This window comes from Periophthalmus magnuspinnatus, chromosome 20, assembly GCF_009829125.3.
Source record: "Periophthalmus magnuspinnatus isolate fPerMag1 chromosome 20, fPerMag1.2.pri, whole genome shotgun sequence".
Classification (NCBI taxonomy): Eukaryota; Metazoa; Chordata; class Actinopteri; order Gobiiformes; family Gobiidae; genus Periophthalmus; species Periophthalmus magnuspinnatus.
In genome coordinates, this window is record NC_047145.1 from 2,943,828 (window position 1) to 3,015,916 (window position 72,089).

At 38.4% G+C, this 72,089-nt stretch overlaps 3 protein-coding genes across 3 annotated transcripts; 2 read left to right on the top strand and 1 right to left on the bottom strand.

The window, feature by feature from the left end:
• The first annotated feature begins 201 nt into the window (after positions 1 to 201).
• On the top strand, positions 202 to 14,465 carry tfr1b (transferrin receptor 1b). Its single transcript, XM_033985686.2, has 19 exons — positions 202 to 331; positions 2,898 to 2,941; positions 3,424 to 3,631; positions 4,273 to 4,456; positions 4,911 to 5,048; positions 5,573 to 5,657; positions 6,130 to 6,252; positions 6,329 to 6,424; positions 7,102 to 7,241; positions 7,950 to 8,119; positions 8,705 to 8,824; positions 9,192 to 9,277; positions 9,373 to 9,436; positions 9,523 to 9,590; positions 9,671 to 9,726; positions 9,855 to 9,945; positions 10,694 to 10,921; positions 11,698 to 11,847; positions 12,357 to 14,465. The coding sequence occupies exons 2-19, from the start codon at positions 2,909 to 2,911 to the stop codon at positions 12,567 to 12,569; spliced, it is 2,253 nt and encodes a 750-aa protein (XP_033841577.1). The 5' UTR covers positions 202 to 331; positions 2,898 to 2,908; the 3' UTR covers positions 12,570 to 14,465.
• A 385-nt stretch (positions 14,466 to 14,850) lies between these two features.
• Positions 14,851 to 38,200, top strand: tnk2a (tyrosine kinase, non-receptor, 2a). The gene is made up of 21 exons (XM_055229900.1): positions 14,851 to 15,011; positions 17,841 to 17,909; positions 23,395 to 23,557; positions 24,432 to 24,502; positions 25,466 to 25,678; positions 26,548 to 26,697; positions 26,779 to 26,874; positions 27,533 to 27,714; positions 28,147 to 28,273; positions 28,643 to 28,789; positions 29,092 to 29,186; positions 30,499 to 30,693; positions 31,183 to 31,274; positions 31,373 to 31,417; positions 31,542 to 31,774; positions 32,877 to 33,098; positions 33,653 to 34,335; positions 36,547 to 36,679; positions 36,782 to 36,877; positions 37,203 to 37,327; positions 38,125 to 38,200. The coding sequence occupies exons 3-21, from the start codon at positions 23,395 to 23,397 to the stop codon at positions 38,129 to 38,131; spliced, it is 3,075 nt and encodes a 1,024-aa protein (XP_055085875.1). The 5' UTR covers positions 14,851 to 15,011; positions 17,841 to 17,909; the 3' UTR covers positions 38,132 to 38,200.
• Positions 38,201 to 47,543: 9,343 nt separating this feature from the next.
• Positions 47,544 to 50,334, bottom strand: fzd8a (frizzled class receptor 8a). Its single transcript, XM_033985700.2, has one exon. It carries the CDS (start codon positions 50,138 to 50,140, stop codon positions 48,368 to 48,370), a length of 1,773 nt encoding a protein of 590 aa, XP_033841591.1. The 5' UTR covers positions 50,141 to 50,334; the 3' UTR covers positions 47,544 to 48,367.
• Between the last annotated feature and the right edge of the window lie 21,755 nt (positions 50,335 to 72,089).

Sequence of the window (72,089 nt, forward strand, 5' to 3'; positions counted from 1 at the left end):
GATCATGTTTTATTACTTAATATAAATAAGTTCAAGCTGCAGCGAGATAAAAAAAACAAAACAAAAAAACGTTATTTATTTCAAAACCGAAACAGACATTTATTTTATACGGTTTTGCTTATTTTAATATCCAGTTTAGAGTGTTTTTTGCCTCTTCAAAGCGCTCATTCATGATAAGCACGCGAGATGTGTACGTGCGGAAGGGCTTCAGTGGGCGTGTCCGTGCGTTTACGTACGTGACGTAAAATCAAGTATCGCGGAAGTAAGAGGGCACGACCTGAGTAGATTATTCTCGTGTAAAACTGGCCAGGGACGACAGCGGAACCTCAAGGTGAGACAAGACACATATATCACATTTAAACGTTCAGCTGATACCGCATGAAATCGTGTTATTTATATTCGTTTGTATACATTATGCTATCGCCGGTTATAAACTCGCGTATTCTCATGATTAACGTAACTGGCAGCAACGTGGAGTCAGTGCACATGGCCGAATGAATGACTCACTTATGTTGGTTATTGTTTTATTATTTGTGGCACATCATAATTGTACAGTATGTTCTTAAACGAGAGATCAAGGCTATCCTTCGATTCTTGCGTTAATGATCGATAAATGTGAATGAATTGGCCTGAACGGGTTACAGAGGCTCTGGTTTTAAAATAAGGCTGATTTGAATATTTTACATGAGATTTTAACATACTTTACGAGAGATTTTTGCATAGGGATGGATATTTGATACAACTATACTGTCGTGTCATGAGGATCTGCAATACATTTAGGATTACAGGTTTAAATGTGCAGAAATTATAGGATAAGTCTCTGAATGAGCAAAATTCATCACCAAAACATGTTTTTATACACCTGCCAAATGTGTGACTCATTTATGTATTTCCCGCCAAAGTCTCAAAAGTGAAACTCACACCCAGAAGAAAAAAACAAAAAAAAGCTGAACTGTTTTGCTATGAATAAAAATATAAAAGTACATGTTTTATGCTACCTGTCTCCCATGAAGATGTAATACAAATTGCATTACTTGGAATGTTCCACAATATAGCATTAGACATATCAATATTGCATTTTTCATTAATGTTTTTATTGCACTAAAATACATTGAAAAGCATGTTCTGTGAGACTTGTGGTCTCATCTGCTTGCTTCCATGCACTTAGATTCATTGTATGCTGTACATTACATACATTTTATGCTGTGCCAATGGAACATTGTAGGTAAAGCAATTACTAAGCACAAGCTTCTCATATGCGGAAAAAGTTACTTGATACCCACAATTACCACGAAAGCAATTACTTCATCCTCCATTTCCAAGAAGATGTAGACTCGTTGGATTGTTTGGTTACACAGTATGGCATTAAACATAATTATCTTACATTTATTTATTTCAACTGTTTTTTTTAATTGTGTTTTTACTGCAATTGGGCTTGCCTCTCCACAGATCTTTCCTGTAACTTTGACTCACCTGCTTGACTCCATTCGGTTGGATACATTTTATGCCCTACTGTGGAATATCTAGTAAAGCAATAACCTCTCCATTGAGACAAGCAGAAAAAGTTACTAGTGTATGCATTTGCTACTGTACATCACTTTCACCTGTTTTTCGGGCTATTAACACAGGATGTAGTCATCAAATTCGCCTGAAATAAAATATCTTCAGTCATTTGTTTGGTGAAGGTGTGTCCTTTTTTCCCCAAACTATGTAGTTTAGTGATTTATACCGTAAACCTTTTCCTTTTACCTGTTACTGAACACACTTTTCATCAATAATTGTTTAAACTCTGGTCCTATGTGGTAATATTTGACTCAACAGGAAACTTCTCTTACAAAAGTAGTTGGAGGTTAAAATTTTAACAATAGTATTTCTCAAGTACAAGTTCAAAAACCACTACCACCTCCATAACTGTCACCACCAGTTCCTGCTTGTAGTGGAGTGTTGCTAAACTTGTGTGTTCAGTTGTGTAGCATCAGTTGTGTTGTGTCAGTTAACATGGTGATTTTTTTTTTTTTTTTTAAAGAACAAAAGCCTGCTGTTCCTTTGATTATGGATAAACAAAGCCGGACAGTCTGGTTTTCGGATATTATCAGAACTGGAGTCTGTCAAAGGTGAAGGTCAAGGAAGTAAATGTTTTCAGTGAATGAGACCAGATTCCAGTCTTTTAAATTTTAGTAGTTTTCATCGATTTATCAGCATTTAAATGCATAACTTAATTCATTTATAAAGGAGCTATGAGGCTACAACTTATAACTGTTCATTAATGTATAAAATTACATTAGTAAGTCGGAAGTAAATGTTGTTAATGAATGAATGATTTTAGATTAGTATTATTATTCATAGATTGTAATGTAGAATAAAAAGGGGCTGTGATGCTGCTTCTTATAACTGTGCTCATTGATTTATTGACTGATGTTACTCATCGTTATTTGAGAGATATCCAAAGATTTTTATTTTTTTTTTGCTTTCAAAAATAGGGCAAAAGGTGAACTTGTTTGAAATGGTTATATACAATATACATTTAAGCAAATGCAGAAATGTGATATATGATCTGTAATAAGTTTATGCAGGATGCAGTAAAAAGTAGAGAAGATAAATTTGTTATTTTAAAATCCTTGTCCCATCTACTGGTACATATTTATATAATTTTGAATAATCTCCTAGGCATGACAGAAATAATTGTTTGACCAGCTGACTACCAAAACATTTTTTTTTTGTTGGAGCCTCATTATTAATAGTTGTATAAGTGACATTTTGATTTGTTAGGTGATGGTAACTAAGCTTTTGTACAGAAAGCAAAATACAACACTGGACACATTTTTTACCTGTTCCCCGTGATCTGTACATGTACTGTTTGTATTCACAGTATGATCTTTGTTATGTTTCTTTAACAGATCGTGCAGAGATGAATCGAGTGAGGGGTGTGTTCAACAATTTTGTAAGTATTTCCTCACCAAATTATGAAAAGTGTACCATTATTTCTGTATGTTAGTATATGAATTTGTGATCTAGGTTCTATTTACTATTTGCCTGCAACTCGCCTGTCCTCCAGCTCAGTTTTAAAGGCGAGAGATTATAAAGGTGTGGCGTCATGAGAACATATTCATGATTTAAGCTTCCTCTTATATAAAACATTTTGCGGATTTTATTCCTGTTCAAAAGATAAGATATGTATATATGTATATATGTGTATATATATATATATATATATATATATATATATATATACACATACATACGTATTTGTGTGTGTAATCTAATATATATTAAATTAAATTATGATATTATATACAATCAAATTTTTCATCATTCAGAAACCCATGGACTGCAATGTTTGACAAAAAAGGCTACATTTTCCAGCCCCACAGAGTTGCATGTAAACCAGATTTCTCATTGTGATTCTTGTGCCCTTGTCCTCAGATGCACAGTGAGCGGTACAGTCGTTTCACACTGCAGACGGAGCAGGATGGAGAGAGGAGGGTGGAGGTGAAGCTGTCGGAGGAGGGGGTGGATGGAGACGCAGAGGACGGGGCCGGGGGCTCTCCCACATTCAGACCAGCCCTGCGGGGACAGAGCAAGAGGAGCCTCTGCCTCCAGCTCACAGCCATTGTACTCATCTTTATCATTGGTAAGGTTTAGTGCATGGGCTCAGCCAGTATATCCATGGATTTATATGTAACATTTTGAGGACCTCATTCAAACGATGTAGTGTTTTATTTTAATTTGGTAATCACTATGGTAACAGTCTTAAAACCTACCACATGGGTCAAGTCAGTGTGTGGTATGTTGTGTTAGTGTCCACTATTTTGTCTTAACACATAGTAATGAATGAAAGGTCTTATAACATACGTACCAACAGATGGTGCTCTTTTGCCCTTTCTGGTACAAAGGTTTTTAAAGCCTCTAAAATATGTAATAGAGGACTTTTATAAGAAGCACTGATAATGTAACGTCACTGCATTCTATAATGGTTTGCCTTACAGGTTCTGAGACAAAAGAATATTTGTCCCAATGGGCTAAACTTGAGTTATAACATTTCTCTATTTACAATAAACTATTGGATTTGGACCTTCATATTTGCTACAGCACTGCAACAGTTTTTATGCTGCAATAGAAATTGATGTATAAACTTAAGTAATTGAGACATTGTGCACCTCTAGATCAGGTGTTGCCAATACTGATGCATACCTAATTATGCACTGACTTGTCATGTTACTGTAAAACTCATTATTTTGGGTAGTTTTGAGCTGTTTTTGGTTGTTCTTGCAGGTTACATGGTGGCCTTCCTGATACACGGTAAACCCAAAGCAACACCAAACTGTGAGGCTAAGGTGTTTGTGAAGAACAAGAGGTTTGATGTTCCACCTGAACCACAGCAGCAGCTGACCTGGGCCGACATCACAGGCCTCCTGGAGAACAAACTCACCAGCCAGGCCTTTGACAAAACCCTGAGGTACATTTAACTTAAAACAATCAGCTACCTAAACATCACGGTGCTACAAACTCATTTTAGCATCTTCAGAGCAGAGAAATTTCTAATTGTAAATCTAATCACAAGCTGAACGCCTGTCAATAAAAAAAGTCGCAATGTGTTGCAATGTTTTAACAGTATAATTCTGTTCAAAGTTCACATTTTAAACACGTCCAGAAGAATTGACAAAAAAAAAACAAAAAACTGACAAACTAATACAAGAGTCACATTTCAGAACATGAGGTTAGCAGCTTTTATTGTTTTAGTACTTTAACAATTGCAGCCTTTGTTTGTGTCCATTCAAACTGCGATTTTGATTTGATTGCAATTAGAAGCCCTTTCATTCTTGACTACATTTTTTCTACAGCTTGGTATGCACCTATAAACTATACTGGCTGATTTCTAAAAATACATTTATTACTTTTATTCTTTGCAGTGATTTTGACCGTCCCTCACGTTTAGCGGGCAGTGCCGACGACACTAATCTGGGAAACAAAATCTTTGAAATGTTCAAGGAGCTTGAGATGAAGCCCTGGACTGATGTCCATCATGTTCGAGTGCAGACTCCAGACAGGTAAATACAAAATATGTACATAAGGATACAAAAACACGCATACATGAATGCTTTTTGGAGTGCACATTTTGGTTTATAATGTCAAGTCACATAAATCAGAATTAGACTTAATTATTTGCACTTGAGAGGAATAAAATAAGTTTTTAGATTCCCAATTGCAAAATCACAAAATTAAACTTCCATACAAAAAATACAGATAACATGCAGACCTGTAGGACTTTATTTTATCTGAAACCAACCAGAAATTAGCTAAAGTTGTGTTGGGAAATCAGAAAAGATGCACCAAATCAACTTGTGATTCACTGCGTTTCATCCCATTTATAATCTTACGTATATGTCTTTGCTTTGTGTTGGGTTACTAAAACATTCAAGGCATCTCAAAAGTTACAAAGCTCGCTACATTTCTAAACTGATTTCTGGAATTGCCTGTACCATCAGCTGTTTAAGACAATGTGCATGTATAAAGATGTGTTGTTGTACTAGAGTGTGGGAATAATCCATAGTATGTATTTCCGTCTCTACAGCACAAAACCAAACCAGGTCATTTTTGGATTAAATGTCTTCAAACCACAGGGATATCTGGCCTACAGCGGCACCGGGAAGGCTCAGGTAACATGATACTATTCACTTGACCTTGGCCTGAGAATTACAGTGCTGAATGCAGTTCTAGAGGTGGGAAATGGTAACAAACACAAAATCCTCTCTTTTTTTGTATTCTCAAGATGATGATACTCAGAAAGTATACTTGCAGTCCACCAGGAATAAATAAAATGTGCCTTTTTAAATGTTAGTTGAGGTTTAAATATCACACATATGAGAATGTGGTGAATTATATAGTCCAAAGGTGCAGATAATATAACAGTATACAGAACATATATTGGGATATTTAGGGCTGTTTATTCTCTTCGATTAATCGGCTAATTTTTAAATCTCAAAAGACCTGTGAGATATAGGATTTTTAGTCAGTTGGACTGTGACAAAGGTAAAGTAATGTGAATTGTATGCTTGAGTACACTTTCATTTCAACATTTATTCATTTCCAAAGATTTATTTAACATAAGACTACGTTTTCTGTGAACAGGGCCCGCTGGTCTATGCCAACTACGGTCGTCCTGAAGATTTTGCTGTTTTGTCAAATTACAAAATTGATGTCAAAAACTGTGTGGTGATACTGAGAAGTGGGAAAATCAGCTTTGCTCAAAAGGTATTCATAAATCTATTACGGTATATATCTCATTTCTGCTGTTAAGTTCTTTAGTAATGCTATTTTGTGTTCTTAGGTGGCTAATGCTGAAGAAAAAGGCGCAGTAGCTGTTCTCATCTATTCAGACAGCCAGGACTACAATTACGTCCCTAACACTGAAGTTTATGGACATGTAAGTTTGCATATACAGCCACTTGTACTACGCTACGCTACACAAGAAATTTCATTTGGGTCTCTATTTGCTGTAGGCATTGTCACAAAAGGAGGGGCTAATGCAAGGAGGAAGTAGGCATTAAAATCTATAGAATTAGTTCCTACTTCTCACAAACCCTTTGGTACATTGCTAGTATTCATATGCATTAATCTTCTTTCTGAACACTTCTGTTTCACTGGATAGAGACGGAAATTCTTTAACCAAAACTACTTGTTCATCAGTTAAGAAGTTTTGTTGCTGACAAACTTGTTTTCATTTTTTTTTGCCTTTTAAAATTTTTTTATTTCAAGCAGATTAATGAACACAAGAAGTCTGAATACATGTATCCAGTACACTTAATGCACATTTCACAGATTTATTTACTTATTTAAGCTCGAAAAGGAGTGGGAAGAAGAAAACTTATTAAATCCCACCCTTGTTGTAATACTTTTACTTGTAATGTGTAATGCCAAAAATGTTTGATGGCACAGAACTACTCAAACATGCATGAATCAGTCTGATCTTTAAGTAATCTATTGATGAAGTTAAGCTGTTATAACAGGATAAAAGCTACATCTCTGTTGCCAACATGCCTCCTTTAAGTTAGTACATAACAATTGTATAACCTTTAGTTCGTCATCTTGTGTTCTCCTCAGGTGCATTTGGGTTCAGGGGATCCGTACACTCCTGGTTTTCCTTCATTCAACAACACTCAGTTTCCTCCCACTAAATCTGCTGGACTCCCCAACATCCCAGCACAGACCATCACCTCCACTATGGCTCAGACTATTTTACAGTGAGTTAAATGACACATGGATTCTCCTATGTCTGTTTTACTGACATTATTTTTGTAATGTATTTTTGAGACACCTAATTTTCCATTTCTCATTTTAGTAATATTTGATCTCCATTTCATTACTTGTGGAAATAGTAACGAAATATAATTTATATCTTAATGTCTCTGCACATTGTCCCTTCAAATAAAGACCAAACTAGAGATGTTCTGCCCCAGATTATAGCAAAACAGCTTGTTTCCATCTACGGTCCCTGATTTACAGAAATAAATTGAACGACTATTATATTCAGTCAACAATATGAACAGTTCACACTGTTTAAACTGTTTACACTCTCAAACCCAAAACTTGTGTTCTAAAATTAATCAGGTCCTGTTACAAAAATTTCAAACAGGAATTTTCAACAAAAAATAAATTCTTTAAATCCATCATGTGGACTTATACTAGTTATGATAGAGATCATTTAAAAACTATTTAGTTACATTTTTGTCCTATCTTTAATTTTGATGCGTTTTTTCAGTATTGATCCACGATTGAGTTTTTAATGCTAGTTCTGGTGTTACTTTTTTTTTTTTAGATTGACATTTTAATTTACTATGTCTCATTATCTTATCTTTGCCTTTACTTGTGTTTTTAAGATATTATAATTTATTGTTGTAGTTTAATATAGCTTGTCTATAAACTTAATGCTATCTGTTTTTGACTTTCAGATCCATTGGTGGGCCTGTCCCTGATAGAGACACTGGTTTTCTTGGTGGTCAGGCTTCTCTGTCCTATTCTCTTGGAGGCATTGAAAACATCACAGTTGAAGTTTCCAATACTCTGGTCTTCAAAGAAATCCACAATGTTTTTGGTGTCATCAAAGGGTTCATTGATCCTGGTAGGTTCAATAGTCTAGGTACGACTATTAGAGAGAAGTAAACCACTCACACTAGTCCATTTGCGTTTCACTCAAAAACATGTCCTTACTGTGAGCATACTTGCAACTTCACAAACCTGACTCCTATTCAGGACAAGGGCCTCTTCCTGCTTCGTTCTGTGAAAATATTGTTCCTTTAGCTATAAACTTCTACTGTATGACATAAAAGCTCTCTCTCATTGTTCCCAAGTATGGTTTGAACTTTATAATGGGGATGATGTGCCACCTCTAAAAAGTTGCATATTAGACCTTTAATTCATGTCTTAAATGGTTTCACCTAGGGTTTGTCATGTATAGGGAAAAAGTTACATGAATTTAATTAATATTTTGATATAATCCAAGTACAATGTATCCAGTGCCTGAAGTTATTTCAAACTCTTATCTATTACAAATGTTTTTAAAGCGTTTATTACACTATTGGTCCATTTTTGGTGTGGTAAACTCAATGCACAGTCAGTTATGCGTTGACTAAATAATGTTCTGCATTTATATTTTAAATTTGTATTGATCTTTATTGTTGTAATATGCTTGTGTGTGAATCCATAGATCGTTATGTTGTCCTGGGTGCTCAGAGAGATGCCTGGGCTAATGGATACGCCAGCGCCAATGTAGGGACCTCCACTCTGATCGAGCTTGCCAAGGTTATTCGGGACATGGTGGAGAAGGGTAAAAGTCATTATAAATTAAAGATTGCGAAGGCTGTAATTAATCTTTGGAAAAGTATTGTAGTGCGCAATATAAAAAATGAAAATAACTACTTTGTACTGTTAAATATTTATTTTCTTGCCATATTGATAAATGCATAAGCCAATATCATCTTGCACAGCACTGCATCCGTGGGGGCTTTGACGTAAAACCTCCTGCTTATTCTGTATTTTAGACTTCTACAAATATGTTCTGCTTTTAATTCTTGTATTAGTTCAGCAGTTTTTCTTAAAAGTCCCCTTCTTAAAAATAAATGCTCATGAATGTTTAAAATGTGAACTGTTTTAATGTGGTAAAAAAAATCTATAAAATGCATTGTTTTTTGCAGATGGATTTAAAGCTCGAAGAAGCATTGTTTTTGCTAGTTGGAGCGCTGGAGAGTACGGCAGTATTGGTGCTACTGAATGGCTTGAGGTAGGAAATTATTTTGTCCCTAATAAAAACAAAACTACAGCTTTTTTTTTTTTTTAAGTATCTTTCTCTACAGAGTCTTGATGTTCTTGTTTCAGGCTTACACTGCCTCACTTGACAAAAGTGTCTTAGCCTACATTAGTTTGGATGGGATTGTCCAAGGTAACTGTCACTTTTTTTAAAATTATATTCGTCCTAGTATGATTAATAGTTAGATTTTTACTAGATATGTTGTTTTTTGTTTGTAGGTCATGGGAGCTTTTATGCCTCGGCCAGCCCTCTTCTCCAAAATATTCTTGACAACGCCATGAAAACGGTAAAACGTCTCTAAACCAATTTCATCTTGTAATGCTGAAATGTTGTATAACAGTTAATTGTGTCTTTATTTTTACATAGGTGAAGAGTCCCACCGGTAACGGCACAGTGCGCGATATGGTGGGGAAGACCAACCCGTAAGTCCATTAAGCCATACAAATAAATGAAATATAAAGTTGCTGTGAAAAAAGTATTTTTAAAGACTAAAATGTCTCTTACATTTAATCTATGAAAATGTATTCTAACTTCATAATGTTTTGAACAGGATGCGTCCCATGTCTATTGATGACCCAGCTTATCCTTTCCTGGCCTCCTCTGGGATCCCCTCCATCTCCTTCCACTTCACATCTTCAAATGTAAGTCTGATGTAGTATCTGTGAATGCATCTTTCACTTGCACTTCCTGTGTGAAACCACAAATTCAGCTCCAAGGGCTCTCAACGGGCTAATGCAGAAGACTAGGCCTAGATCACTTTAAGACATAAAGTTATGCAGCGCAGTGTTTTAGTGTTACTTGACTGGTGTATTAAGAATCTAAGCAACTTTGGAGGTAATTTTACCAATAGCATTCATGGCATTTCCTGCATAAATGTTTCTATATATTTCTCACTTTTGACTGAATACATTTGTCCACAAACCCACTATATAAAAATGTCTTTCAAAGTCTTACACAAACCATGAATGAAAAGTGCAGAAATATCACTTTTTATGCTTGTTTGGGAGATTACACTAAGCATTTGTCTCTTTTTGAGTTCATTGTTGTAATTTGAATATGGAGTATATGATCTATAATTAAAATATTGCACGTCTCCAAGTCAACAGTAGCCCATTTTACGATTGATCTCACAAACTCGGACAAACAAACCTGCACATGGGCACACGTCCTACATTTAAACAATGTAAAACCAGAAATAGTGTTTGAAAAGTTAATTTAATGCTACAGAATGTTAGAATTGGAAATGAAGAGGTTGTTTTCACGGGGAGGACTTACCGGGTTTGCTTTGGCATTTGTTTAAGATGGTATCCCATAATGCTTTGCGATTTGATGTCACTATCTATCTATCTATCTACCTCTACTTAAAACGCATCTTTCCTACGCTCGCAGAGTGACGAGTACGAGTACTACAACACTTTTCTGGATACCAAGGACCACCTGGATTATAAAACGGCCCATAAGACCTCGTCCTCCGCTGCTGTTGCTGCTCAGCTCGCCGCTCAAATGGCCCTGAGGCTGGTTCATGATCATGTGCTCGGCTTTGACGTCACCGCCTACAAAAATCTCTTCAACGCAAACGTGCACCGTGTCAACAATCACATCTATGGACTTATCCAGGTCAGACATTTTAAATAATTTCTAAAGAATCCTAGCTTTTGTTTTCTTCCCAGTGCTCTAAACGCTCAATACCATCTTCTTATTCAGACTGTGGGGTCCATACACCTTAACTAGACTGAAGCAGATTATTTCAGTGTTCAATATGCTTGAATCAATCTCATCATTTCTATTGTTCTTTTAATAATTTCTAAAGATCAGTTATGTGTCTGGCCATGTTATAATATTGCTGTCCTGTATTTAAGTTATTGTAGTTAAGGTACAGTTTATTTCTAGGGAATGTTGTCCTCTGCATTTGTGTTTCGTTTCATTTACACATGTTTGGCCCCACACTCTTCCTAGTGTTCAAAACGGCTGCATTTATGTTGTAGAATTTTGATTTCATAATTTCAGTTGGAGATAAAGGGCCTATATAACTAAACTAAATTGTAAAAAACCCAAACGTGAATGATCTGCACATGTTGAACCTATTATCTGTTTGGAATTGGCTCCACAAATTTGTCACATATTAATTTTGTAGCTTGCAACCAGCACGTCTCTGGGGTTGAGTAATGACACCACTTTCTATGAAGAAGACCTTAAAACCTCTGCTATTTTTTTTCTTCTTTCATGTTAATCGGCCCCAGTAATTGGAGATATTAATCATAAACCATGCCCAAAAAAATCTGCAGTCAGACAGTTAAACATTAGATGCTTGGAATAATCCATCACAAACATAAATTACCTCCACAAGACTTGGTTTTGACTAATGTGTTGTGTGAAAATGTTTTCCCCTGTAGTCTGGGCAGCTGAAGGACGTGAGTGTTAACTGGCTGTATCGGGCTAAAGCGTCATTCCAACGCGCGGCCGACGCCATCGACAACGACATCAGAAACACCGATCTGAACGACCCAGAGGCCTGCAGGCTGCTCAACGACAGGATCATGACGGTCAGACACTGCACTTATCTGCTATTATATGGTGTTTGCAGGAGAAATATCTTGTGCACTTTTCTAACAGAGAAGTCGCCACCTGCTTGTCTCCATGGAGATGTTATTGCGTTGCCTAGAATGTTCCACAGTATGACATTAAACTGTTCGTGGAGACAAATCCCACTCACAGTAAAAAATGCAATAAAAGCACTTGTTATTTGGAAGATTGATAAGCTTTATCAGTGTGGAATATTTTTGTCAATAGTTTCCATGGAGACAAAATTGTAATTATGCCACATGCTTATGATTTTTCTTTAAAAGGTGCACTAGGTTTTACTACGGTAGTTTTACGTATAAGGTCTTTGTTTTTTGGTTGATTTTTAGCTGATTTAGCCAGTGTATAATGTGATTGTAATGTCACTACCTAATTCAGTTCACTATTCAATGCAGAAAAATATCGCAAATAAACTGTTTCTTTGTGATAATTAATGCAGTGGTATTTATAACTGTCTGTTTTTCCAAAATAGATCGAACACTCCCTCCTCTCCCCTTACGCCTCTCCCATTGAGACTCCCTACCGCCACATGGTGTTCGGAAAGGGCCCTCACACTCTGGCTGCTATCGCTGAGATGACAAACATGACCCAACTGCACACTGAGCTGGCTCTGGCCACCTGGAACCTGCAGGCCTGTGCTAACGCTATGGTCGGAGATCTGTGGGAGCTTGACAATGAAATCTAATGTGACTGCTGTTTGGGTCTAAGAGCGAACTACTATGAGCTTTGATGCTTATGATGGTCCATTATTTTCAGCAACCACAAGCAATAACTTAATCTGATGACAAAGTAAGATGCACTCTAACTTTTTTGCTGGATTGTCTGCCACCTGCTTGGCTCCAAGGAGTTGTTATAGCTATGCCTGGAATGTTTTACAGCATGGCATTTGGCATTATTTAAGACCAGTCTTGTATTTGTCCAAGTGCAGGTGTTTTTGTTGTTCAAAGATGCCTTGAAAAACAGAATATAATCACCTCTATAGAAACCAGCAACCACGCCAAGTTTACTAATGTGGGACATTCAAACGATTACCTCTCCATCGAGACAAGCAGGTGATGGACCTTCCACCAGAAAAGTTACATAGTGCACCGTTTAAAGATAACATTCACTTGAAATCTTAAAACTACAATACAGACACTTGATTTTATAATTTAAATTGTACAAGATGAGCAGTCAAAAAGCCTTTGCAGGTGAACTCTTGTGTTCACGCTCTCAAGTCCTTTATATTTAAGTTGCTTTATCAGTGGCAGTGTTCACTATAAAGATTTGTCTTTTTTGACATTATCGGAAGCAGTGCCTTCCATAATTATGACGGTTATACTGTCGCATTCTACGGCAGCATCTGCTACACTCGAGTGGTCATCATGCCAACAGTCTTATGGCAGATGAAGGTTACTCAATTGAAAAGTATACAGTGATATTGTTTGATCTTGAAATCCTGATTACATGGCAGTTACAAATGTGCTAGCTAGACTATAAGTGGTACACAAAATGTCCTAAATGTCTGCCAGAAATGCCTCTTTATAAATGTGTTAAAATGGTTAAAGAAAAAAAACTTATTGGGTAAAATGATTGAAAAATGAAAACAAGTTGAACAATATTTAATGTATTTAATATTTATGATGCGAAAGACTGCTAAAACATGATACAAAATGTTGCCAATGGTTACCAAATCTCCCTTTATGGCACTCCAGAAGTTACAGGTTGGTTGCGTAACATGACATTTTTGTTGCACAGCATTTTGGAGCAGTTTAAAGTTATCGGGAGCAGTGCCTTCCATACTTGAACCATTATCGGGAGCAGTGTCTCCCATAATGAAATGCAGTGATGGTAGTTTTTGTCTACCAGTGTTTGTGTGTGTTTTTTATTTTTGTTGTGTGAATGTAAAATTGTGTATTTATCGGGAGCAGTGCCTCTCATATTTCACTGAAGGGTGGAACAACTTATCGGGGACAGTGTTTCCCCAGGGTTTTATACTTGATCTATTTATTTTTGGGGGCTTTGTTTTGATTCAAATTGTGTGTGTGTCTTTGCATATTAGTTGTCAAAGGCCATTTTCTTTGAAGCAAGATTTCATTATTTTGGCTATAAGTAGTGCCACAATGTTCAAATCACATTTTAATAACTCTACACTGATCCAGACTGACATGTACCTCAAAGCTTAAATCTTGCTTCACGGAATAAGCCTTAGACCTCTAAAATATCCACTTTCTTTTCCTTACGTTACTCTTGCAAAGCTTTCGTCATAGGCCATCCATTTTGTACCAACCCATTCTCCAACACTGGATTTCAATGCACTGTAATCAAGATACTGTAGTTGCCTGCTTTAGTTGAACTCGCATTGTGCTCATAGGCTTCAAATAGGTCAAAATTCTCCTTTCCTTGTGCTCCTGTTACATTTTACTCTCTACTGCTTGGCTTAACCTGTTCTGGTTTGTTGCTGTTACTACATTGTTCATAATATGTAGACGGATGAATTGCATTAACCTATTCATCCATTTTGTTTGTCAGCCTCTTCTTGAAATGTACAAGTTCTGTTCACATCCTGCTGAAAACTGAATAAACACTTTTGCTTCTCATGATTTTACTCCCAGTAATATTAAAAGTGAAAATTACAATACTTTTATAGGCTTTAAGCAAATTGTGCATTTTAAATTAACTGATTTAAACCAGTTTTAAAATTCAGACAGTTACTAGTTGTAAATAAGTGAATTGAACTTTGTCAAAATATAATGTATGCACTTCCTAAGCTATGCAGTTAAAACACGGACGTTATTATTCGTTTATTTTGTTTATAAGTCACAAGTTCATATATAGATAACGCATTGATTAAAAGGATATCCATTTATTTTTCAAAATAAATGTGCGCTTTTACTTTGAAAGGAGCAGTCATGGCGCACTCTACTTCCGCCGCACGCTGACGCTCGCCGCAAATCACGCAGACGCTCTATCTGAAGCGTCCAGAAATTAGCGAGAGAGGCGCGAGCGGTGGAATAACGGTTCTGCGGACAAAAGTAAGCTATTCCCCGGGCAACACACCAGCTTTCCCCCCGGGAGACCAGCTTCGGAGAGCGGGGAGAGGAGCGAGACACGAGCGAAGAAATCACCGACATCATCCGAGAACTAGGTGCTGCTAAGGTTTATTTTTCCCAAGCGGTTGACGTGTTGCTCTTGTGCGGGATAAATGAATAAATTATGAACCGTGTTAGGATGCTATTCTGCGGTTATTTCATTGTAAACATGTGTAAATAACATTAGTCTGACTGGGACGTGACTGAGGCTAATCAGCTTTACATCAGGAGTCAGTGCACCAGAGTGAACCGTTATCACCTGTTTGTTGTGCTACTCTTTAGGCTATTCTTATCCATTTTAAACATGATAAAGCTTAATTCATTGCCTCACATTGGCCATATATCTTGTCATTTCTGGTGAATTTTATATGCCTTCATTATACACACATTTCTTAGTGTGTAGGCTATCTATTCACAAAATCAATTCATTATAAGTTGCAGATTTTTAAGAATATACTTGATGCTTTACACTTGCAAAAATAAAAATAAAAATCTACAAACATGCTTCCTAACTGTGAGAGATGTGCATTTCCACAAACCTGACTCGTAGGCCTAGAGGAGGGCCCAGTTTCCATAAAAATGTTGTTCAAATGTTAAATCTTGCTTCACTGAACGAGCCTTATATCTCTAAAATATCTACTGATTTTTCCTTATGTTACTTTTGCAAAGCTTTCGTCATTGGTCATCCATTCTGTAAAATCTGCAACGTAATTAAAAGTTGCAGATTTTGAAGAATATGCTTGATGATTTACGCTTACAAAAAAAATAAAAAATACAAATCATCTACAAACATGCTTCCTCACTGTGAGAGGCATGCATTTCCACAAATCCAACTCCTAGGACTAGAGGTGGGCCTACGTTTCCATAGAAATGTTGTTCCTTTGGCTATAATATCCCACAATATGGCATAAAACATATCCGTCTCCATGGAGAATGTTCTGAAGTATGGTTTAACCTTCTATTTCCATGGAATCATGCTGTTGTTTAATTAGGATATGTAGGGCCTATTGATTTGACTGTTGGTTTACACATTCTCTTTCCTTTTAAGGTTTACTTGAGTCTTGCTCATAACAAATTTTTTTGCTACATTCTGTTATAATGCATTAATCGTGCAGCATGTGTCTTGAGAATTGCTTAATTAACCACACATGGACATTCACCATGACTTATATTAAAGTGAATTCAATTAACTCATGTTTGTCCCATTGTATTTGGAGACCAGAGGAGGCGATTAAGAAGGAGGTTAACCACGCCCACTAAGGAAGTGAAAAGTAACTGAAAATTTTTGTAGTTAATTTACGTCCCCATTGAGCCCCACACTGAGAATGGGCACAATCATGGCCGGATGTACATGAATAATAAGCTATTTATAGTGTGTGAATATTTTTTTTTTATTTTGATTGAATAAAGGAAAAGGAAGTCTATTTCCTAATGAGGTTCTGACAGATGGTGTTTCCTCCCTTTTGAAAATTCCAGCACTCAAGACATTTATAGATTTTCAACACAAATTTAACCCCAAATAATCAGCATTTTTTTCAAGGGAAATGTTTGTGCCATCCATTTAGCTATTGTGTTTAGTTATGTAAGCCTTATATAAAGAATGGATAACCCAAATTTAAATGAACACATTGGTAAAAATCGAATCATGATCTCATTTCTCTGACAAAATACTATTTTTGTCAAGTGCAGTATCATGATTCACATGTTTTTCTCTTGAATGTTATACTCAAAAACCCTCGCTCAGCTTCTGTTGATCAGCTTCAGCAATGCTACAAGTGAGTGACAGATGGATTTAACCTACTACAATGTAATGTGAACTTTCAAAAGAAGCAGATGACTTAAATTACCTCTGTAAGGCACAAAGATACTAACCTTTACATACATAGGGATCATGAAGTCAAAATTGTAATCTGTAATCATCAAGAGTTTTTTTTTTTTTTTTTTTTTTTTTTTTTTTAGATATTGCCCACCTCTAATCTAATAAAATTAAATTCATATTATGTATATTAAATTACGTGTATATTAAAGGCCTCACACCTGATTTTTCCTATGTATTCTCTGTCTGCTCATTTTATAACCAGTATTAGCACGCTGGTTGTTGTTAAATTTACTGTGACAATAAAACTCTGCTCAGGTCTCTGAAACTAAGATTGTCATGGTAACTAATTTTAAAGTTTGATATATATCGCTGAAGTAAATATAGGCGATAAGCGATAATACTGAAATTAATTTATGCCACTGACACAAAAACCCAAGAGCAGATTTAAACCACAAAAACTATTCTAAGCCTACAATATTGTTAAATATGTAATGAGTCATAGTTATTAATTAAACCTTTTATGGCTCAAATCTCATCATATAGCCACAAAATGACCAAAGATTTCTCACTAGTGGAAAGAAAAAGTACACTTGATTTTCCCAAAAAATATGACAGTAAAAATCAGGTACATTGCCTTTATAGAACCTTTTAAACACATTATTATTGCAGAGTGAATGTGCTCATTTTGTTGTCCACATGCAGGTCCAGTCTGTCTCCTTTGGGTTGTCAGTTCCAGTTCAGTTTCTCACCACTCTACAGTTTTCACAGCTTTAGGTGTTTATTTGCTCAGTCTGCAGCAGCTCTCACACTGTCTCTGCAGGGCTCTTTTGATGCGACAGATGCTTTGGAATTTTTGCAGGCCTTTGGTAGAGAAGGAAATAGTCATATAGAAATGGATAACCTTCCTAGCTGAATATCACATTTACTGTTTGTTCGTTTGGATTGCAGATGCATTATTTTTCCAGTTTTATGGTGTTTTTCTTACTTTACTTAATTGCATTCAAAAGTCATAAATACTTGTGAAAATTCTTGTCAAACTTTTGCTAACGCTGTCTTTGCTTTGCAGGTGTAGTGCATTCTTTCCATCCATGGCTTTGTCCAGGTGACCTCTGGTGAACCACAAGCCCTCAACACGGTGAGGAATTTTTTCAGCATAAAACACATTTGTATTTTTATTTCATTTCTGTACATGTGTATTTTATTTTACTTTGACAGAACGTAAAGTTTTGGATATTTTGGCTTGTAAGTAAAAGTAGCCAAAATATGAATGTTTATCTTCAGATTATTACAGTGTATTAGTGGCTCCAGTAGTATCCAGTTGCATATCCTTGACATGTATTTCAAATTTTGGGAAGGAAAACAACTGAAAGCTTTTTTCCCATCTCTCTTCTAGTGCGGCCAGATTTTAGACATATGATATCATGAGATCTTGTACTAAAAGTTCTTGTATCAAACTATCAGTATAAGAACCTGTCTACAATCTTGCAGATACAGTATTTTTACATAGGTACTCTATGTAAAAATACTGTATCAATACTACACAAAGTGTCCATTGAGCAATGAGATAAAATTACTACTATTAACACAATTACACACAGTAGTAATAGTTGTGGTTGTAGTAGTTTAGTGACGAGTCTGATGTAGGCTGTGAAGAAATTAGGGATCATGTGTTCAATATTTTAACGATTAGTATTTTGGTTTTTGTTTTGCCACAAATATAAACCTTCAACAATTTGAGATCACATGTAGTCTGTACAGTTTGACAAATTAAATCATGTAAAAAATATTATTTAATCTGAAACGTCTACATACAGAACACATGACACACTAATGTGGACTGTACTGCATTTGGTCCGTCTGTGTATTGTTTCCTTTACTTCTCTCTGAGCTGTGGTGCACCTGCACATGGGGCTCTTGCTAAACAGACTAAAGCTTTTGTGTTTTCACTTCAAAGCTCCACTCTCCATGGCTCTGGGTCTAAAATTAGATGACTATATTTAGAGCCTCAGTCGTGATAAAACATGTGAGAGATGAAAGTGCAGATTTCATGGTCTGTTGGATGTGAAAGTATTTATTTATTTCAAACATTTCTTACTTACTGTAGATATTATTTCACAAGTACAAGCAAAAATGTGCTTTATGCTTTAGGTCTATGAAATTGGTCCATAATCCAATTAAGTGACAAATGCCCTAGTCCCGTAGACTGTATATATAAATGGACATAGCTAACCCGCTAGCTGCCACATTCCAAATAGGAAGTGATCATGGGCGCGCTTCCGGCTCCATTGGCTCCAATTCACTTTACACTGAAAAAAATTTCACCGCTCTCTCTGTAACTGCTGCAATGAGCCTCATCGTTTTGGTCTTAAAATGTTCGTATTAACCCACTCGACATGATCCTGGTATTTTGATTTCTCTATTCTGTCCATAACTCAAGATATGAACATTAGCATCAGACGAATCATGCGTCTTCTTTCCCCGGGGTCACTTTCACTAGCGTTAGCAACAGGTTTGATTGACATTGACATCGCCTGTTCCCTGCTAAACCAGAGATGCAAGCAGAAAGGAGCGTTATCTTTAACAGCCTGACTCTGGATTGGCTCTTTGGTTGCTATGATACACGTAGTTGGAATTCCTGATATGGAACTCAGCTCCAAATTGGCCCCTATAACTGCTCTAGCCTCAATGAGCTTCATTTGACTGGAGGCGAACACTATGATTGATGTCATACTCACTTAGTCCACTTCTTTATACAGTCTGTGCCTAGTCCTAGATTATAACAGTGTGATAAATTGTAACTCAGTATCTTGCTTTAGAAGAATATGCTAGCAATGATTAATTTTACTTAAGTTATTAGTGGTTGTTGCTGCTTGTGAACCTCTCAACAAAATACAATTAGTTTGTTTTTGTTTTCACCAGTAATGTCCCACTGTCTGCAGCCATGTGTTTTTAAATGCTCAATAACACCTTGAAAAAAATTTATTTTTCTTATGTCATCTTCTTGTCTCTAAGCAATAACATCTCCATGGAGATGACCAGGTGGCAGACCCCCTCAGAAAATGCTACATATTGCACCTTTAAAGGGCCCATATTATGCTATTTTCTGATCTGTTATAATGTTGTTTCCTCATTAAAAACATACTTGGAGTTGTGTTTTGTTTCATTCACACATGTTTAACACAAAAACCCTGCATATTTAGGGTGAGTTCTTCTTTCAAATTGAGACCACTCTGTTCCACCTTATGATGTCATGTGGTAATACAGGAGGTGCTCCACTGTGTTTTAAACTTCATTCACTTTCACTAGAATCATTTGGATGATTTCAACCCTGGAATTGCCAATCTCTACCAAACTAAAAGTAAAAAGAGCTGTTAACTTGAAAACTGCTTGTATATGACATCAGAAGGTGGAACAGAGCATTTTGAGCTTTGGAGATTTAGACAGACTAATATTGCAAGGCTACTTATACATGTGTGAATGAGACAAAACACAACTCCGGGTATGTTTTTTAGGAGGTAACATCAACATGGCGTGAAGCTCATGAGAGACAATTTTGCTTAATATAGCCGCTTTAAATAAATTGTCAATTATTTTCCTAATGGATTAGTTTCATTTCTTTAATTAGTTGCTATGATATTTTTTTCCCTACTAGTACCATCTGTGTGTCATTCCTGTATGCACACTAGCCTGCTCGTTCACGCATTTTACCTCCATCTGTGCTCAGCCTTTTGGGATCTCTACATCCCCTTTCTCTATCTCTTGCTCGGCTGGAATGTCCCATAATATAGCATTAAATTAATCTATCTATATATCTAATACAGTGATAAACAAGCATTCTTTTATCATCTCCTTCTTTCCATAGATATTTTTTATGCCGTACTGTTGAGCATTCCAGGCAAAACAATAACATCTCTATTGAGACAAGCAGGTGGCGGACCCCTCTCATGAAAAGATGCATTTTGCAGCTTTAAATAAATTGCCAGTTATCTTCCTAATTGATTATCTTCAGTTCTTCTAATTAGTTGTTGTAATCATTATTTCCCCTCACTAGTACCATCTGTGTGTGATTCCTGTCTGCACACTGGCCGGATCATTCATGCATTTTACCTCCGTCTGTGCTCAGCCTTTTGGGATATCTGTATCTTCTCTCTCTCTCTATCTCTCTCCCCTCCTCCACCCCTCCCCTCCTCCTTTTTTTCTCCTCCAAAACCGCTAAATTATTTAACAACATGAAACAAACAGACGGCTGCTGCTGCTGCTGCTGCTAGTAGAGGATGGAGAGGGATATAGATAAGAGATTTTAGCATAAACGTATGGGTAAAGTGTGAGTCCATAGACTAAACAGTGGCAGTGTTTAGCTCTAGTGTACATTTTGCTAGCTATCATTTGTGCATGCGCGTATCAATTGGCAGGCGAAGGTCATGGAATTGAGACTAGCCAAAAGCGAGATAGAGGGAAGAGAGAGAGGAGGAGGAGGAGAGGGAGGAGAGGGAGAGGAGAGGTAGAGAAGCTAGCACAGCAGTGCACGGCTACTATTGACAAGACAAGACAATTCAGATAAGACGTTATATTGTAGGCTGCTATGGGGGAGAACTATATGTACCAGCGGCTGCCCTTCAACAGAGCGGAGGAGGAAGAGGATGCTGAGGAGGATGAAGAGGAGAGAGGGAGGAGGATGAGAGGCACGGGCAGTGGACAAATGGTAAAGAATATGGTTTAAAAAGGTGGATGTGAAAGGAGGAGTGTGCGTGCATGCGTGTGTGTGTGTGTGTGTGTTATAGCCAGGAGTGATTTGGGGGTGGGGCAACTCTACTATAGACTACTACTAAAGATGAGTTGCTTTGTTAAAGAGGCTGTGTACTAAAAGTATTCTATATGGTTGAATGTTTTAAATTAAAAATCAAATCTTAGGCTCATTTGATAAAATGTTCCAAAATAGAATGATAAGAGTGCTATAACTTTGAGTATTAAGGATGGGCAAAACTGACAAAAATGAACAATGTTTTGAAAAGCACAAAGCTAAAATGTGTCTTTAAAATCACAGTACGTAACTTTGAGCCAAAAAAGTAGAATCAAATAAAAGCATGTGTTCATTTTGGTTGGGTTTATTAAACTGGAAAACATGTGCCCTAACTGTGAGCCGGTTTGCATCTCCACAAACCTGACTCTTATTTGGCCTGGAGGAAAGGTCACTGAAAGATCACTTAACTTAACTGTCTTCCATTTTTTATATTTAAACCATAGACTGTAAATGGACAAAGCTAACCTGTTAGCCGCCACCTTCCGATTCTCTTTACATGGGAAAACTGTCACTTGTAACTGCTGCTCTCAGACTCGTCATTTTGGTCTTAAAATGTTCGTATTAATCTGCTCTACATGATCCTGGTGTTTTTATTTTTCGCTTTTGTGTCCAATTCAGGCGTTGATAGCATTGCTAAAGCGACCTCTCCCCGCTAAATGAGCTGTGTGGACGCGAAGGAGCGTTACCTTCAACAGCTTTGCTCCAGATTGGCTCTTTGGTTGCTATGATCTTGTGGTCGAAATTCCAAATATGGAACTTGGCTCCAAATTTGCCCCTGTGACTGCTCTAGCCTCGATGAGCTTCATTTGACTGGAGCCGAACACTATGTGCTCACTTAGTCCATTTCTCTATATACGGTCTGTGATTTAAACAAGTTTTGCATTTTGGAACAGCATTCTGAGATATCACAATAATTTAAAATATGTCACACCTCTAATTAAGTCTAACATTGACAATTCTTATTAGAAATATTAGATTTTAAAAGTTTGAGTGTTCAAGTTCATTACGTGGTCTACAATATTTGAGCAATTTCAATACATTTTAAGGTTAACTTGTAACACTGCCTATTTATTTGGCTAATTCACAGCTCTAAATGATGAATGGAAAACATATCTTCTACAGTAGTGTTTCTGGGGCTAATGTGTCGACAAGATGTCTAGAGGCTCCTTCATTTCCACTGCACTTAATTTTATTGGTCCATTATAAGTGCCCATATCCGCTGCTCCTCCAGCAAACAGCAATATCCTGTCGACTTGTGTGTCTTACATTAGGTTCAGACTTTTTTTTTCATTAATAACTAATTTCTTTATCTCAGTTTGACATCAGCTACTGCCTTTTGCATGCAGTTAACTGGGGCTATAACAGACCAATTCATTGCCTTTGGACAGTGGAAGCAAAATCTCTGGAAACACAGGGGAGACATGCAGACATCTCCTGCACTGCACCAAAATTCTGCGTATATTAGCAATAGCAATTTTGATCCCAACTACACTTTTACAGGGCATCTGGTTTAATGTCATCTTAATCTAGGACAAATAAAACTGCAGTAACATAAGGTGAATCCGGGGACACAGGCAATCCTTATTTGAATAGTTTTGCCTCTACGTTTATGATTATACAGTAAGTTAAAAGTATCATTTGTTATAGCAGTGTATTGTTCAGCAGGAAAATAGTGGAAGAAATTGGGGACTGAAGGGCCTCCACAGGCACCATATTTTATTTAAGGCCCATTGCATATTAATCAAGCATTACTTTGCATACTACAGGCCAAACCTCATTATCTGATCATTTCTTTACCCCGCTCTCTCTCTCTGTTCAGATGCAGTGTGAAGAGGGCACAGAGTGGCTCTTGGAGCTCCTCACTGATGTCCAACTGCAGCAGTACTTCCTCCGGATCAGAGATGAGCTCAACGTCACCAGACTGTCCCACTTTGACTATGTCAAGAACGAGGACCTGGAGAAGATCGGCATGGGGCGTCCTGGTATGTGCTTTTACAGTGTACCTCTAGACAGTGGCTCAATCTAACACTAATGTCTCAATATATTTTGGGATTCTGATAATCAGGTCATGTTTACAGTCCATCACAAATGTGCCAAAATCTTGATTGGCCAAAACAATATAAAAAATAAACAAAAGAGCCATGGAAAAACCAAGCGACACTTCTGGTAAATGCATTTATTGAACCATAGTGTCAATATACTTTTGAATGAATGCACTTACTGAGTGTTCCTCCATCGCGTCTCAAAACCAAAGGCGACAGGGTCTTCTCTGTCATAGCCCACAAACTTTGGAATGATATCCTGATCCGTGCAAAGAAATCCCCATGTATTGATCATTTTAAAATTCTATTAGAGACTCACCTTTATCATCTGGCTTTTAACTAGTGCTACTGTTTTAACTATTGTCTTGTTGTTGCAATCAATGTTGCATCTTTGTACTGTATTATGTACAGTACAAAGTATGTACTGTTGTTTTTTATTGTACTACATAAATAAAGCGTCTTTGCTTGGCTAAGCGTAGTATTTAGCATCTTAAAATCTCCATTGGTTTAACATTAAGCTACCTGAAAATTCTATAAATAACAACACAATTACAAACTCTTAAAACTATAAGATTACACACAAAAATCCATATAAACTTGTTTGAAAGATACTCTTTATACAGTTTTATTATTATAAACAACATACTTGATATTCTAATTTGTGCATATCTTTCTATTTTTATTTTATCTTTTAGTAGACAATATATCTCTCCCCTTTGTTCTCTTAAGCTTGAAACAAATGGTCTGGTATGTGCCCAGTCACTCCCTTCATTGATTTAAGGTGTGCGCGTGGTGTCTGATTCTGTTGTTTCAGGTCAAAGGAGGCTGTGGGAGGCGGTCAAGAGAAGAAGAGCTCTCTACAAACGCAAGTCCTGGATGAGCAAGGTTAGCACTAAACAGGCAAAGTATTTTTTTTTTTAAATAATTTAATTTTGTTGTGTTTCAATATTAAATTATTCATTGTGAAAATTGTGTTTTTCACAAATCAAATCACCTGATAGTCATAATTTTGTCTTCATGATTTTCAATAATAATGGCAGAATCAAGGAATTTTAGACAGTACAAGACATGAAAATATATATATAACATCTGTAAATCTATTTAACTTTAACAAAGCAATTATACATTATACGTATAAAAAACATAAACATGAATCCTGATTATTATTTTGAAGTCAATTTTACCACAGTTTGAAAATTATCAGAAAAAGTAGATGTTATTAAAACGGAACTATTCTGCAAACCCGACCTTTTAGAGCTTTTAATCATGTGGTAGTTGATTCCCCTTCTCATTTACTCACCCAAATTTGTATTCGGAGTCATTTGTGCATATTTGAGCAATCTTTATTTTCAAGACACAATTTGGCTGATCAGCTTTTCACAGTGGGTCTGTACCGGTGGAGTTTTCACTGCCACTGATACTTCTACTTACTTTGTTCTCCATTTCTGTTTTCTTAATCGGTGATACACGTAGGATTCGACAGCACTTCATAGTCATTTTGATACAATTTTTTAAAAATATCTTGCGGCTTGCTGGTGTGATCTGCAGCTATCCATCGGAGGTGCTGACTGTTTGTTTTGATAACATTTGCGGCAATGTCAGCTCTCATTAGGCACAACGGTTTTCTAATGTGGACGTCGGCGGACTTGTTTCTTTCATTAAGTAATTTTAGATCAATATTGTGATTTAAAATGTCTCAATTATAACATAATGTCATAGATTATAACTATATAGCAGACATAAGCACAATAGGTACTAAGGAATACACATTAAGAAATAGATAGTTTTGATGGATCTGTCACTTAATCAAAAACTACTGTCAAAACCCACAAATTACTTCGTTCGTAGGTGTTCCCGGTGAAGCGGCCGGACTCGGACCCCCAGCAGCCCAGTGTTCAGGGGGCTTCCGGTGGGACAGGTCCAGGCAGCAGCAGCAGTGAAGGAGGAGCCTCTCTCACCTGCCTCATCAGAGAGCCAGAGCTGCAGCTGTTAGAGAGGCTCGGAGATGGGACCTTTGGGGTGGTCCGCAGAGGGGAGTGGACTGCACCCAATGGGAGAGTGGTAAGACACACAAAGCTCAAGATCTTATTTATAGATGCAAAAACTGGCAATGTTTTTCCTCTTTGTATAATTGGTTTATTTATTATTTACTAACAAGATTAGATTTTCAGAAATAAACCAACCCTGTAGGACTGATGATCCAAATTTTCAGATACTCTGTACCAGATGTCACTGCTTTCAACCCTGGCTTTGCTCCAGTACTCTTGTCCTACTAAACCTACTATGGGTGTGCGATGATAGCTTTGTCTCCAAGTTCTTATAGTCAAGCTAAACACATAACAAAGCAAAAAAACACATACATATCTAGACTTAACAAAGCTAAATAAATTAAATTTAAATAAATGCTAGTTATTATAGTTACCTAGCATTTATTAAATGTGTGTTTGAAAAACATGCAGTTTCTTACTAGGGGGGTCGCTCCCCATAGATCTGGGGTTTCATTTATAAACTGTGCATTTTTACAAACAAGATACATATGAACACATGTTACATCTGAATTTCAATGTTAAGTTTGTGATATATAAAATAAAACCATATAGATCCAAAAACTGAGACCTTCTGAGATGAGACAGAATGAGAATTGAGCAAACTTTAGGAAATGTGTGTAAATTTGGGTTTTGTCCATATATATACTTTTAGTAAAAATTCCACAAGATTTATAAATAAGACCCCAGACTTGTAACTGGGTTTATTGGCATCACCTGCTTGTCTCCATGGAGTTAGATATGTTTTAATACCATATTGTGGAGCATCCTGGATATGCATGTGGTTCACCTCTAACATTGCCATTGTAACTCTTAATCTTTTATGTTTCAGTATTTATTCACACATGCTGTTTACATGTCTGCCTCACATGTCTTTTCTCGTAGCTGTCTGTGGCCGTGAAGTGTCTGAAGGCCGGTGTGCTGGACTCAGACGGTCTAGACGACTTCATCAGAGAAGTCAACGCCATGCACTCGCTCAACCACCAAAACCTCATTCGTCTCCATGGCATTGTGCTCACACAGCCAATGAAAATGGTAAGAGATATATATAGCCACAATAATAACATCTGTGCTAACTTACATAGTGCTGAATAGAGACTTCTCTATTGTGAGTAGGTGACTGAGTTAGCACCCTTGGGATCACTGTTGGACCGCCTCCGAAAACGCCAGGGCCACATCCTGATCTCATCTCTGTGTAATTACGCTGTACAGGTCAGTCTCACCACAGGAAAGTAAACAAACGCAGCTAAAGGAGACAGACCACGACTTCCCCTTTATTTCATTGACTCAGTGCATTCCTTCACAGAATTTTTGTGTCACGCCCAAATATGTAAACGTGTGGGCTTGGTTTTCAGATTCCTGGTCTGTACTGTATGTCTTGAACGGACTGAATCAGACTTTATAAGATGTTCAAAATTCACAGTTGTTATTTAAACAATATTTTTGTCTAAGCTGAAAATTATTCATACCTTAGTCACATTTTGAATACATCTTGTTTTAAATATAGCATTAGTTCCATAGATCCAGTCAGAAACCATGTATAAAAAACTAAACAAAACTGTAATTAAAAATATGCTCATTTTGAAAACAAATCAATTACTTTTGTACATAATATGCTTGTTCACTCTTGTACCTGTAGTAAAGTTAATTTAAATCTTAAAATACATCTAGTCCCTATGTAGATCCCTGTGTAACACCCCCATTTTTCATGTTTGAACTAAAAACAGTACTACTAGTAATAGTAATAGTAGCAAGAAATAATATTCGCTCAGTTACAAATATATTGTACACAGACGCTCACTCTGTCACTTGAATCTTATTACTAATGTTTCTGCCTATTTAGTAATATACTATCTCTCTCTATCTGTAGGTGGCCTGTGGTATGGCCTATCTCGAGTCTAAGCGTTTCCTGCACAGAGACCTGGCGGCTCGAAACGTTCTTCTGTCCACAAACGAAACAGTGAAGATCGGAGACTTTGGTTTAATGAGGGCTCTGCCGACTCACACAGACCAGTACATCATGGAGGAGGGACACAAGATACCTTTCCCCTGGTAGGTTGTATCAGAAATCTATTGTTAAGGAAATAATGTTACGCTTTTCAAGATTTTTATGACATTTTTTGGGCTTTGATTCAGTAAAAATTAACTTCTTATCAACTTGACATAGTTTAAACCATATGCAAGGAATTTAAGTTAGTGATTAAATTATTCTGTGCCCAAGATAAAACTCATATTATGTCTCCCAATTTGCCATTATCAATGCTAAACTGTATTTTAAGCCTACTGCAAATCTCTACTGCTCATTTTATTTTTTTACATTTACATCTCCTAAAATCTATCAACACTCATACAAGCCTCATTGACCTTCATTTGTTCTTCCTTATATGTGTAGTTCAAAGATTTATTTCATTCAAGTAAAAAAAACCTGATGCAGTATTTGTTACATAAGTAAAACCCTAGTTGGGGCAATTATGTGTTGTGCAGGTGTGCTCCAGAGTCATTAAAATCGCGGACCTTCTCCCACGCCTCTGATACCTGGATGTTTGGGGTCACTCTGTGGGAGATGTTCACACATGGACAGGAGCCATGGCTGGGACTCAATGGAAGCCAGGTAAAGGCAGAAAGCCTATTTTTAAATATATAAAACAGACCATGCTTTTCTCTGATTGGTTCATGGACCTGTCAATCGCGTTCATCAGAATTGGAGGTGGTTGAGAATACTTTTTGTACAGAATAGAAAATGGATCATAGCTGGATTATTATTGTTTCCTGTAAATTTACAGTTGCTAATTTAACTTAAAGACTCTGTACCTAGTTTTTACTGTCTTTAAAATATGAAAAACCAAAAAAATGGGTACAGGCCCTTCACTTCACTACTTTAGACTTTGAGTGTCTAAAATAGCACTCTATAAGTTTTGATGTATTATTTATTAAGTCTAAGGTCAAGATCAGTGGTTTATTTTCTCTGATCTCCTTGCAGATCCTCCATAAGGTGGACGTGGAGGCGGAGCGACTGTCCAAACCGGACGACTGCCCTCAGGACGTTTATAATGTGATGCTGCAGTGTTGGAGCCCAAAGCCTGAGGACAGACCCACCTTCATCGCGCTCAGAGACTTCTTGCTCGAGGTATCACTTAAACAACAAGCTCTTTGTGATACTGTGTGAGAATACCTTCATCTTAAACTTTGCTATTTACTTTACGTCCCTTTAGAATTATAGGGTTATATCTGTATTCTGGGGAGTATTGTGTATATATGTATATATGGCCATCTCTTTATTGTAATTCTAGGAGTCTATGAAATACTCTGCTATGCTCTATGTATTTCTTAGCCTAGATTCTCCTACCAAACGCTTTCTAATAAAAAAGTCAAGATGTTAGTTCTGTTCTGGTTTTTATTTTTTATTTTTTATTGTTAAATTTGTTACAGATGATGCCCACGGACATGAGAGCTCTGCAGGACTTTGAGGAAGACGACAAGCTGCAGATCAAAATGAATGACGTCATCACCATCATCGAGGGGAGGTCAGAATGAGTCAGTGTTACTGTTATCAACCAAGAAACCACAGAGATCTGGGAAAAATACTTCAGGGCTTATGTGTCATTCCAGGCTACATTTGGTAATTCTGTTAAAATACTGCAGAAAGCTTTGAAATCAGATTTACTATATTTATTTTTACATTCCTTCAAGACAATGTCAGCCATTGTAGACGTTGCATTCCTTACAGTGTGGGAGATTTCTTTATTAGTAACTGTTTGCTTAACATGCATGAGCCTTCAGGCTTACACAGGTAAACTTATTGTATTTTTATCCGATGAGATTAACCTTCCCGTAACATGTTTGGCTTTCTAAGTACCACTAGGCCTAAACGACTACACAGAATTTGCCTCAGGGCGCTGTTCCTCTAAAGTGAGTCACTCCATAAGCCGGGTGTACGCTTAACTTTGTCATGTTTTATTGCAATTTTTGCTTTAGAAACCAGGGTCGCCCACTTGTGGCTTATTCACTATAGAAACTGATGCAGGGAGCTTAGTCTGAAACGAAAATTACACTGTATCAAACATATCCACTTAAACCTGACCAATACAGGCTTTGAGTTTTGTACTTGTGGTTTTGGCAAAAATACTATTCTCGTCCAGAACAAAAAACTAAATATATTTACGAACACTGTTATTATAAAGCATACTTATGCATTTAATAAATATTGACAAAAGATTCACCTGAAAACACATTTATGAATTATTCCACAAATAACACAAAGTGCTTCTTTAAAGCAGGCTCTAATTCAGAGACACACCACCAGTCAAAAGTTTGGACACGCCACCAACTCTTTGTATTTTCTCTTTATTTTTACTACTTTTTACATTTTAGGTACATACAGAAAACATCAGATATATGAAGTAATATGGAATTATGTAGTAAAGAAAAAAGTTAAATATGTCAACAAAATATTTTTCGACATGGAAAGAGTAACAACTTTGACGATGTGAATATATATATATATATATATATATATATATATATATATATATATATATATATATATATATATATATATATATATATATATATATATAAATATATATATAAAGTAGAGTTGTTTAACTTTTTTCTTTGCTACATAATCCTATATATCTTACTTCATATATTTGTCTTCCATATGTATATACAATGTAGAAAGTAGTAAAAGTAAAGATTAAATAAAAAAACATTGAATGAGATGATGTGCCCAAAGTTTTTACTGGTATTGTATGTTCAAAACTCCAAAACTACAACTCAGATAACCTTGATTTGTCTTAGTATGTTCATCACATTTTGTCCTGTTTGTTGTTGCAGAGCGGAGCATTACTGGTGGCGTGGTCAGAACCGTCGCACTCTCCGTATGGGACAGTTTCCTCGTCATGTGGTCACTTCAGTCGCAGGTCTGTCAGCGCAGGACATCAGCCGCCCACTCCAACACTCCTTCATCCACACGGGACACGGGGACACAGACCCGCACAGGAGCTGGGGCTTCGCTGACCGCATCGACAGGTCAGAACTATGGACAGTTAGGGTTTCCATTCAAATGTTTCAGGGAAGGAGAGAGGGGAGAAAGAAAGGGGGGAGAGGGGGAGCAAATTTAGGGGAGAGAGGAAGAAAAGTAAGTGTTGTTTAAATCTGCAAATAATAATGATTTTGTTTGTTCAAAAGTTAGGAATTTTTGTATCTAGACCTATGTATATATTTACTTAGACGATTAGTTGAGGCTTTAGATTAGGCTGGAATTATTTCAGTCGGTTTTCATAAAGATGTTATACAGTGATTAAAAAAAAAAAAAAAAGGAAATTGCACAATTACTTCTTCTTGCCACCAGAAGGCAGCAGAGCACTGCCTGAATGTTAGTCCAAATTACTTTGAAACATAAATTTGATGCCTGATCATTCACATTTATATGCACTATGGACAGTTTAGTTGTATCATTTACACACCTAATTTGATGTAATTAATTAACAATTACTCATTATTTCCTTCCCTCTATAGTTTGTATTTAGGAAACCCAATGGACCCTCCTGATATTCTCGGTACCAGTCCCGCTGAAGCAAGGCCAACCAAACTTCCCAACCGTGCCAAAAGTAAATAAAACATGAATAATATGTCTTTACTTAATGAAAAATCACAATGTTTTTTGGGGCAAATTAAGAAAAAACTAATATTTTGTCTGTTTTATTAGAACAACCTCCACCTCGGCCTCCTCAGCCTGCCATTCTGCTAAAGAGTAAGTCCTGTATTCATATAACTGACATGATTTTTACTCATCTGATATCTGTAATTAAAGGTACTTTATGTAACTTTTTTGTGGAGAGTGTATCGTGTAATTCATTTCTATTTTGAATTTCTAGAGCCATTTTACGACTCCGTGTTGGACGATTATGATGATGAGGAGGACACCAGCGCTTCGTCCGGTCTGAAAAAGCTGGGAGTGTCTTTGGGTCTAAAGCTCAGGCCGTGGGAGGGCGGAGTCCGATCGGCCAAAAGTGAAGTGTCCCTCATCGACTTCACTGACGACAGCTTCAGCTCCACCACCCCCTCCCCCCTCACAGAGCACCACCCACGGGACGATGACACACTCAAGGTATATGACAATAACTAATGATACGACCTCGTAGAGTTACAGTATAGTTCAACATTAATGTCAACACACTTTCGATGCCTTTGTAGATATTTACGTAATATTTTGTCCATATTTTGTGAATTGTCTCTATGGAGATATTGATTTACCTGGAATTTTCCATTGTTCGACATTAACAGCATGTATATGAGATACTAAGAGGAGTAAAATAAATAGTGATGTGTCCATATAGTATTTTTTCCCCACACAATATTTTAGTGATTAAATGGCCCATATTAGGCTATTTTCTGATCTGTTATAATGTTGTTGATGAGTAGTAGTAGATGTCCTCATCACAAACAGACCTGGAGTTGTGTTTTGCTTCATTCACTTTTCAATTTTGTATAATATAGGACCTTTAAACATTAGGGTGTTTTGTCTAGATTGTTCCTGATTACCATCTGCAATATTTTCTCTTAAGTACTAATTGTAAGAAGTTAAGTAGAAAGGTTGGTTTCACAATTTACTCTTTGATGGTTTTCTAGTTGTCAGAAACAAACACATTTTGTGTTTTAGTCTCATTCACTATTGTGCATTACAACTACACAAAATGTACAGTCAGATTAATCACTGTATTGTCTCTCTCAATGCAAAAATCTCAAGAATGCTTCAGGTATCTGTGTCACATCTTTACAACAATAGATTCACATTTTTTACACAGACTTGAGCCCAACCTTTGGCACAGAAATGTCAACAAAGATTCTCCTCCTTGGATGAACGCCATGTACATTCACAGTAATACAATGAGGAGATGGCATTTGTCCAGTTGTCATGCTCTGAAAATTCTCTGCAAACAAACTTTAAAGGTGTAGTTAGGTGAAAAGTGTCCAGATTTTCAAAGCTTCAATTTTGATTTATGTTAACGGTGGTACACTTTGTGCCCTTTTACTCAAACATGTGTCAGTGACATATAAAACCATTTTTGATAAGAGAACAATACTGTAACATGGTAGAAAGTTCTAAAATGTTGCTTTAGCATAATACTCCCTCTTTAAGATAATTCCTGTTGTTATTATTATAAATATAAAAAATAAAAAAAAATTGTTTTGTCTTTTTTTCCCTGCAGGACACCCCCTCCATCTTGGACTGGCCATTGCCTCAGCCGGCCTACGATGAGGTGGCTACAGAGGCTGAGGACCAGTCTGAGGACCAGGAAGTGAGGACCATCAACAAGAGCCAAACTGAAGACCCCTCTGTGGGGGCGGGGGCTGGAGGTGGAGTGGAAATCAAACCAACGTCAAGAAATGAAACTCAGTCTGCAGATCTATTCCAGGAACTACAAAGAGAGGTAGGACATGGGGACCTTTAATTCATTATAATGCAAAATTAAGGATTAACACAGTATTTTCACAGTTTAGATTTAAATCAGATCTATTCTGCAAAATCAACTTTTTAGAGCTTGTAACAATGATATAGTTGTTTCCCCTCATCATTTACTCACCTGAAGTTGGATTTGGATCATGTTTGGCCAGTCTTTAATCGCTTAGTTTCAAGCATTTTGTTGATCTTTCTTCGTTTTCACCTCCACCGGTACACGTCCACTGTGACCTACTTACTTTGTTCTCCAATTTTATATTATAATCGATGATATGTGCAGAATTTGGCAGTAGCATGTAGTCACTTTGGTACAAATGAAAATAAATCTGCTGCTCGCTAGTATGACCTGCAGCTTTCCACGGGTCATAGATATAACGGACAAATGCACAATATGTCATCTTTAACATAACGTAGCACAGTGAGGACATGCAAGTAGGTTAGGTTGGATAGGATAGGTTGGGGAGATTCATTCTTTTAGTTTTGGTTATATCCTTTCTGTATTTTAACTTATTATCTCTCTTTCAGGTGATGGTGAAGCTGCAGGTTCCCATGTCGTCAGGCCGCTCCCTCCCCTCCTCCCCCCTCCCCCTCTTACCCCTGACCCCCCTCACCCCTCACAGACAGATCTACCTCCCCTCCACCTCCCCCTCCTCCAGCTCCTCCTTCAGCGCCTGTTTAGAAGAACTACAACAACACCAAAAACAACCACCACAGCGGCCCCTGCTGCCTCCCCGAAGCCCTGCACCTCCTCTACGCCACTCCAAATATAGCCCCTCCCAAAAATCCAACCAATCACAGGTGCGTTCCAGCTCTATCTCCCTGGGCAATGAGGAAGACACGCCTCCGCAAATTCCACCTAGAGACCACACAGCGTTTTCGCAACCAGCTTCGCGCTCCTCCTCTCCGTTGCCGTTGGTTCCCATAGCAATACCTCCTCCGCCCCAATCTGTATCCCCGCGTAGGACAGCAGGACTATTGGGACCGCTTGTCTCAACAAACTCCCCTCCTTCATCATCGTCGTACTCTCCTCCTCAAGGCAGCGCGTCCCAAACATCCAGAATGGCCACCGCTCCTATCTCCTCCTACTCGTCCACGTCACTGCTGGATCCGCTTGTGTGTCGGGATGGGCGGGGCTTCTCCTCTTTGATTGACAGCTCGCAGACCACGCCCCCAGCTCCTTTACCAGAGCGTCCTGCGTTTCTGGAAAGGTAAAAAAAGATTATTAAGTCCTGAAAAATAAACTAGTCTAAAAAGTATTGAATGAACAGTGCACCTTGTTGTAAACCATGTGTTACGCTCATGTCTCTGTCACACTACTTCAACTATATTATTGTTATTACTGCCTCTATCTCTGTAGCATAGTGTCGCTTGTTTTTTATTTTCTTAAAATCAAGCTTGACAATACATTTTACTTTTTTTTTCTTATTTAATGATAAACAAGTAAATATATAGTTTAAATATTTAAGAGGCAGTAAGGAAAAAAAAAAGTCTTTCAATGGTATTTAATAGCACTAGTACTTTTCTTACTACCAATATACTACCACTATACTACCACTATTACTACTGATGCCACCACTAGAACTGGAAAAAGTATTCCTGTGTACCAGCGTTTGGTATTGAAAGGTAAAGATCCTTCTTTCGTCCTTGTCAAACTCCCCAACAAATTCACTCTTCCACAGATATGGTCTTCTAAAGCTATGTGAAAGTAACATATATCATAATGCTTGTACAATGTACAGTGTGGTTCACAAACTAAACAGTCGATTGTGTGACCTTATCCCACTACAATCATCCTCTCATCAGCACAACACAAGGAATAAATGTATATTAAAAGGAAAATTTAGGAAATTAAAATGTACCAGCTTTAGTGTCTGCTATAGAGGTCCACAAATATGGAATGAATTAAGCATTGACATTAAACAGTCTCCCTCATTACATATATTTAAAAGAAATCTAAAATGCAAACTACTGGGAAGTTATAGTGCCTGACTTACTTAGTGCGGCTCAAGTTCTGCGTGCATTGGGTCTTCTCTCTGCTCATAACGGGTGTGTGTATGTAAACGTATGTGGATGTGTGTGTGTGTATTATACATATATTTATATGTGTGTGCAGTTGCATGTATATATGTATGCTATGCATGTGTCATATATAGATATTGTATATGTTGTATAGGTCATATATATGATGTATAGGTTGTGTATGTATATTGTGTGTATACATGTATGTGTATGTATATAGATATATACAATATATGGGTGTATATATGTATATATATGTATGTATGTGTTGGTGTGTGTATATATGTATGTATATATGTATGTATATATATGTGTATGTATGTGTGTATATATGTATATATGTATATATATATGTATATATATGTAGATAGATATGTGTGTGTGTGTGTGTATGTGTATATATATATATATATATATATATATATATATATATATATATATATATATATATATATATATATATATATATATATATATATATATATATATATATAATGTGGGTGTGTGTGTGGGGGTGTGTGGGTGTGTGGGGGGGGGTGTGTGTGTGGGGTGGGGGGGGGTGGGGGTGTGTGTAGGGCAAAGTAAAAAGAAAAGGAAAACTTGCCAAGCCATCATGGGTGTTTCGCACAGGGTGATGGACTCCATTACATAAGCTTTACAGCTTCTTGAGGTTCCTTGTTTTTCACAGGGTCAACTGGGAATAGGTGAACGATATACACTTCCATATGTAGCATGTAAACGCAGAATTGTAGAGTATGTTGATACGTGTGTGTATGTTGCTACGTGTGTGTATGTATGTGCCTTACTAAACTTTGACCATTGTGAAAAATAAATTGAAATTGAATTGAAAGGTAAAGATGCCATATTACGCTATTTTCTGATCTCTGTTATAATGTTGTTTAGTTTAGTTGTGTTTTGTTTCATTCACACAAGTTTAACACACAAATCCTGCATATTTAGGCTGAGTTAAAATTAAAAACACTCTACCTTGTGATGTCATCATGTGGTAATACAGGAAGTGCTCCACTGTGTTTTTAAACTCCATACACCTTCACTAGAATCATTTGGATGATTTCAGTCGAGGAAGTGCCACTCTCTACTGAGCTAAAGGTTAAAGGAGCTGTTAACTTGAACACTACAACTACATGACATCACCAGGTGGAACAGAGTTTTGGAGATGTAGAGAGACGAGTAATAATGGGTTACTAAAACATGTGTGAATGAAACAAAACACAACTCCAGGTATGTTTTTGTGGAGGTAACAGCATTAAAACATGGCTTAAAACTCAAAAGAATCCATTTTGTGTGATATAGGACATTCGATATTTACAAGTTTACAAAATATTCTCTACAATGAATTAAACTTTCCTCTTATTACACTATGTATTTTTTTTTTATAGATATGGAGCGGCTAACATGGCAGCAGTCAAACCTATAGTGCAGCAGCCTCCTCCTAAACCAAACTCCTCCTACAACAACAACAATGGACGGACTACAAATCCCAGCATGCTTCCTGAGCAGAGCATTGCTAAGGTGATTTCAAAATAATTCTTCTTGTTGTTCAGCTGTAGAATCAATGTTCTGACTAGAAATGGCATTTCTGTTTAGTCTGAGTAAATGTTTATTGTTCTTTAGGTCCATGGAGAGGTTCACGGTGTCACTCTAGAGGAGTGTCGGGCCGCTCTTATCACTCACAACTGGAGCATCCCTCAGGCCATCAGTCATCTGAAGGTGACAAGAAAAATACCACTTTTCTGTGTAGTATTTGAAAAGAAAAATACCTCACATAGTCACTATACATTGCTTGCATTTATTCATACACTTGATTTGTGAGTGATGGTGATTGTAAGCTGCTTTGGCCACCACAACTGCTGGGGCTGCTACTCTGCATCAGCAGCCTTTTTTTGGGACATATTCACTCTTTTCCTGGTCACTCTTAACTGGTTTGGGCCCAGTTTTAGCTTTAATGCAGATTCAGTTTAGTCCTGTTCTAGTCCTGGTTTAGTTCTGGTCCAGTTCAGGTTTAGTTCTGGTTGTTAATTACTGTGTCCTGTAGGTGGAGCAGTTGTTTCGTCTTGGGCTCAGGTCCAGAGGAGACTGTGAGGCGCTGCTGCAGAGCTGTCAGTGGAACCTGGAGCGAGCCAGTACTCTCATGCTCAACACATATGGACCCCACAACAAGTAACTGATACATTTAATATATTATAGTGCTCTGGTGTAAGGACATTTTTTTAACACAATGGCTACTGTAACCCACATCAAAACAAGAACAAAACAGCAGTCTAAAATCACTAGAACCAGACTCCAAACTGACAAGTAATCGACGAATAGAACCTTCACATCAACTTGTCGGCATAGCAACCAAGTGTCACATACAAAAACAGCTACATTAACGGCACATTAACAGGAACAAGAACAGCAAAAGAAGTCAACTCTGAACTAAACATAAAATATCAGCTCATTACAATATGTACTGTGCTTTGGGTATAAGGAAGTATCATTAAAGTTCTCTAAATGTTAGTACTAATTTGAACATACTCCTTCATAAGCTCTGTGTATACAAGAAAGCATAAAAGTTGAAGTATGCATTTTTGTATGTAAATGTTCTTTATGTAACTTCTGGTGCAGATTAGTTCATAGTCTTGTCTCCATGGATATGTTGTAGGCTGAAATATTCTACAGTTTGGTATTAGAGGTATCTATTTCAAATGGAGACAGCGTGGTAACACCACTGGTCAGTCAGATCTGTGTGAAAGGCAATAAAAACAGCTCTAATTGAATGAATAGAAAATAAATGTGATGTAATACTGCGGAACATTACAGACAAAACCACCAGAAAAGTTACATAGTGCATCTTTAAAGGGTAAGCCTAAATAGAGGAAATGAGTGTTTGTTATCCCATGCATACTTAGATACAGGCTGTGTTTTAGTACATGCAGCTGTGTAATGTTTTGTATTTGTTTGTTTTTTGTCTACAGGCCATGAGACAAGAACAAGCCTGATCTTCAAGCCTGAGTGAAGACTCCTGGATCTACTGTGAAAACGGGACCCCAGACTGGACAACATAAACCCAATGGAAAGAACTTATCTTATTTATTTATTACTCATGTTTTGTTGCTGGTGGGAACTTCTGCTGTTTTTAAAGTGAGTATTACTTGAGCTTTGATGATGCAATCATATTCAGGCGTGTGTGTGTATGGAGCTCAGCAGTGACAGCATGCTCAGGATTGACAAGTAAATTTAATTTTTTCCCATAGACTTTTCAAAAAATTCAAATATTTAGAGTTTAAAGGCATCGCGGGGGCTAATCAGCTACATGCTAACTAATATCCATAATGCGTTTGTTTTAAGTCCAAAAAGGCCGTTTACAATGCAAGATTCTGCTAAATGTTTTATAACATTTCAAAAACAGATTTTAAATACTTAAAATAAAATGCTAGGTCTTGTGGTCATTAGTTCCATGTAGCTCATTATCCCCGAGCAAGCTTTCCGACTTTTAATATAATTTTTTTTTGGGAAAGTCTATGGGAAAAAATGAATGGGAAATGTATTTCTGTAATCGCGGTGTGGGCGGTCTCTGTTGAGCTCCATATAAACATTTGCCTTTTGCTTTTAGTGGAGCGACATCAAATCAGGGACATTTCACATAATTATAATATATGTGGCTAAACTAGAGGCTTTTGTGACTATGTACCTACTATACAAAGTTGTTCTGTATAAAATTCTGGTTATGGAAGTTCATATTTTGGGAAATGTGAAATATGTTAAGAGGACTGCTGGACAGGTCTAGTACTGATAAGTTTATACTGTGTCTTAAGAAAGATTATTGATATGTTATGTATATTATGTTATTTAATATGCCAAAAGACGTGCAATAATTCCCTTCTTATACATACAGAATGTGACTGAAAAAAAGCAAGTTTAACCTTAACTGAGAAATACATATGAAATTCTACTTGCCTGGCGAATCCAGAATGATTTCTCTGTCATTTTTATACAGATTGACATCAGTCTGGTCCCCACGTCCTCTGTTGAGTTACAAACTCAGTCAAACGTGATTGTCCAATCAGATTTGGTTTTTTTTTCAGTGACTCATCGGTCACTTATCATTTACAAATACAATCAAATTTAGTTTAGTGCTTCACTCACTGATTCTGCAGAAATCCACAATGTTTTTCAGCTCCCTGTGATTTTTTCTTTAATTTTTTCCGATATTTTTCCTAATCCACCTGTCAATTACGCCCATTTGTAAACGGGGAGATTCATCAGTGACCAGACTCACATCTTCGTACAGCACTGAAGAAGTGTGTATTCTGGATTCCAGGCAAAAAATCTATAATAATTTCCTCCATTATACCGTCCAATAGACAAAATACAGTGTTAAATTACTAGGAGAGGATAGACTCAAAACTGTCCTACGCTGAAGACGTCCTTAAAGTTCAGTTACCACAGCTTTGTTTAAATAATAATATTAGAAACATAACATTTATACATATGGATACTACCATTTGGTGCTGTTCTACACACTTCCTAACTTTTGCACAAGATCTATGGCGTTTTCTCAGTAACTCTAAAATTACTCTGAAAATGTAAGTAATATAAATTAGCCTAAAATGTCACGTTTTGATTTTCAGCCCTACACTGCTGAAATAGGTCTACCTGCTACACACGTCCCTTCCTCACTAAGACAGAACTGGATAATCATAGTTACTGTAATAATGTCTGCTATGCATCGGAGTGAACCTGGGTCTATTGGAGTCGTTTATGTACTTGAAAAGCAAAGGTATTTTTATGTGAGTGTTTGTCCTCAGACTTGACACTAATGTAATATGGTGAGACTTAAGCGGTGAAGTTATTTTATATTCATGCTGTTCTGGCCACACGTTTTATTATTATTTTTTAACGTTTCATAAGTGATTTCGTGTACGCTACTGAGCTGTTCTATGGTATGTTAAAACAATGGCAAAATTAAAATGTAACTTGCTGCTCTTTTTTGGTTCTTGGTTAACGTGATTTTAGCTTTGACATTTTACCGTAATCATTTTCAGTGTAATAACTGTATTTGCTCATGTTTATGTTTATGTTTATGTCATAGTCTGCTCTTGTATCTTTATTTATATAGGGAGAGTCCAATGAAAGACCAGACTGTCCTTTTCATGAACGCCCTTTTAAAATACAGAACAGTACAAACAAAACACATAACTGCATAGGTCCATTTAAAACATTAAAAACACGAGCAGACTTGAGTATTAATGTTTATTACGAGATTATTAAAGTGCGTTTCATGTTCTTTCAGTTCTAGTGCGGCTCGTTTTTAGCCGTAGACAATCATGAGTTCTTGTATTAAAAGTTCCCGTATCAAAGTTTAACAAACAAGTGAGCAGTAACATTAAGTATTTTTAATTTTAATGTTTATTGTATATCAAAAGTTGTCTTGAATAGGCTAGTTTGTTAAAAAAATTGTTACAAAAACTGGTAGTAACAAAATGGTCTTTCAATTTAAAGCTTCACTATGTAACTTTTTCTGGTGGCGTGTCATCTGCTTGCTTGTCACCATGGAGATTTTATTGCCTTGTCTAAAATATCCCACTGTATTGCATTTGACTTTTCTATCTCAGATCTTTGTAGAGACGCCCAGCTCACTCACTGCATTAGCAATAAAAACATTAGTAATTGAACAAATGCAAAATAGTTTTAATGCCATAGCATGGAACATTCCAGACAAAGCATCTCCATGGAGACAAGCAGGTGGCCGACCACTCACCGGAGAAGTTACATAGTGTGCCATTAAGACAGTAAGTAATGTTAGGTTGCGGTTGTAATTTTCACTAAACTAAAGAATCGGAGGACGGTACATTTTGGCTTTTGTGTATAACTTTGTCTAATTGTCAAAGTAGATCAAACAGCCTCTCGCCGACGCCTCCGGATGACATCACACCCCACCCCTGGTTTGGGACGGGGGTCTTTTTGTGCCCCGTTTGGCCTCGGTTCAGCCCTGTCCCGGAGTGAATCTGGGGAAAGACGGAGCGCTCCAGATCAAAGACAAGTTTCCTTTCTGTTTCTGTCCTTTGTGTCGGTGTCAGTTCTTCACAGAGGAGCTATAGAGGTGCACAGTGTTCAGCTGCTGTGAGGAGAGGGGGGCGGACAACACGGGATAGGTGCTCAGGAGAGGAGCAGGAGCGGGAGCAGGAGGAGGAGTAGTAGTTGGTAGTGGTAGTAGTAGTTAGATGGGATGAAGTGATGATTCTTGGTCATAGGGAAAAGTAGTAATAGTCATACAAGAAGTAGTACAATAGTGGGGAGTAGTATTAGTTATAGGTAACAGTAGTAATGTGGAGTAGTATCTGGGTAGGTAGTAGCTAGTAGCTAGTAGTGGCAGTTGTAAACAGCTGAAATGGCTGTAGTAGTAGTAGGTAGTACTGGTAACAGCTGAAACAGTTGTAGTAGTAGTAGGTAGTAGTTGTAGTTGTAAACAGCTGAAACAGTTGTAGTAGGTAGTAGTTGTAGTTGTAAACAGCTGAAAGTTGTAGTAGTAGTAGGTAGTACTGGTAGTTGTAAACAGCTGAAACTGTTGTAGTAGTAGTTGCGGTACTTGTAGTGGAAGCAGTAGCAATAGTATGCAGTAGTAGTAGGCAGCAGCAGGAGCAGAAGCAGCAGTAGTAGTAGTAGTAGTAGTTGTGGTTGTTATCAAAAGTGGCACAGACTCCAAAACATCTGGATTTAACAGGAACTAAAATCAAAACTAAACCTGGACTAAACCTGGACATAAACAGGACCAAACCAACCATGTCTACATTATGACTGAACAATATATACATTCAATAATATTCGATACAGATGTTTTGTTGTTGTACAGTGAGTTCTTGGGTCTAGTCACTTATAGAAATGATCAGGTTCAACATTTGTAAATTTACCTTTTGGATACTTCATGGTAAAGTTCAGTGTAGTGAAAAACTGCCTCCCTGAACTGGAATTATGTCAGTATGCCACTTTTGAGAATCTGAAAACCGTGAATACCTGTAAGTAAAGTAGTACTAGTAGTAATAGTAGTAGTAGCAGCTGCAGTTACATGTAGTATAGTGCAAACGAGTGAGTAGGAGGTTGTAGATGTGTATATAGGGGGGTGGTCCCGGGACAGTCGGAGCAGCAGGGGGGCACTGTTAGGACTACAAACAGCACTCAGCCTTTGAGTTTAAACCAACGGGGGCTCCACATTTGTCTTGGCCTCTTTGTTACAGGAGAAGAGCTGAAGTGAAAGTCAACACCACAACTGGAAAGATAAACGCTGCAAAGACTCGAAATGAATACATGTCATGAAATTACAGTAGTTAGTACAGCAGTAGTAGTCTTTTTTTTTTCAATCTTTTAGTAGTAGTAGTTTTTGCATAGCTCTTCTATAATAAAAAAATAAATAAAATAGTAGTAGTGTCTGATTATATCACTCTCCAAGGATAAATTTATAGTTTGCATATGCTAAAATAAAAATAAATAATAAAAATAGCTAAATCAGGTTAAAATGAAGTCCTACAGCAGCAGGACAATCAAATAATAATGAAAGACCTCGTAGTACTAGTGCAGGGGTCTCAAACTCAAACTAGCCGGGGGCCACAGGAGCCAGAGTCTGGGTGAGGCTGGGCTTATCAGGTATTTAAACTTTTCTCAAAAGTCATCACTTTTTTCAACATACATGAGGAAAAATGCCAATTCTTGTGGATTTTATGGATATACATCGTTATTTGTTGAATCTTTTGCGACGGGAGGACACAGCACGAGTGACATGTAGTAAAGCCACACTAACATTAAACTTTCATATTGTCCTGCGAGCCACAAAATATCCTCTCGCGGGCCGCAATTGGCCCCCGAGCCGTGAGTTTGAGACCCCTGTACTAGTGCCTTTAATCACAGCAGCAGCAGCAGTAAGTTGTAGTTACTGGCGTTCGTTGTGCACACATTACTTTCAGGCTTCTACTACAGACATAACTTTTCATTTTTTCATTCTTTTGTTCCAGTGGAGTCTAAACACAGACTTTATTTCAGGAAATCTGAATAGTTACTATAGTAATAGTAGTTTTTGCATAGCTCTTGTACAATAAAAACAAATTAAATTAAGTTAAAATTATATCCTAGTAGTAGTAGTAATGGTAGGAGCAGTAGCAGTGGGTGCAGTAGTATTAGTAGTAGCAAAGTAGTAGTAGCAGTAATAGTAGTAGCAGTAGTAGTAGCATTAATAGTAGTAGCAGTGGTAGCAGTAGCAAAGTAGTAGTAGTGGTAGTAGTAATAGTAGTAGCATAGTAGTAGTAGTAGTAGTAGTAGTTGCAATAGTAGTAGTAGCAATAGTAGTAGTAGCAAAGTAGTAGTGGTAATAGTCATAGTAGTAGCAAAGTAGTAGTAGTAGTAGTAGTAATGGTGTCTGAACAGCAGTATGCTCTATATAATCTTCTAAGGGATCATATTTTTTCATAGTTGTACTGAGAATGCAGTTTAGCAAAATGTAGTTAAAAATAAACCCCTACAGCAGCAGTACAGACACTATAGTAAAATACACATATTAGCGATTGCAGTAGTGAGCTAATAATAGTAGCAGTAGTTTGAATAGTAGTGTCAAAGTTGAAGTACTCGAGCTGAAGTTGTGCGCACACATGACTTTGAAGGCTGCGCTCCTTCTATATGGCCATAACAGAACAGTCTAAACTATTGTACGTCTTGGCTGAATTGAGACTCCTTCAGTTTCTATGACGTCTCTGTCCCGGAGCGGTCGTTACCTGCAGCGTGACCTGGGTTCAAAATGCACAGGTCCAATATTTTTCCAACATCTGGATTTTAAAGAGGCCAAAAGGGATTCGGCGTGGAGCTGAGGCCGCTCACGTCCACATTAATCTAAAAAAGACTCAAGAAATCAGGTCTACGAGGGCTCGGGGACACACCCACACAACTGCAGACACGGGACGGGCCTCCTCCCACAGAGATACAGACACGACATGGAGGAGGTGCAGGGGATGAAGTCAAGAGTACAAGTCATCCAAGTCATTGCTCAAGTTTGGCAAAAAAAATGATAGAAAACAAATGGGCCTTGTAGTGGTGTAATTAAATTGAATGTAAAAATAATATGATAATACTTTTCTAGCCACAAAATCTGTCCAAATATGACTGACAAGTGAATACTCATGTGTGCCAAGAGGTTTGTGAGAACTACAGGGACTAGTTAGATTTATTAAATACATACTTTACTTTTCAGGGTCTGACAATCAGGGACTCAGCTTTAACTATGGAACTTTTCTGTCATCCACATTTCCATGGAGACAAGTAGCATCAAGTGGCAGACTCTTCACCAAAAAAATAAGCACGTCTTTAATTGCATAAAACTGTTAAACCCGTAACATGTAGGTCATATAGAATAAAATAAAAATAAATGCAAATAAATAAATAAATAAAATAATAATAATAATAATAATAATAATAATAATAATAATAATAATAATAATAATAATAATAATAATAATAATAATAATAATAATAATAATAATAATAATAATAATAATAAATTAAAAAAACAACATATAAATAAAAAACTAAATAATTAAATAAATAAAAACTAAATAAAAAAATAAAATAATAAAATAATAATAATTAATAAAAATAAATAAATAAAAAACAATAAATAAATAAATAAATAAAAAACTAAAAATAAATAAATAAATAAATAAATAAAGAACCAGATAGCTCCTTGCTTCACCTGAGTTTATTCTAAAACATCAATAGTTGTGGCTGCGTCTGCTCCGTCTGTATCCTCCCATTCATCAAACATGTGGTTAATATTTGATGTGGCACAGTCAGGAACATTCTTTTGTACTTTCTGTATTGTCAAATTTAACGAACAACTCAGAAATATGACTAGATTTGGTGTTTAAGAATGACTTTGGTGGAAGACACGCTTAGTCCAGTCTTGTCGATGCCAACAGTGAAGTTAACTGTCTGTCAAATTATCATTATGTAATTAACCAAGTAGAGGAAATGGGTCGTTATCTGGTAATTAAAGGCAAGTTAGGACAAGCACACGGCTGCAAAGAGGTATAGAGACGACACGGGAAGTAAAAAGTACCTTCAGGCGCAGGTTCTAGTCTTTTGGAGATTTCACTTCAAATTTCTGTTTTTAAATATTAAAGTTTTAGATGCACAAAGAAACCAGGGATGGAAGGTAATGAAGTAAAAGTAGTACATTTTAAATTTTACAGTGAATACTTTTTACATTTAATTCACCACATTTGAGAGCAGTATCTGTACTTTCTACTCCACTACATTTTTGAACTGGACTGTAAAGTAAAAAGTACTTTTCACATGATTGGAGGGGTTATTTTTACCATGTTTGTAGTAACATCCTGACTAAAGTTTTTGAGTTTAACCTTTGGCTTTAGGCAAACAAAAATAAATACACAAAATTCATGAGGAAAATTAAGAAATTGATTCATATTGTTACTGTTGACCAAAATATGTGTCACTTTTAATAAATATCACTACATTTACACTTTAACAAATGAACAACACTTGTGTGAAATACTTTAACTTTTTACTCCTTAAGTACATTTTTATACAGGCACTTAAATACTTTTACCTAAGAAGATTTTTCATGTGAAACTTTTACTTTTACTTGAATAACATTTATCTCTGTATCTGTACTTTTACTTAGGCAACTGATTAGACCATAAGGCAATGTTAACTTATTTTTTAGGTTGAAAATTCAATCTTAGTGCATGAAAAGTAATGTTTTTATTATCATTGTGATGTCGACATTGGTATCGAGTATCAGGCCTTTTCCTTTTTCATGTGATACTTTTACTTGAGTAACTTTTTACCTCTGCATCTGTACTTTTACTTAATAATAACAAAACTGAGTACGTCACCCACCCCTGACGGAAACTGCCGATAGTATATACATTTACGTCACATAATTATGCAGTAAAAGTAGGTAGCTATTTTAATTTTAGTTTCAAATCTTAATCTGTGCTAAATAAAAGTTGTTGCTGTCAATTTCTTGTGGTGTAAACAATGTTATAGCCTTTTGTCTAATTGTTACTCTAACAGTTCGACAGTTTAGATTTTATTATTACCTTATAATTTCGTGCTGCAAGTGCAAATTTTACTCTTTACTATTTGAGCGAATCATTTCATTCTCAGGGCTTTCAGATACTGTAAAACCCCAATACTATGAATGATAAAACTACATGCACTACCTCACTCCCACCACTAGATAGAGCTCTAAGCCAGTGCCACCTGCTCCTAACACTGGCACTGAGCCTGTCTGAAATCCAGAGGTGAACTTTACAAAAACACTGAAATCTGAACTGCAAATGTGACTATTTATGTGGAACGCAACCTCAAATTATACCGACCACGAACTTTTGAGAAACAGACGCCAAATTAAACCAGTTCTTCAACAACAAGTTACTTCAAGGTACTCTGTGATTAGTGGCAAACTTTGAAATCCCTTTTGAAGATCACAAAATGGTTGCGTTCTTTGTCGCTTACTGTCAGTTTTGATGTGACGTGTATACTGCTGATTTACACTAGAAAACCCAGCTGAATCTTATTGTCCTTTTTTCAACAATTTTACCTCCGTTTGAGCTGCTGCAAATAACAAAGTACCAAGTAAACAAAAGGGTACAGTGTCTCATCTGAAGCCAGTGGGTTAATTGGCACTATACAACAGCTGTAACATTTGTAGCGAGAAAATGTGGTTAGAAAGGAAGAAAAATGGCTTGATTAGAGGGCTTTAAGATGTGCGGCTATGTGTGCGGACCACCTGGGGTCTTTCATTGCTATTTCAATGTCATTTATGTCAAAGCCCCGTGCGCCCCTGACACAGCTCCAGAGAAAGCGGGAGAGAGAAGAGAGATGTTTCAATTCAAACTAGAAGGAGAGGGGGAATAACAAGCGAAACACAGTTGGACAGGAGGGAAAAAATGCGTTCACAATAGGGCAATGTCTATCAAAGAATCCCAAATGGACGTTTAGGGGGGTTACCTTGGCACAAGCGCACACTACACCTTTTATGAGCGAGAAGATCAAAGATGGAGGACATGAAAAGAGGCAGCGAGGCCCCACATTTCCAACTCATTCAAGCACTCGAAATTGTGTTACTTTTTTGCCAAATTAAGAAAGATGTAAGATGCGCACCTCGACAAAGCCTGGCCTCCAACTTGACCTCCAGCCCAACTTTGTGCATTAATAACAAGATCATGGTTTAAGTTTTATACGCATCTAACTGTACCTTATCTCAAGCTATTTATACATTTCTTCAGCACTCACTTCTTTGGCATTTTCGTCTTATAAAACTAGCACACGGAGGAAAAATGTCGGTGACCCTTTGCCCTAACACCACGTCAACAACACGCCGAAAACATTATAAGATTTATCAAATATTTTATTGTCAAAATAAAGGTCATATTGCTTTTCAGTCGCAAAAGAGGACATCTACACTTTGTACAAATTTACAATAGCTTATATAAAGTTTTCTTTTGTACACACATTTACACATTTGTACAATAATATATATAGAGAGATATAAATACAATTTCCAAAACAAAATATTACAAAATGAACCCGTAAAATACTTGGGCGTTATTAAGGCTTAATTTAAACCATCTTTGATTGAATAAGCAACGTTATCCGGCACTGAAGTAAGCAGTGGTTCTCTGTTGGTGGGTTAAGACCAAAATTACAATGTTTATCATAATTTTAAAAAGTGGGAAAGGTGTGTTCTGCTACAAGAAATGTCGGGACAGATATTGAAGTGCATGTGGCTTATGGTTTGCAGTAAAAAAAAATAACTTTGGTGCACAATTTGGATCACAAGAAAGCAATTTTTAAAAGTTAAAACTAGTTCACACCAGCTGAGAACCACTGTAAGTAGATAAAGAAATGCTATGAAGACAGAACTCTGCCCACAATAGAATAAGTAATGCCCAGTTGGAGAAAGCCTGGTGTTGGGTAGCTCTAATACATATAAACAGAGGATTTAACCTGTGCTAATCCAGGGACATTGTTCGGACCAGTTCTCCTGGAGGAGGTGAGTTGTTTTGGGGGGGAAGAGGAGGAGGACAGCACCAGCTCACCTCAGCCACAACTCATTCCTATGTAAATGCAAAGTAACAGCACTGACAGTTTATCTCCCCAACAATTAGCAGTCCCCATAAGCTGCCTTTGTCTCTCCCCTCTCCAAATGATTCAAACTTGGGACAATGGCATTTGCTTGGGGCAGGATACCGAGCTGGCCGTGCCGGATCTCCATGTTAGTCCTGTGCTTACGTCGCTGTACATTGACCCGCTGGTTCCTTTGCTGCCCCAACAACAGCGGGTGCAAAAAGTCCTCCAGGAATCCACAGTTTTCCCAGACCAAATCCAAACTCCAGACGTGATGCCTACAAGTAGACACATAAAGTACTTAAGCATGAAAACTGCATAGTCCGGACTCCTTCTGTCTCTTTCTAATAAGCAGTTTCCACAAGTGTGCGTAATCTCCCAACTTTGCCTGTTGTGCTGCTCGTAGAAGTAACAGGCCACGATGATGGTGGCTGGCACTGTGTATAGGACAGTAAAAATACCTATTCTTATCATAAGCTTCTCCAGTTTGTCAGTTTTTGTTCCTCCTTGCTTGATGACACTCCTGATCCTAAAAAGTGACACGAATCCAGCCAGGAGGAACATAGTGCCAATGAATAAATATATCACCAGAGGAGCCAGGACGAAGCCTCTCAAGTTGTCCAAGTTTTGGTTCCCCACGTAGCAGATCCCAGCCACTGTGTCCCCATCCACAGAACTGAGCGCCAACACTGCGATAGACTTCATACTCGGGATTAACCACGCGGCCAGGTGAAAATACTGGGAGTAACTCGCTATAGCCTCGTTGCCCCACTTCATACCCGCTGCGAGGAACCAGGTCAGGGACAAGATCACCCACCAAATAGAGCTGGCCATGCCGAAGAAGTAGATAAGCAGAAACACAACTGTGCACAGCGCGGGTCCTGTGGTCTCGTAGTGGATGTGTTCAATGTCGTACTCCCTGTTGCACGCCACTTTCTCGTGCCCAGCGATAAGCCGGACGATATACCCAACTGACACGAACATGTAGCACACGGACAGGAATATTATCGGCCTCTCTGGGTATTTGAAGCGCTCCATGTCGATCAGGAAAGTGGCCACGGTCGCAAAGGTCGAGATGAAGCACAGCACCGACCACAAGCCGATCCAGAAGGCTGTGAAAGCGCGCTCGTCGTGCGTAAAAAACGGGTTGTGGCACGGCATAGCGCAGTTGTTGATCTGTCCCGTCTTCACCCGGTTGTACAGCGGGTGTCTGTCCGTGCTCACCGGCACCATAGGCTCCATGCACTTGCACCCGGACTCGCACGGAGCAGAGGGAGGCTTGTACTTCCCAGGAGCGCCCGGTCTGCTCGGTTTGTTCTTATTATTATTAGGGGGGTTGTATGCGCCTTTGTTGTTATTGCTGTTACCCGGGTTGTTTGTTGGTTTTGACAACACGGGGGAAACAGTGGTGGAGTCAGTTCTGTTATAGTCCATGCACAAAGTATCGGGGTTGCCTTGCACTGGCAGCAGGTCGCACTTCATCCTATCCGGCCAGGGGAAGCCATACTGACGCATGAGAGGCGCGCATCCAGCCTTGGCACGTTCACACACGCTCCGGCACGGTGGCAGTGGCTTTTTATAGTCCTCTAAACATATCGGTGTATACATGCTGCACAGGAAAAACTTCAGGTCCGGGGAGCACTGGATCTCAACCAGAGGCCAGAATTGGTGCACCTCCAAGCCCGCTTCGTCCTGCGTGTCGTGGTTGAACTGGTTGGGCATGTAGGTGTAATTGTAGCCGATGCCTTTGCACAGGGGCACCGCTATCTCCTGGCATTGCAGCTCCTTGGCCGCCGTAGAGGTAGTCCGCGGTAAAAGAGCCAGGCATAGGAGCAGGTATATCCCCAAAAGGTCCATCTTTTCCCGGCCGTCGCGTCTCTAGCCTCCTCCGCTCCGACGCAGATGCTCCTCGGTTGAATCCACCTTCTTTTTGATTTGTCTGTATCCTTAAAACGAGCGCGTGGTTAAAATGTGACCACGTTTCATTACCAAAACAAAAAAATGTGGGGCTTCTTTGCGTTCACACACGTCCCACCTTATTCCTTATCGCTCTCAATACAAATCACAAGCGTTGCCTCGGAGCAATAAGGTTTTATACGGCTGACGCTCTAGTCTCGCCCCCCGACCCTCTGGACCAATCAGAGACCAACGTGGGCGGAGTCACATACAGTCAATCAACATTTTTTCCCAAACCAGAGACGTTTTGTTAGAAAGGCGATAATAAGACTACTCTGAGTTTCCGCGAAATACAATTAAGAAAATAATACACATTTACACGTAAAAAACGTTTGTTTTTCACATATTTCAACTTATTATAACTTTGTGATGGAAATTGTTATACCACGGGGGTCATTAGTAACTTAATTATGCTAGTATACAAACGTTTTATGGCTTTTAATTAAAATATGATCAATTATTGTCGTGCGTAAAGCGTGCGTAAAATGCGTAATATGCGTAATGTTCTCAATATGTCCTCCATACTTGTAATACACTAAGATTTTACATTTAAACAGGCTGTAATTGTCATCTCAAACTATTTAAACTTTCCTTAACCCTTTCCTTTTGCAGCCCAATGCAAGTACAGTACGTGCCATGTAGTATAAGTAGAAGTATTTCATGATAAAGCCTTTGTATACTTCTTTTTATTGCACAGTTTTTGCGCTCTACCCACAGCATCATTCTTGCACTCCTCGTCCACCAGTTGCACGTTGTACCGTCTCTGAATGTTAGTGAAGAGAGCTGGAGGGAGAAAAAAAGAGAAAGAGGGAGAGAAAGAGAGAGAGAGAGAGAGAGAGAGAGCGAGCCAGAGTTGGGAGAGGGGGGGTCAAGTTTGTTAAATCGGCTAATTTGCTCACGATAAGACAACCCGTGGAGCTGCCTGTCCGCGCTGAAAAAAGCTGTTTTATATTTGAAATGAGGTGCTAATGTTTCGGTTAACGCTCGTATTGGCGCACTGCGGGAGGCGTAATTGCGCAGAGCCAGAGAGCAAGGAGCGCAAGCCGAGGCACAGTGCGAGCAAATAGAGAAGTAATATCAGCGCAGTGGGGTTAATACACTGTGCGCGTCTGGAGATCTGAATGCAATCTCGTTGTGTTAAATGGATTTTGTTTGGCAAACCCAGACTTTTATCATACTCTTATCTCCCTTATCCCTCAGTATGAGCCACTTTGACTGTCTGTCTCTGTGGGAACACCAGCGCCAATGTATGCAAATGGAAGGACGTGCAAGTGTTCACAAATAATACACCAAGCACAAAAGTAGCCTCTTACAACTTTAAAATAAAATGGAAAGCAGGTTTATGAAGCTGAGGTGGGTGCTACTCAGTTACATTTACTCGAGTAACTTTTTAAACTTTATGTTATTCTTTATTTACTGATTTTGAGAGCTGTTTTTCTTGAAATTACCAGATTTTGGGCATTCTTTAAATGTTTGGCTTTAACATCAAATTATAAATCCATACAGTTACTCTTTTAGTTACTCTTACTTGAGTATTTTTTTTTCCAATCCCTTACTCTTACTCTTAATGTGTTGAACTACTACTTCGTTCTTCAATATTTTTTGCAACAGTAATCCTACTTGAGTACAATTTTGTTTATACCCACCTCTGTGTATAAATACTGCACTGCAACAAAATAAACACAAAAAATATGAAATAAATACTAGTCTTAGGATACACGTGTTTTCACTTCAAAATGTGCTAATTAAAGAAATAAATAGTTCTTTTCTAGCAGCATACTTCTCCTCCCACTTGAGTAATATTTTATTTTAGTAACAGTACTCTTACTCGAGTAAAATCTGTGGTTCCTCTTCTCATTTGAAACCTACAAGCGACAAAAGCTTTACGTCGACAATATGAGATGATTTGAACATGTTACTCTTACTTGAGTACACTTTTTGGCTACTCTACCCAACTCTGACTCACAGTGGGAAAATGGTAAAACATACATAAACACACTAATTGCAGAGTTGCGTACTTGTCCTGTAGCGCAGACATGAACAAAAGCCCAGGCTGGAGCAGTAACGACACACTGAACACGCTCATAACTCATCCACACTGACGACTCGTTCTGGATACATACTTCCTACACATTCCTGTATGATGTATGGAGATTGTTCACATGGTTTAAAATACGAGGAGCTAAAAATGGAGTGGCGCCTCACACTGTATAGACATTGTTTAAGGAGGCCATTACTGTAAATATATTGTATGTGTATGTGCGGTCCAATCATGAAGTATTTTTGGATATCTGGTTAACACTTGAGCAGTATCTTTAACATTGTACGGGTTTGGCTAATCAAAGAAACTTGAAATATACTCAGCTACTTCAATGACCAGTGAAATGAGTACTCAGCAATAACACAGTACGCAAAAGTACGTGAAATGGCCCGTGTTTGAATGTCACTTACACTGATATGAACAGAAACGACGAAGGTAAAATGCACGATTACGATGAAAGTGAAAGTTTTACCCATTGTTTTATGTGTTGTTCTTACGTTAAAAGGAAGAAGTACAGTCCAAATGCCCTTGTCTAGACTTTTTTCCATGTATTTGAGTACTACTGTGGACAAAATATGCGCGCTGTGTACTACCTCCATCTAATTAGAACGCATTTTACTGTCCGATCAGGAACTGCACTTTCAGCATGCTAGTTTTTGTTAGCATTACCGTGACAAAACTCTGCTCTGGTGTCTTCTGTGAGCTGTGAAACGTGCTTATAAACTCATCATGGTGAGTAGTTAGAACGCAAACTGTTTAAAATGAACATGTACAGCTCCTTTAACTGAAGAGAATTTAGTTTTACCAAAAATACCAAACTATAAAATTGTGTAGTTGCATTTAAAAACCCGATAAGTGATTCTTTTTTTGCTTTTTATGATCAGTTAAATGACTCATCAGTGACACAATATACAAACCTATAGGAAATGGCCCGTGTTTTGATGCCACTTTAAAGAGACTGCGAAGGTAAAATGGATTATTACGATGAAAGAGTTTTGATGTAATTAAAGGCTGTGTAATTTCAGTTCTTTTTGAAGTTGTATGAAGTTTCTGTGAAGTTGTCATGACAACTCAAAGCCACGACTATCAAAGGACATAAAGGGACTGGGGTTACGGTGATACTTAAGTCGTGTTATAATGATTTTACCTCATCAAAAACAGACCTGGAGTTGTGTTTTGTTTCATTTACACATGTTTGAGTAACTCTTTATTATTAGTTTGTCTAATCTCCAAGGCTCAAAACGCTCTGTTCCACCTTGTGATGTCATGAAGTGGTAGTTTTCACGTTAACAGCTCCTTTTACCTTTTGTTCAGTAGAGATTAACAACTCCAGGACTGAAATCATCCAAATGATTCTAATGAAGGTGTATGAAGTTTAAAAACCACAATGGAGCACTTCCTGTATTACCACTCAATGACATCACAAGGTGGAACAGAGCGTTTTCTGTTTGAGAGAAGAACTCCGCAGGTCTGTTTGTGATGAGGAAACAGAAATTAAAACAGATCAGAAAACAGCGTAAAATGGGCGCTTTAATGCCGTACTTTGGAGCATTCCAGGCAAAGCAATAACATTCACTAGAAAAGTTATGTAGCGCAGCTTTTATTGCAAGGTAAAAAAAAACAAAAAAACAACTGGAGTCGCCTTATAGTTTCATTCTTTTGATATTTTACTAAATCCCAAAAGTGGAAGTCACGTGAGCGCCACATGTGCTGGAAACATGCAGGGTTTGTAATTACATTTGTTCAAACTACTGTGCTCTGTGTCACTGTGTGTAAATATATTTGACTAATACACTGTAGGCCTGTGTGTGGTTCTGTGTGCGCACTATAAAACTGTCCAAACCTCCATTTCCCATAATGCCACATTGTGCTACGGCCGCTAAACTCTATTTGTCTTGGACTTAAGCCAGGAAGGAGTTTTATCATCGGAGGTGTTGGCTATTTATTAAAAGTCACAAGCTCCGTTCTTGTCCGAGTATTAGCCAAAGTCCAAATTGATTACGTGAGATAACACGAGAGGAGGAGGAGGAGGAGGAGGAGGAGGAGGAGGAGGAGGAGGGCTAATGGTGTTTACTTTTGATTAAGGAAACAAGAACGAGAGAGAAGGAGGGGAGGAGAGAGAGAGAAGGAATGAGTGTGAGAGAGGAGAAGAGAAAGGAGCGGGAGAAGGGGAGAGAAAGAGGGGGAGAAAGGGAGAGTGACAGGAGAAGAGAGGGGAGAGAGAGAGAGGAGAAGAGAAGGGAGAGGGGGAGAGAAAAAGGGGGAGAAAGGGAGAGTGACAGGAGAAGAGAGGGGAGAGAGAGAGGAGAAGAGAAAGGAGAGGGAGAGGGGGAGAGAAAGAGGGGGAGAAAGGGAGATTGACAGGAGAAAAGAGGGGAGAGAGAGGGAGAAGGAATGAGAGAGAGAGAGAGAGAGGAGAAGAGAAAGGAGAGAGAGAGAAAGAGGGAGAGAAAGGGAGAGTGGCAGGAGAAGAGAGGGGAGAGAGAAAGAAAGAAGGAGAGAAAGAGAGAGAGGAGAATAGAAAGGAGATGGATAGGGGGAGAGAAAGAGGGGGAGAAAGGGAGAGTGACAGGTGAAGACAGGGGAGAGAGAGAGAAGGAATGAGAGAGAGGAGAAGAGAAAGGAGAGGGAGAGAAAGAGAGGGAGAAAGGGAGAGTGACAGGAGAAGAGAGGGGAGAGAGAGAAAGAAGGAAGGACAGAAAGAGAGAGAGAGGAGAAGAGAAAGGAGATGGAGAGGGGGAGAGAAAGAGGGTGAGAAAGGGAGAGTTACAGGAGAAGAGAAAGGAGAGAGAGAGAGAGAAAGAAGGAGAGAAAGAGTGGGGGAAAGGGAGAGGGGTGAGAAAAAGGGAGAAAGAGAAATGGGTGAGGGAGAGAGAAAGGAAAAGAAAGGGAGCGCGACAGGAGAAGAGAGGGAAGAGAGAGAAAGAAAGAACTAGAGGAGGAGTGGGGAAAGTCAGAGAGGAAGGGAGAGGGGTAAGAAAGAGGAAAAGAAAGAGAAAGGGGTGAGGGAGAGCGAAAAGAAGAGAAAGCGAGAGCGACAGGAGAAGAGAGGGAAGAGAGAAAGAAGGTAAAGAAGGAGTGGGGCAAAGGAAGAGGGGTGAGAAAGAGCAAGAGAAAGGGGTGAAATAAAGAAAACAAGGGAGAGAGAAGGGAAGAGAAAGGGAGAGCGATAGGAGAAGAGAGGGGGGAGAGAGAAAGAAGGAGGGAGAGAAAGAGGGAGAGAAAGGTGTGAGGGAGACAGAAAGGAAGAGAAAGGGAGAGCAACTGGAGAAAAGAGGGGAGAGACAGAAAGAAAGAAGGAGGGAGAGGAGGAGTGGGGAAAAGGGAGAGGGGAAGGGAGTGGGGAGAGAAAGAGAAGGGGAAATGGGTGAGGGAGACACAAAGGAAGGGAAAGGGAGAGCGACAGGAGAAGAGAGGGAAGAGAGAGAAAGAAGGAAGGAGAGAAAAAGTGGGGAAAAGGGAGAGGGGTGAGAAAGAGGGCGAGAAAGAGAAAGGGGTGAGGGAGACAAAAAGGAAGAGAAAGGGACAGCGACAGGAGAAGAAAGGGGGGAGAGAGAGATAAAGAAGGGAGGAGTGGGGGAACGGGAGAGAGGAAGGGAGTGGGGAGAGAAAGAAGGTGAAAAAGGGGCGAGGGAGAAAGGGAGAGTGACAGGAAAAGAGAGGTGAGAAAGAGAAAGAAAGAAAGAAAGAAAGAAAGAAGGAGGGAGAGGAGGAGTGGGGGAAAGGGAGAGGGGTGAGAAAGAGGGAGAAAGAGAAAAGGGGCGAGGGAGACAGAAATGAAGAGAAAGAGGGAGCGACAGGAAAAGAAAGGGGTGAAAGAGAAAGAAAGAAGGAGAGGAGGAGTGAGGGAAAGTGAGAGGGGTGAGAAAGAGAGGGAGAGAAAGGGGTGAAGGAAAGAAAACAAGGGAGAGAGATTGGAGAAGAAAGGAGAGTGAGAGGGGAAAGAGGAGTGGGGCAAAGAGAGAGAGAGAGTGGGGAAGAGAGACCAAGTGAGTGTGAGAGGACATGGAGAGGGTGAGAGAAAGAGAAAGAGAAAAAAGAAAGTGGTGAGGGAGAGAAAAGAAAGTAGAGAGAAAGGAAGAGAAAGGAGGAGCGAGGGGGGAGAGAGAAGTGGGGAAAAAAGAGAGAGAGAGTACGAGAAGGGAGAGGGATGAGTGTGAGAGCACAGGGAGAGGGGAGAGAAAGAGAAAAAGAAAGTGGTGAGGGAGAGAAAAGGAGAAAATGAGGGAGGAGAAAGGAGAGGGAGAAAGAGGGAGAGACAGAGAAGGAGTTGGGCAAAGGGAAGACGAGAGAGAGGGAAAGTGCAAGAGATAGAGATGAAGAGAAAGACAGCGAAAGAAGGAATGAGTGCGAGAGAGATACAGAGAGGAAAAGAAAGAGGGAAATTAATATGGAGAAAAATAGAGACAAGAAATAAAGGGAAGTAGACAAAAAAGAGAGAATGAGGAGGGGAGAGGAGATAGAAGGGAGCGGGAGAGAGACAGAAAGAAGGAGCGGGAGAGAGACAAAAAGGAGGAGAGGAGGATAGAGGGACAGAGAGAGGTAGACAGCGCTCTGAAGGTGTGCATGTCTCAGAGAGGAGAGAGAGAGCGGGGAATGCTTGTGCACACACAGACCAGAGTGTGATATTTTACCCAATAATAAATCCTGGTATTTGAGACGTGTGAAAAGACAGAAAAAAAGGAGGGAGGGAGGAGAGACAGACAGTGCAGAGAGAGGGCAGAAGGAGGAATAACTAGGGCAAGAAGAAGAAGTATTCAGTTTGAAAGAGGTGACTATAATTTATTTGAATTTATAAAGTTATGAGACAAAACCAGGTCAATGGGCAGCACTGACTCAATATCTTCAACTTTTATATTGTTCTTAAGTTTAAAGCAAGAAGTCGAACTAAACTTTTATGTCTTTAAAGGTCGTGTATTGCCCGATATTCAGGAAGTGCACGTTCAGCATTCTAGTTTGTGCTAGGATTACTGAAAAGCGCTTCTAAACACATCATGGTGAATCATTAGGACACTCTGAATGCATAAGGTAAGTGCTTTGAACCACTGCAAACTGTTTAAAATGACGTTTTTTCACATTTTTAAGACGCTAAAAACCAGGTACTTCCCCTTTAACTTAAGGTAGTGTAGTTTATGTTGCTGTGTGGTTGCATTTAATAATCTGATGAGTGATTCTCTTCGCTTTTTGGCAGTTCATATTAACAGGATATAGATGGTTATAAAGTGATCTGTTGAAATTTATACTTTAATAGTTTATGTTTTGCTTATTTATGCACAAACATCTGCGTTGAGCTAAGTTTTCAGTCGATCTCATGAGCCCAAATATTTGCTCTAATCATGCAGCTGCAAAACACTTTTTAAACAAGAAATACGTTAACGAACTTCATTGCAGTATTTTGGCATTTTATACTATTTAAGTTGGTGTTTGGCAACTAGATCTGTGTTTTAGACGACAAATCGATGCTATTAATGGGAATGTGCCCGATTTTTCCCATGTGTTTGAGGAAAACGTTGTTGCCCCAGTGTAGTTTTATCATGTACACGGCTCTTGAGGTCAAAATAAATCTGCTGTGTACTGTCTGGATCTGATAATAAAGCGTTTAATTGCTTGGGAATCAGGAAGTTAGCATGCTAGTTGTGAAAAGTGCTTATAAACTCATTGTGGTGAATAGATTCATCACTCTTGTTGCTTTAAACAAAACCCCAAAGTTCACGTCTTAAATCCTGGACCTATTCTGTCTGTCAAAATCAAGTGTTCCTATTTACTTGATCCTGGTGCGCTTGTAGATGGGAGATATGCTAATGCCATTTCATCTTGTAAAGGGAGAAAGCTTTGGAGGAGCTTTAAGCCAATCTGCCGGACACAATTGGGAGAGTCGCGGTGGCATTTAGCGCTCTGTGGCTAAGCTAACCCCGAGCGCCTTGTTAAGACTCGATTAGCCCTGTTTGCTCAAGCCTCTTCTGTCCAAAGAGCCAGAGGAGGAGGGCACCCCGGGCTCCGCCGCTGCCCACTTTAGTCACTCCATATGGGGCTTGTTTGCTCACGGCTGGCCCTCTAATCACTCCCAGGTGGAGCTGGAGGAGTCTGGGCTCAATGGCTGCACACTTGTCCCAGGATAGTGTCTCAAAAGGTTAAAGTGGGACCTAAAATGGATTCTTAATTTCTGTATAGTAACACTTTAGTTATTTCGTGACAAAACGAGCCTTTATTTAAAATGATGTCAGCTCAGATTTTGTTTTATTTTGTTCAAACATTTTTATGGAAGCAACAACTGTTTATTTTTGTTGCTTTAATTATTTAGAATTTTACTACCACAGATTTTTTTTTTGTAATGTGCTACTGTGCCTCCTGGAATTTCACATATGGATCAATAAAGGTTATCTACGTCTAAAATAACTGATTCTTATTCATAGGTTCCAGCTTTCTGTTATATGCAACATTTTGAGGACAGAATATGTTGTTTTAAATTATGAATCACTATGGCAACAGCCCAAGAAACAAACAAACAAACAAAACAAAAAAAACCTAAAAGATTTCTAAACTCTGGATACAATAGCTTGATTTTCTTGAAACCTTCTGTAGTAATTAAAGTAAAGCTTAAAGTAAAGCTTTATTTTGTTAAAATATTACAACATTATGAAACATGTGACGTGTAGATACATTCAATCTCTTTTTTACTGTGACTAAATTTTGAAGTGAAATTTTAAATCAGCAGTATAATTGAACAAAACAAAAAAAAAGAGAGTAATTTACTGGTCAATCTACATTCCTACCCTCACCTCTGATCATGAGCTTTGGGTAAAGACCAAAAAGACAAGATCGCAGATACGAGCGGTCTAAATGAGTTTCCTATGCTCAGTCACACGTGAGGAGCTCGGAATAGAGTCGCTGCTCCTCCATGTCAAGGCATCTGTTCTGGACACCTGCCTGGGGAGGTCCCACCGGGAGAAGGCCCCAGTGAAGACCCAAGACACATTGTAGGGACTATGTTTCTCAGCTGGCCTGGGAACTCTGGGAACTGGGAGGTGAAGGAAGTGTCTGGGGTGAGAGTGCTGCCCCTGCGATCCAGCTCCAGGTAACATTTATCTGTGTCTATACTGATATGTGTCATTTATGATGTGATCTATTTGTTATATTGTAAAAACTCAACTAAGACGTCTTTAGACAGCTCAAACATGTCATGTATATTGGTCATAATTAGTGCACTGATAACTACTCATTTGTCCTGATTACCCCTCCCCCTCCAGCCCTGAGCTCTCTGGGGGTAGTAGAGTGTGGAGCGTGTATCTGTGAATTGGCTCACCTAGGGCCCATTACCTTGACAAACAGCCCCTGCCCCTCTAATCAACCTACTGCTGAGAAGTACAGGCAACACCCCCAAAATCACCTCATGTCTGCCCCCCTCCCTCACTGTCACGGAGTTTGTACATGTAAATAAGCCTAAGCCCGCTGGAAGCTCGGTTAATTAAGTTTAGGGCAAGTTTAACAATGAAAAGTGACTGTGTGGGAGACAATGAGAGACTCAAGTTACAGCATTTGAATGACACTGTGGATAATGTGGAAGTTTAATTCTGTCTGTCTGTTTTCTCATAGTATAAAAACAAAATTTGAGATAAAGAGATTGTAAACCGCTGATTGTATATACTTATTTGATTTAAAACTTGAACAACTCACAGGCTAATCAGTTCTCAGGAAAAATCAGGAATTTTTTTAGCCAGTTGTCAAGTGCCAGTGCTAAAGAAAGATGGTTGCATAAGGAAGGGCATCCGGTGTAAAATATATTCCAAATTTGTGGTTGGCGGTTTGGTATTGCTACGAAGGTGATGGCTGTAGTTTTAAAGGAAACGGTAAAGGTCATTTTAAAAGAAAACTGCTCATTCAAGCATTTTAAAACAACTATTTTCTCCTTAAAGCTGCAGTATGTAACTTTTTGCTGGTGGAAAGTCAACTTCATAAATCGTGAAGTGTAAGTTAGAAAGTTAAAACTATACTTCGAGACATTCTCCATGGATATAGATACTTTTAAAGCCATTTCAAAATAAGAGCACATGTTTTTCTGTGTTTTTCAGTGTAATAAAAAGCTTTTACTTCATCAAAAAAGTTACATACTGGGGCTTTAAAATCTGAAAAACAACAGTTATATTTGATCATTATTTTCGATTATTGTAGATGAACTAAAACCTATAGATATTCAAATAAAAGTCATGCTATTGGGCGAAAATAACTCAGTTGGTGGAATGTTTTATCCACTGATCTGAAGGTTGGCGGTTCGAATCCCACTCTCGACATAAACGTCATTGGTCGAGCGGTCAGATCCATTGACGAAAAGGTTGGCGGTCCAGTTCCAGCTCCCACAGATGAATACTGCGAACATGAATGGGGCGCACTATATAAAAGTGTGACCATTTATTTTGCTATTTTAAAACTGTATACACTGAAAGTAGCTTGCCATAAAAATAATGAGCTGTAATGCGCTCTAAAGTTTTCCATAGCAGACAATCCACCACTGTCTTAACTAAACCAAATCACTTCCTAACATAATACTGCCTAATCCATACAGTAAATCCCTATTGTAACACACCTGCTCACAGAACAATGTACCGCAGCATCTGTAAACTGACTCCCTCCTTTGGCCTTGTTACAACATGCCCTTTGTTTACATGGGAAGGGGCGGGATGTTTGTGTGGATGTAGCTCTCGGCCAATCACAGCTCACGACAAGACAACACAGCGAAAGTATGTGGCCGGTAGTGCAAGGAGATTATTTGAACTAATCTAATAACAATGTGATTCATTCATGTAAGACACACTAGACTGTCAACACACAACACGTAATGTTCAGCAGACGTTTGAACTTTCCTTTAGGTCAGACTTATAACTCAATCACAAGACGTTTATTTGTAACTTCTGCATCATCTGCTTCCAAGTTTATCAGAGTTTGCATGTTAAAATTGTCATATTGTGGGTGGGTAAAATAAAAAAAAAAGTTAAACTGCCTCGTGATTTACTATGACAATTTTACTGTCCAAAAGTAAGCCTTGATAATTATGTTTAGTTTGGTAGACTTTATATTAAATCGTTCACTCTCAGTTTTTGCAGTGACGTTGGCTCTGGTTGTAGACTGGCTCTGATATCTTGAAGGTTGATGGTTGGATCACAGCTCTGACCAGTGCATACTGTCATAGTGTCATTGTGCAACACACTTCACCCACCTTTGCCAGTGTATAAACGCTGTGTGTAAGTACAATATTACATCAGACATATTATAACTTTGAAATTGCATGTGGGAGTGGCTGGCTGCTCTTGTGGCTACCTGGCCACACACTGAGCAGTTTTTGAAACTTTTTGTTTTTTAACTTCAGTTTTTAAAACATCATATCATGGGATTTTAACCAGCTAAGAAGTTCAGCATGTGCAGTTCACAGGACACGAGTGAGGGACCGTTGGGTGGTGTAAAATGAGCTGTTTGTTTTTCCCGTATCCATGGAGACCATGCAAGAGGCTTGCTAAGGAGCTATGGACCTTTGAAATGCTACAGACTTTTTACACCAAATGTGGCAGCAAATCTAGCAGAAGACCTTCCAGAGGAAATACTCTGAGACCTTCAACACTCGGACCATTTCATCACCAACTGAAGCTGCAAAGCGGAGAGAGAGAGGGGGTTAGAACAGACTTCTGTTGTGTTCACCTGGATCCTCTTGGACACTGCTGTGATGCTGCAGGACACAGAGGAGGGACACAGGATCTGCTGACCCTGTCTGACCAGTCCTCCTGTTTTACTGCAATAAGACCTTGGACTGAGAAGCATATTACGTTGCTGCAGCTAAACTATCTATCCATCCATCCATCCATCCATTCATCTATGAAAACAATATAAAAGTCACTGCATCTGATTTTTTAAAATGTAAAAAACAGATCTAGTTCATTTTCTACTGTTTGCAGAGGTCCAAACTGATTCCTCACTTTCCTAACTCATTCCTAGCATCCTAATTATTCACAACATTTCACAAATTTCAGAGACCAGAGAGAGTTTTTGCCATTATGACCACGCTAACATCAACTAGCATGCTAACAGTTCAAACTTTACTTCTTGGTTTGCTTAAAAACTGTCTATAATTAGATTCTGACAGCACACAGCAGTCTCATTTTGACCCCAAGAGCTGCTTATGCAATATGTCTGTTCTGTTTTACTTTATTACATGAAAAAAATCTTTTATCCCATCTGGCCATCGCACAGTTTTAGGTCATCCTCTCCCGCTAGTTTGAAAGTGCTTGTGCGTGCAATGGTCAACCATACCAAACCTTTTACACTATAATTTAATCTCAATTGTGCAAGCCCAACAAACATCACTTAATTTGCTGCAATGAAAACATTACTTCCAGTCTCAAAATCCCTCTCCTTCTCTTCACGATCCCTCTCTTTGCGATCGAGATGGTGAGGCCCACTTGTATCTCCCAGAGCTAATTAAAAAACAACATTGAGCAGACTAGCGCGGTGCCTGTCTGGAGCTCGAGAACGGACTCACTGCTCCTGGCTTCCTTCCCTGAAAAAAAAGTGAAAGCGTGTTATTCTCTGATTGTTTAGCCATTCGATGCCGCAAGAATTTGGCTAGCTCTGCACCGGCTCTGCTTTTGGCTCTGCTTTTGGCTGTGGTATGACATGCTATCTGACACCGCCGGAGTAGTTATCTCCTCTCTTGTAAAACAGCGTGCGACTTGTTCTCCCGGTGCAGAGGAGGTAAGCGAGAGGCGCACATTTGAGCTAAGGAAACATGGATAATAGCGGGTCTACTTTTTCTCCAGCGCCGTGGGTAATAGGATATAGTATATTTGAGATGAGGGGGGGGGGGCTCTGCCATATGGTGCCCGCAAATGTGAGGCGCTCGTGTGAAGGACGTGAATGTGTTTAGAACTTTGGAAAGATTTAACACAGTGGGTCAGTATAAAAATGCATCTTTATATTGAGAGGGCGTTGGTTTGATTTTAACTATAATTGTGTGTATAGTGAGTGTGTTGTGTGTAAAGTGAGTGTGTTGTGTGTATAGTGTGTGTGTTGTGTGCATAATGAGTGTGTTGTGTGTATAGTGAGTGTGTTGTGTGTATAGTAAGTGTGTTTTGTGTATAGTGAGTGTGTTGTGTGTATAGTGTGTTGTGTGTATAGTGAGTGTGTTGTGTGTAAAGTGAGTGTGTTGTGTGTATAGTGTGTGTGTTGTGTGCATAATGAGTGTGTTGTGTGTATAGTGAGTGTGTTGTGTGTATAGTAAGTGTGTTTTGTGTATAGTGAGTGTGTTGTGTGTATAGTGTGTTGTGTGTATAGTGAGTGTGTTGTGTGTATAGTGTGTGTGTTGTGTGCATAATGAGTGTGTTGTGTGTATAGTGAGTGTGTTGTGTGTATAGTAAGTGTGTTTTGTGTATAGTGAGTGTGTTGTGTGTATAGTGTGTTGTGTGTATAGTGAGTGTGTTGTGTGTAAAGTGAGTGTGTTGTGTGTATAGTGTGTGTGTTGTGTGCATAATGAGTGTGTTGTGTGTATAGTGAGTGTGTTGTGTGTATAGTAAGTGTGTTTTGTGTATAGTGAGTGTGTTGTGTGTATAGTGTGTTGTGTGTATAGTGAGTGTGTTGTGTGTATAGTGTGTTGTGTGTATAGTGTGTGTGTTGTGTGCATAATGAGTGTGTTGTGTGTATAGTGAGTGTGTTGTGTGTATAGTGAGTGTGTTGTGTGTATAGTAAGTGTGTTTTGTGTATAGTGAGTGTGTTGTGTGTATAGTGTGTTGTGTGTATAGTGAGTGTGTTGTGTGTATAGTGTGTTGTGTGTATAGTGTGTGTGTTGTGTGCATAATGAGTGTGTTGTGTGTATAGTGAGTGTGTTGTGTGTATAGTGAGTGTGTTGTGTGTATAGTAAGTGTGTTTTGTGTATAGTGAGTGTGTTGTGTGTATAGTGTGTTGTGTGTATAGTGAGTGTGTTGTGTGTATAGTGTGTTGTGTGTATAGTGTGTGTGTTGTGTGCATAATGAGTGTGTTGTGTGTATAGTGAGTGTGTTGTGTGTATAGTAATTGTGTTGTGTGTATAGTGAGTGTGTTGTGTGTATAGTGTGTTGTGTGTATAGTGTGTGTGTTGTGTGCATAATGAGTGTGTTGTGTGTATAGTGAGTGTGTTGTGTGTATAGTGTGTTGTGTGTATAGTGTGTGTGTTGTGTGCATAATGAGTGTGTTGTGTGTATAGTGAGTGTGTTGTGTGTATAGTGTGTTGTGTGTATAGTGAGTGTGTTGTGTGTATAGTGTGTTGTGTGTATAGTGAGTGTGTTGTGTGTATAGTGAGTGTGTTGTGTGTATAGTGTGTTGTGTGTATAGTGTGTGTGTTGTGTGCATAATGAGTGTGTTGTGTGTATAGTGAGTGTGTTGTGTGTATAGTGTGTTGTGTGTATAGTGTGTGTGTTGTGTGCATAATGAGTGTGTTGTGTGTATAGTGAGTGTGTTGTGTGTATAGTGTGTTGTGTGTAAAGTGAGTGTGTTGTGTGTATAGTGTGTTGTGTGTATAGTGAGTGTGTTGTGTGTATAGTGTGTGTGTTGTGTGTATAGTGTGTTGTGTGTATAGTGAGTGTGTTGTGTGTATAGTGTGTTGTGTGTATAGTGTGTGTTGTGTGCATAATGAGTGTGTTGTGTGTATAGTGAGTGTGTTGTGTGTATAGTGTGTTGTGTGTATAGTGTGTGTGTTGTGTGCATAATGAGTGTGTTGTGTGTATAGTGAGTGTGTTGTGTGTATAGTGTGTTGTGTGTATAGTGAGTGTGTTGTGTGTATAGTGTGTTGTGTGTATAGTGAGTGTGTTGTGTGTATAGTGTGTTGTGTGTATAGTGTGTGTGTTGTGTGCATAATGAGTGTGTTGTGTGTATAGTGAGTGTGTTGTGTGTATAGTGTGTTGTGTGTAAAGTGAGTGTGTTGTGTGTATAGTGTGTTGTGTGTATAGTGTGTGTGTTGTGTGCATAATGAGTGTGTTGTGTGTATAGTGTGTTGTGTGTATAGTGAGTGTGTTGTGTGTATAGTGTGTTGTGTGTATAGTGTGTGTGTGTATAGTGAGTGTGTTGTGTGTATAGTGTGTTGTGTGTATAGTGTGTGTGTTGTGTGCATAATGAGTGTGTTGTGTGTATAGTGAGTGTGTTGTGTGTATAGTGAGTGTGTTGTGTGTATAGTAAGTGTGTTTTGTGTATAGTGAGTGTGTTGTGTGTATAGTGTGTTGTGTGTATAGTGAGTGTGTTGTGTGTATAGTGTGTTGTGTGTATAGTGTGTGTGTTGTGTGCATAATGAGTGTGTTGTGTGTATAGTGAGTGTGTTGTGTGTATAGTAATTGTGTTGTGTGTATAGTGAGTGTGTTGTGTGTATAGTGTGTTGTGTGTATAGTGTGTGTGTTGTGTGCATAATGAGTGTGTTGTGTGTATAGTGAGTGTGTTGTGTGTATAGTGTGTTGTGTGTATAGTGTGTGTGTTGTGTGCATAATGAGTGTGTTGTGTGTATAGTGAGTGTGTTGTGTGTATAGTGTGTTGTGTGTATAGTGAGTGTGTTGTGTGTATAGTGTGTTGTGTGTATAGTGAGTGTGTTGTGTGTATAGTGAGTGTGTTGTGTGTATAGTGTGTTGTGTGTATAGTGTGTGTGTTGTGTGCATAATGAGTGTGTTGTGTGTATAGTGAGTGTGTTGTGTGTATAGTGTGTTGTGTGTATAGTGTGTGTGTTGTGTGCATAATGAGTGTGTTGTGTGTATAGTGAGTGTGTTGTGTGTATAGTGTGTTGTGTGTAAAGTGAGTGTGTTGTGTGTATAGTGTGTTGTGTGTATAGTGAGTGTGTTGTGTGTATAGTGTGTGTGTTGTGTGTATAGTGTGTTGTGTGTATAGTGAGTGTGTTGTGTGTATAGTGTGTTGTGTGTATAGTGTGTGTTGTGTGCATAATGAGTGTGTTGTGTGTATAGTGAGTGTGTTGTGTGTATAGTGTGTTGTGTGTATAGTGTGTGTGTTGTGTGCATAATGAGTGTGTTGTGTGTATAGTGAGTGTGTTGTGTGTATAGTGTGTTGTGTGTATAGTGAGTGTGTTGTGTGTATAGTGTGTTGTGTGTATAGTGAGTGTGTTGTGTGTATAGTGTGTTGTGTGTATAGTGTGTGTGTTGTGTGCATAATGAGTGTGTTGTGTGTATAGTGAGTGTGTTGTGTGTATAGTGTGTTGTGTGTAAAGTGAGTGTGTTGTGTGTATAGTGTGTTGTGTGTATAGTGTGTGTGTTGTGTGCATAATGAGTGTGTTGTGTGTATAGTGTGTTGTGTGTATAGTGAGTGTGTTGTGTGTATAGTGTGTTGTGTGTATAGTGTGTGTGTTGTGTGCATAATGAGTGTGTTGTGTGTAAAGTGAGTGTGTTGTGTGTATAGTGTGTGTGTTGTGTGCATAATGAGTGTGTTGTGTGTATAGTGAGTGTGTTGTGTGTATAGTGTGTTGTGTGTATAGTGTGTGTGTTGTGTGCATAATGAGTGTGTTGTGTGTATAGTGAGTGTGTTGTGTGTATAGTAATTGTGTTGTGTGTATAGTGAGTGTGTTGTGTGTATAGTGTGTTGTGTGTATAGTGAGTGTGTTGTGTGTATAGTAATTGTGTTGTGTGTATAGTGAGTGTGTTGTGTGTAAAGTGAGTGTGTTGTGTGTATAGTGTGTTGTGTGTATAGTAATTGTGTTTTGTGTACAGTGAGTGTGTCGTGTGTATAGTGAGTAAGTAGTATTAAGCAAAAGTATTTAAGTACCTATTTAAAATGTACTTTAAGTAGTAAAAAGTATTTCACACATATTTTGATAATGTTTTGTTAATTTGTTAAAGTGTTAAATGTAGTGATACTGGTTAAAATGATACATATTTTGGTCAACAGTAACAATACTTGAATGAATGAAATTGGTGTATTTATTTTTTATCTTGAACATGGTACAAACAACCCCTCAAATTATATGAAAAGTACTTTTTACTTTTCAGTCCAGTTCAAAAATGTAGTGGAGTAGAAAGTACAGATACTGCTCTCAAATGGAGTGAAGTAAAAGTAAAAAGTATCCACTGTAAAATCTACTTAAGTAAATTACAGATACATAAAAATTCTACTTACAGTACTTTACTAGTTGTACTTTGTTACCTTCCACCACTGCCCTGTACGTGACTCTAGTTCATTGTACTGTAGTTGAAGCAGCTATTTGTGAAGAAACATGAAACTTAGGGATACAGTATGACGACATGTGACTGTTATGGTTCAACATCTGAGTAACGGACTAAACATGCTCCTCACTCATGGTTCAAAATGAGGTACAACACCTATAACAACACACAAAAACCTAACTACTACTACAACAAATAATGATCAGCTAAACATAACATTGTACTTCAAAAATATAATCCTTTAATTTGGTCCAGAAGATGTTCCCTTCTCTACCTCCTGCCTTGTTTCCCAATCAGCCAACTTTGCCTCTCAGTTAATAAGGTCTTACGCTCATAAAAATACTCCCATCTTTGTTGATATCATTTGAGCCACAAACGCCGCAGCAGGAGAACCACATGGCACCTCAGCCTCTCCAACTCCTCCTCATCATGACCAACAAGGATGTCTATTTTACATAACAGAATAATACACTTGGCTCCGATGCTTCCCTGTTGTCCGAGGATCATTATAGGTCCATTTCCTTTCTCCTGAACGCGAATGCTAACGAGGCTAAAGCTGATTAACTCGTATCATTAATATTCATGACGGCTTTAGCTGCACCTTCTCCACCTTTACCTGCGCTCCTTCACCTATCAGTAATAAGACCTCTATATCTTTGGCTCGGAGCTAAAACCCCGTATTGCGTTTTCGCACTGTCAGCTAACACCACAGGGATGTCTGCTGAACTCTGCCTCTCTGCTTTTTTAATGGATGACTTTTTGAACTCAGAGAGCGAGAATTATTAATGTTCGCTGGTTTCCCTGTTGCCCTTTGGATAGAAAAGTTGCGCTACAATGCAGTTTTGCGTCTTGCATGGAGAAGTATTCCTGTGCGGTGGAGATGAATGGATAAATGTACTCTAAGCAACTTTATAAGATTGATGTTTCTGTTACTTCAAATGGACCACGATGCAGCACTTTCCTATACATTTAGCAAACTATTTTTTACTATTTTACGTACTGTTTTTAGGCAATAAAACACAATTGAAATGTCTCGGTATGTTCTAAAGAGGTGTTTTTCAACCTTTTTTGAGTCGCGGCACATTTTTCTGGTTAAAAAATTTCCACGGCTCCAGCCTAAAAATATTACTTAATTAACCGCAAATATTTTCCTTGCGCCAGTGTCTGGTTCTTTGTGTTTGGCAATGACGATTGTTTTGTTTCTCATCTGGTTTAGAAGTTGCTCAAGACACTCGATTATATTGTAAATTATTTAATTGTGTAGCGCCCATAGACTGTGTAAAGAAGTGGATTAAGTGAGTCTAACGTCACCAACAGCATTTAGCTCTAGTCAAATGAAGCTCGTCGGGGCTAGCGGTTATAGCGGCGAATTTGGAGCGGAGTTTCATATTTGGAATTCTGACTGTGAGTATCATAGCAACCAAAGAGCCAATCAGGAGCGAGGCTGTTGAAGGTAATGCCCTTTCTCGTCCTCACAGCTGGTTTAACAGGGAGTGAATGCTTAGCAACACTGTCAATCAAACCTGTTGCTAACGCTAGTAGGAGTGACCTCAGGGAAAGAAGACGCCTGATTTTTCTGTTATTAATGTTTATATATTGCCCTATATTACACAAAATTGACTCTTGTGAGCTTTAAGGCCTGTTATAATGTTTTTACCTCATCAAAAACATACCAGGAGTTGAGTTTTGTTTCATTCACACATGTTTGAGTAACCCTTTATTATTAGTCTGTAACATCTCCAAAGCTCAAAACGCTCTGTTCCACCTTGTGATGTCATGAAGTGGTAGTTTTCAAGTTAACAGCTCCTTTTACCTTTTTTACCAGTTCACTTCGCAATTCCAAGACTGAAATCATCCAAATGATTCTAGTGAAGGTGTGTGGAGTTTAAAAACACAGTGGAGCACTTCCTGTATCACCACATGATGACATCACAAGGTGGAACAGAGCGTTTTCATTTGAGAGAAGAATTCAGCCTAAATATGGAGGGTTTTGTGTTAAATATGAATGAAACAAAACACAACTCCAGGTCTGTTTGTGATGAGGAAACAACATTATAACATAGATCAGAACATATCTTGTATCCCGATGTGTCGATGTGTAGGGGGCTGCTAAACAGATGGTGAGGGCAGAGATGAGGCCCATGAGGCAGACACAGGATCTAAAAACTCCAAAAAAAGAGAGAAATACTGTGTTACTGGAGTTAACGGTGCACTTATCCAGCTATAATGAAGTAAGAACGGACAACTGACTGTAGCAGATGTGAGAACGACCTTGTACCATTCTCGTTTTTGGCTCTGAAACGTTTGAACGCGACAGCCTGCGCTTCCCGAGTGTGAATCCCCAGACTTCACTGTACAGCTCATTAAAATGTGTTTAATTATGTCAACACTTGCATTATTTACAACGTGCATGTAGCCCTCGGTAATGTGATACTGTATAGAGCATAGGAAGAGTCGGAAACAAATAGCCTAATGGTAAACGGGCTCAACAGCACGCTAGCTAGCTCGCCGTGTCTTCTCAAAGCCAACTCACTTTTATTCAAATTGGAAAACATAAAATAAAGAACCTATTAAAATTGAAATAATAAAGACCACCCAGTTATTTTTATATGTAGAACACTTCAGTTTGTGGCATTGTTTTAGCATTAAATTAGTATTAGCGTTAGCATTGAGTAGGCTTGTGACTATAATAATAATATCAACTTATCATTCAATATATAAAAGCTGGAGAAATATATTTTGGCGTTCAATATTTATTTTCTTTGCAATAATGGGGAGGTTTTTGTTATTTTGAGCTGCAGAGGTTTGAATAAATAACTTCTATGGCTAATTATTGCTTCATTCTGAGGTTTATTTATTGCAACGCGTGTCTTTTCATGATACTGTCTTTTTAAAAATGGTTTAATCGGATTCTCCTGCTTTATTTTAGTGGTTTCAGTGACATTATAATCGTTTATCGCAATATTTCTCTGTAAATGTGTAATCATGACAGGTCTGGCATTGAGACACAAACATGTCTCTTTCCAAACGCACAAGTGTCCTCCGGTGAAGTATTCGTTTTATTTATGTAGTGTGTAGTGTAGCGTGTAGTGACATCCACCCGCAGCTCCCTGTCCACCGCCTGATCTGTAAATATTTACTCATTTTAGCGTGACTCCTCAAAACCCTCGCAGAGATAAAACTGGACAGGAAGTAGTGACGCTAACAGTGTTGAGCACAAAGCCAACTGTAAACATTTTATTATAACAAGTCATGAATGATTAGGCGTTTAAATATTTGGGAATTGGGACTTACATGGCCTACTTTTATTTTCCTTATGACATTTTTACACAACAAATCTTAAATATCACACTCAAGATAAGACAAAGAGTGTGTATTGTCACAGAATGCGGACCTTTCAGCGTTGCAACAGCAAAGTACAAGGACAGCAGCAGTAGAAAAAGTAAGACCGATCAAAAATATAAGAAATTCAAATATAAAACTTTGGAATAACATCAAGACACTAAACAAAGTAGGATAACAGTATGATATGGCTATAATTACTACAGGCTTAATTAATATTTTGTGGCAGACCCAAGCCAAAAGTAGATGAGTTTGGGAGGGCGTCTGATGTAAAACCTGTGCTGAAATCTCAAAATTAATAATATTTTCCTATACAAACACTTAAGAGGTTAATGCTACCTATATACTGTATGTAATTATATATTGCATTGTGTTTAAACCTGCACTGAAAAGCTGGAGGAAGTGTGTTTGGAAAGGGAAATCCGGGCCTCCCTGCTCAGACTGCTGGATAAAGAGGAAGAGGATGGATGGATGACAAAATTCTACTCACTTGCTATAAAAAAACTGACAATAAACTGCATGCATTGTGCTTTTGTTACATCAACATCAGCTTTACCATAGGAATAAACACCGCACTTTGGAGTAAACCAAGCCCATGTGACAGTTTTGACATGCAGCAGGTGAAGCCGTGATCCTCTCCCGTCTCTTCTGTGGGTGGTGGATTTGTAAAAGTGACACACTCCAGTTCCCCCAGGCTCCAGCACGGGACAATGATGACCTTATCTGCCCCCGCTGCCCCGCAACTAACCCTCCCCTACGGACTTGGAGACCCCCATAGACCCCCCCAAAGCACGACAACCTCCCCTCCCACCTTTGATGAGACCTGACAGACGCCTGGCCCACTGGAATAATACATATGAAATTATAATGAAGACTTTGCCCATCTATATTTATGTCAACGAGGCTGGTGGTGCTTTACACTTCTTCAGACTGAGATATTAAAGATGCAGTATGTACATTTTCTGCCTGTCTCCATGTGAAATGACTGTTTTTCCTGGAATATTGCATGGTCTTGGAGGTGTTTTTATTCTTCAACATGCATATTTATTGAGATCAGAGTCCCCTATACACAAATCTGACATGCAACTTGGTCCTGTGGCGTCACCAGTTTGTCGCCATGGAGATGGACACGTTTATAACCACAATGGGAAAGTTTCGAGCAACAAATAGCATCGTCACGCTAGCAGATTTTAAAGTAGACGCCATCATCCGCGTAGTAACCTACGTCTTATGCATTTGACCCACACTCAGCACAGATGGGTGTGGATCCCAGGGACCAATCTCACCTTTTTTCCACCTGTTG

Excerpts from the sequence above, each read along its gene's own strand:
- tnk2a (XM_055229900.1), top strand. The coding sequence starts at position 23,395 with ATGCAGTGTGAAGAGGGCACAGAGTGGCTCTTGGAGCTCCTCACTGAT. Across the intron at positions 23,558-24,431 it reads GATCGGCATGGGGCGTCCTG|GTCAAAGGAGGCTGTGGGAG; the intron begins GTATGTGCTTTT and ends CTGTTGTTTCAG. Across the intron at positions 30,694-31,182 it reads TTCGCTGACCGCATCGACAG|TTTGTATTTAGGAAACCCAA; the intron begins GTCAGAACTATG and ends TTCCCTCTATAG.
- fzd8a (XM_033985700.2), bottom strand. The coding sequence starts at position 50,140 with ATGGACCTTTTGGGGATATACCTGCTCCTATGCCTGGCTCTTTTACCG.
- tfr1b (XM_033985686.2), top strand. The coding sequence starts at position 2,909 with ATGAATCGAGTGAGGGGTGTGTTCAACAATTTT. Across the intron at positions 3,632-4,272 it reads TGTACTCATCTTTATCATTG|GTTACATGGTGGCCTTCCTG; the intron begins GTAAGGTTTAGT and ends TTGTTCTTGCAG. Across the intron at positions 5,658-6,129 it reads GCGGCACCGGGAAGGCTCAG|GGCCCGCTGGTCTATGCCAA; the intron begins GTAACATGATAC and ends TTCTGTGAACAG.